The following is a 70,185-nucleotide window of genomic DNA, read 5'->3' as shown; positions in this document are numbered from 1 at the left end:
TGGCCTTCTTGGCCTTGCGGAGATTGCCCTCCAGCGCTGCAAGCTCCGCGGTCTTGGCGGCGACGTCGTTTCCAGCCTTGGCAAGCTCCTCCCGAACGGTGGCCAGCTCGGTCTCAAGCCTGGCCGCTCTGTCCTTGGCGGAGCCGAGTTGGATCTCATGCCGGGCCACCGCTTCCACCGCGCCCTCGGTGGCCTTGACCTGCACCTCCAGCTTGACCCGCAGCCCCTCGATCTCGCCGTGGTAGTTGGCGATCAGGTCGCTCTTCTCGTCGAGCCGAGCCTGGGCTGTTGCGAGCACCCCGGCGTGCTCCTTCTTGGTTTCCTCGAGGGTCGCCGCCAGCGAGTCCAGTTCCCCCTAGAGTTCGGCGCGCCAAGCCTCCAGCCGTCGGTAGAGCTCAGCCTCCGGGACGACCGGTTCCTCGGCGTCCTCCAGGGCTTGCCGGGCAAGGCGCTCCTCCTCTCTGGCGAGGCGAGTCTCCTTGCGCAGCCGGGAGAGCTCTTGCCGCTCCCTCTCCACGGCTTCCCGCACCTCGCCAAGTTGGCTCTCGGCGATGGCGTGGTGCTCCCTCACCTTGTTGAAAGAGGTGACGAAAGCCAGTTGCTGGTCCTTGACGGCGTCCAGGAACCGGGGTCCTCGCTCGAAGACGCTTGGATCCCAGGTGAGGGGATTCCAAGACACCCCGGCAAGGGTGCCGAGGTCGGTGTTGGGGAAGGCAGCCGATGACGACGAAGCCCCCGCTGCCGTCGTAGAGCTGTGCGGGGAGCCGTCTGCTTGCTCCCGGCCGTCTTGTCGCGCTTCTCTGGCAGCCTCCCCTTCACCCGCGCCCAGGGATCCCGGGGCTGGAGAAGCATCCGTGCCCTCGGCAAGAGCCGTCCCCTGCTGGGCGACAGGCGAATCCAAGCCAGCCGTGTCCGCGGCTGCCGGCGCGTCGCCAAGCACCGGGGGTGGCGTGGCCCCTGCTGCCGCTGTGGCCAGCGCAACAGGGCTTGGTGCGGGAGCCGATGCCGGCTCCTCTACCGCCCCCGCGATCTCGACGTCGGAGTCGAGATTAACCACGGCCGTGCCTGCTTCTGGTGCGAGCGCGCTTGGGCCTGCAGCAACAAGAAGTGTAAGAATCTATGAGTGAATGGGTAGCCGGGAGCAAGAGGAAGGGGATCAGGGTGATTACCTTGCAAGGCCATTGGACTTGCGGGGGGAGCCTCCCCCACCTCGTCCGTCCCGGCGGGAGCCTCTGAGAGGCTTGGCGCGGGCGAAGTGCCACCTATGGAAGGAAAAGGTATGATTGTGTGATTAACTAACGATTGAAAGTGCAGCAAAGGAGACAGGACGGCGCCGTACCTGTTGCCGGTGCCACCTCCGTTGGAGTTGGGTCGCCAGCGGGTGCGGTGGCGGCGCGACGGGCCCCAGCGGCGCGGGGGTCGGCAGCACTGCCGGTGTCCACGCGCGCCTTCTTGCTCAGCGCGGCGCGCGGGGAGTCGCCCCTCCCCCTCTTGCTGGCGCTCGCCGGCGAGTCGGCGCTTGGGGGGTTACGCCGGAGCGCGAAACCCTGGAAGACTCCCCAAGCGGGCGGCGCCGTGGGAGCCCGTGAGGTTGCCGCGACTCGGGGCGTCACGAGAGCGGACGACGAGGCTGCCGCGGCCCCGGGGGCTGCCCCCGGCGTGGGTGCCGCCGTGGCCCCGGTGGCCCCCATGGGTATGGTTGCCACCGAGGTACCGGCGGACACCCCTAAGGCGACTGCCGCCGTGGCTCCGGGGACCCCCATGGGTATGGCTGCCGCCGGCGATTACCGGCGAGCTCTTCTCCCGCGCCCCCTACCTGGCGCGCCAGATGTCGTCGCGCAGGGCTCCGACACCAGGGGCGTGCGGTCACGGCCCCCTTTTAGGTTCGGCAGGGGCGTCGGGGATCGCCCCGGCGATCGCCGGCGTGGCCGATGGCCCTGCGGGCCGGCGAAATGATGTACTCGGGATGCACACAAACAAAGAACACATGCACGCACGTTTTTACCCAGGTTCGGGCCACCCGGAGGTGTAAAACCCTACGTCCTGCCTATCTGAACTGGTATTGATTATGCACCAAGTGTTTACACCTTGCCGGGGAAGGTCCCCGGGCTCTCTCTCTTTCCTTGCTAACGCAACTTGCTACCCTCGGACTAGGGCTAGTTGTGAGCTACGAGTCTGTGTAACCGTGTGACTGTCGAACCATCCAACTGACCAAACTTTGAAAAACTTGGAACCCTTTGACCGCTGGCGGGGGTCCTCCTTTTATACTCAAGGGGATGCCACAGGTGCCACGGTGCATGGGCTACAAATGTCGAGCGGGGAGGCATACAACTCCCCCCCGGTGAGCTGGTGGCACGCATGGACGCCACCTCCGCTGCTAGGGGTCTAAAACCCTAGAGCAAGATTGGACAGCCACTGTTTACTTGATTCGGACGGGTAACGCCCTTCCTGTCGGCTCATTTAATGAGCCGGGCGCCTTACTCCTTGCCCCGGTGGGGCCGCGCACCCCATGCCCGCCACGTGCCCGCGTGGCGCTGTTGATCTGCTCACTGGGCCCCACCCTTGAGGCGGGGAGCCTGTGCCCGGGAACACCCTATCCCGGGAAGCGCCAGGGCCAAACGCACCCGGGAACCTCCCCCCGGGAAGCGGCTTCCCGGGAGGTGCCCAGGCGGGAATATTCCCCGAAGCCCCGCTAGCCCTTCCGGGCTGGTAGCTTGCCGGACTGCTCGTAGCCGCTACCCGGGGTGGAACCTTCTTGGGAACTCGAGGACGGGGCCCACGCGTCGTGCAGCGGTGGTACCCCGGGTGCCACTAGTGCGACGGGGGCGCTATGGGGAACGCAGGCAGGAGTTCGCAAGAACACTTGGGCGGAGTATGCGAAGGAGGTTGAAGACGAAGGCTCTGCGGAGCAAAGTGTTTTCCCCTTTCGGCAACAGTAAAAACTTTATAGCACCTAATCAAAAGGAGTAATGCGGGGAGTGGCCTTAACTTCCCTGTTTAAGGGGGGGGGGGGGTTACGGTGGAAATTACGCGCCCACTGCTCCCTCTGTAACGGCGTGGTGTTAGGGGCAGCAAATTAAAGATCTTGACTAACTAAGTACTGAACGATTACATGAACTACTGGGAGTGTAATTGTTAAAACGGCACCGAGCGCCACACTTGCAGGGCAAAAGCAAAGAAAGATAAACAGGAAAGCAGCGGGGACTAGGATGCTGCGGCAACTAGTGGCCGGAATCTTCCGCCGGGGGCTCCGGGGACGGCTCGGGGTCCGGCTTCCGCTGCATCCACTCGACCACCTCGTCGACGAACCCACACACCGCTCGGGTGTGAGTGGGCTCGTCCTCACTGTCCGACCAGGCGTCCAGCAGGGACTCGAAGGGAAACTCCGGGTCCCGGAGGTGTATCCTCGGGAGAATTGTCCCGGCAACCTCCCGGGCGCAGTTGGCAACCTCGTTCGCGCCATACTGGGCGATCCAGAAGTCGAGCGCCTCCGAGCTTCCCCACCAGGTCGGAGAAGAAGGGGATTAACGTTGAGACGTCCGTGCCGTCCACCGCCGCGGCCTGCAACTCGAACCCGGGTAGCAAGTCGCGCAGCGCCTGGGCGATCTTGAGCAGCTTCTCGGTCTCTATCTGCAGCTGCCCGATCAGCGTGCCGTGGTGGAGCCGAGCGTCATGCGCGGGTTTCTTGGCCTTGCGGAGATTGCTCTCCTGTGCTGCGAGCTCCGCGGTCTTGACCGCGATGTCGTTGCCGGCCATGGCGAGCTCCTCCCGAACGGTGGCCAGCTCGGTCTCAAGCCTGGCCGCTCTTTCCTTGGCGGAGCCGAGCCGGATCTCATGCCGGGCCGCCGCTTCCACCGCGCTCTCGGTGGCCTTGACCTGCACCTCCAGCTTGACCCGCAGCCCCTGGATCTCGCCGCGGTAGTTGGCGATCAGGTCGCTTTTCTCGTCAAGCCGGGCCTGGGCTGCCGCGAGCACCCCAGCGTGCTCCTTCTTGGTTTCCTCGAGGGTCGCCACCAGCGAGTCCAGCGCACCCTGAAACCCGGTGCCCTGCGCCTCTAGTTGCCGGTAGAGCTCGACCTTCGGGACGACCGGTTCCTCGGTGTCCTTCAGGGCTTCCCGGGCAAGGCGCGCCTCCTCTCTGGCGAGGCGCGTCTCCTCGCGCAGCCGGGAGAGCTCTTGCCGCTCCTTCTCCACGGCTTCCCGCACCTCGCCAAGTTGGCTCTTGGCGATGGCGTGGTGCTCCCTTACCTCGTTGAAAGAGGTGACGAAGGCCAGTTGTTGGTCCTTGACGGCGTCCAGGAACTGGTGTCCTCGCTCGAAGACGCTCGGATCCCAGGTGATGAGATTCCAAGCCACCCCGGCAAGGGTGCCGAGGTCGGTGTTGGGAGAGGCGGCCGATGATGACGAAGCCCCCGCTGCCTTCGTAGAACTGTGTGGGGGGTCGTCTGCTTGTTCAGGGGCGTCCTGTCGCCCTTCCCCGACAACCTCCCCTTCACCCGCGCCTGGGGACCCTGGGGCTGGAGAAGCCACCATCCCCCCGGCAGGAGCCGTCCCTTGTTGGGTGGCAGGCGAATCCACGCCAGCTGCGTCCACGGCTGCCGGCGTGCCGCCAGGCGCCGCCCCGACGGCGGCCGTGGTCACCACGGCCGCCGTGGCCGGCGCGGTAGGGCTTGGAGCGGGAGCCGGTGCTGGCTCCTCCGCTGCCCCCGTGATCTCGACATCGGGGTCGAGATCAACCACGGCAGCGCCCGCTCCCGGTGTGAGCGCACTTGGGCCTGCAGCAATAAGAAGTGTGAGAATCGACGAGCAAAAGAGTAGCCGGAAGCGAGAGGAAGGGGATCAGGGTGGTTACCTTGCAAGGCCATTGGACTTGCGGGGGGAGCTTCCCCCACATCATCCGTCCTGGCGGGAGCCTTCGAGAGGCTTGCCGCGGGCGAAGTGCCACCTGTGGAAAGAAAAGGTACGGCTGTGTGATTAACTAACAATCGGAAACGCAGCAGAGAAGGAGCGAACGAGCCGTACCTGTTGCCGACCCTGCCCCGGTTGGGGCTGGGTCGTCGGCGGGGGGCGATGACGGTGCTGCTAGCCCCTGTGCCGGTCTGGTCAGCGGCGCTGCCGGCGTCCGCGCGCGCCTTCTTGCTCGGTGCAGCGGGCGGGGAGTCGCCCCTCCCCCTCTTGCCAGCGCTCGCCGGCGAGTCGGTTCTTGGGGAGTCGCGCCGGAGCGCGAAACCCCGGAATACCCTCCGGGCGGGCGGCACCGTGGGTGCCCGTGGGGTTGCCGTGACCCGGGGCGTCGCGGGAGTTGACGACGAGGCTGTCGTGGCGCCGGGGACTGCCCCTTGTGTAGGGGCCACCGCGGCCCCGGCGGCTGCTGCTGAGGCAGCCGCCGTCGGGCCGCTCGCGGTCGTCACCGGGGTGGTCGCCACCATGGCCCCGGCGACCACAGCGGTTGTGGCCCCCGCGGAGCTGCCGGCGGACGGCCGCCGCTGGAGCGGATGTTGCCGCTGGGGAAGATACCGCCGCCGTGGCCCGCAGCTGGGGCGGGTCTCGCCGCCACCGCCGTGGAGGTAGCCGCGGCCGCTACGTACGCCCGTGATCTCCGCAGGATCAGGGGCGCGTCATCACTGTCCTCATCGTCGTCGTCCACAGGGATGACTACCTGGGGCGCCGCAGGCTGGCCCGCCTCGTCATCCAGGGACTGGAGGGATGGCCAGCTGATCTCCGACTAGCCCCTGCTCTCCTCAAGCACCTACTAGCCGCGAGGTGCCGGTAGGGGAGCGCGCGGGGTCCGGGTGGGGGTGTCATCCATCAATCCTCACTCGTTGCAGGGCGGAAAGGCGGCGACGATGTTGTTGAGCCCCGCTACACGAGCGTGGAGAGAGATGACCCTTGGCCGGAACCCCGTTGCAGGGAGGCTTTTGCCGGAGATCCCCTTCACCCACACCTGGAGGGATTCCAAGTCCACACCTTCACGGTGGAGGCGTGTCCTCTCCTCGGCCCCCGTGTACATCCATGCGGGCCGGGAGCACAGTTGGAGCGGCGCGATGCGTCGGGTGATGAAGGTGCGCGCCACGTCCACGTCGAAGAGCCCTGCCAGCCGCAGTGCCTTGATCTTCTCCACGATGGGGAGGAGATCGGCATCGCGGTGATACCTGTCCTGCCAGCCGCTGTGGGCTTGCGGCAGCTCCGTTGGTGAAAGGATGAACTCCTGGGGGTCTTCTACTCGAACCCAGCACCAGTCTCCACGCCACTCCTTCTTGATCTTCTTCCCCGACCGAACAATGAACTTGGACTTCATCTGTTCGCGGGCGCGGAACATCACCCCCGACGACATCGCTTTCACGTTATCGATCCGGGGATAGAAGTAATGGCGAAAGAGCGCCACCGACCGCATCACCCCTACGAATGCTTCGCAGAGGAATTGGAAGGTGGCGAGGAGGAAGAGCGACGTGGGGTGAAGCTGCGCCACCCGCAGCTGGTACGACTCCATCAGCGCATGGAGAAACAACGAGAACGACAGCACCAGCCCGGTGAGGAGGAAGCGTCCGAACACCCGGAAGTCGTTATCTTGGTGGTCCGCGCCCGCGGGAAAGATCAGGGTGTCCCCGTGTTCATTGAACCCGGAGGCGACGGCGTGCCGGATCTTGTCCAGCGCCTCGCCGTTGTAGCCGGGCCGGTAGAAGGCAAGCGTGGCCCTCATCGCCTGCTTCTTCTGATCCTTGTCAGCGGCGGCCGCCTTGCTTTTGCTGGCTGCCGCCTTCTTCGGGACTTGTACCTCTTTTCCCTTCCTGGTGGTGGGGGGCGCCATGGGGAACGGGGGCGGGGGCTAGCAAAAACTCTTGGGCGCAAGATGCGAAGGAGGTTGAAGACGAAGGCTGTGGGGAGCAAAGCGTTTTCCCCTTGCAGCAGCAGTAAAAACTTTATAGCGCCCGGTCGTTTGGTAACAGCCGGTTCCGCACCCTACGGGTGCGCGGGGACAACTCCTAATCAAAAGGAGTAATGCGGAGAGGGGCCTTAACTTCCCTGTTTAAGGGGGAGGTCATGGTGGAAATCACGCACCCACTTCTCCGCCTGTAACGGCAAGATACGTGGGGCAGCAAAGAGACGCGGGCCCGAGGCGTATCAGGGCCCACGCGTCGGTTGGGGCGTAGCCCGGCAATCGACCTGGGGAAGACTCGTCCGGGAACGGGTGCTGCCAGCCCACGCCCGGGGGCTACTGTCGCACCAGTAGCACCCGGGGTACCACCGCTGCATGACGGGTGGGCCTTGTCGCCGAGTTCCTGGGAGGGTCTCATCCCAGGCAGCAGCCCGGCAAGCTCCCAGCCTTGAAGGGCTAGCGGGGCTTCGGGGAATATTCCCACCTGGGCGCCTCCCGGGAAGTCACTTGCCGAGAGGAGGGGTACCCGGGCGCAGGCTCCCGCCGCGAGGGTGGGGCCGAGTGGACAGAGCAGCGGCGCCACGTGGGCATGCGCTGGGCACACGATGTGCAGTCTCACCAGGGCAAGGAGTGAGCCGCACGGCGAATTTAATGAGCCGACAGGAGGGGCATTACCCGTCTAGCCAGGTCTCCCTGCTCGCCACTTGTAATGCATGCACTGTGGCACCTGTGGTATCCCCTTGGCTATAAAAGGAGGACCCCCGTCGACGGTCAAAGGGTTCGAATTCCGGTTGACTCCAGTAGTTTGTTCGTTGGGTTCTAGGTTCTACGATTTCACAGTTCGATCAGCTCTCAGTTAGCCTCTAGCATCAGCAGAGTATAGTAAGGAACACTTAGCCAAAGGGAGGGAGTACCCAGGGACACCTGTAAACACTTGGTCTTGTGATAATACAAGCTCAGACAGGCAGGATGTAGGGTTTTACACCTCCGGGTGGCCCGAACCTGGGTAAAAACGCGTGTGCATGTGTTTCTAGCTTGCATGCATTCTGGGTGTACTTCTTCAAAGGTTACATACGCCATCGGCCACGACGGTGATCACCGGAGCGATCCCCGACGCCCCTGCCGAACCTAAAAGGGGGTGTGCCAGCACGCCCCCGGTGTCGGAGCCTCGAGCAACGACACCTAGTCTTCAACAACACCACAAAAGTTGTTGAAATTGCTAAGGATGTGCAGTTCGATGAAGCTAACGGCTCCCAGGAAGAGCAATTGCCAATGTCTGTAGATATTGATGAATTTCAGGAAATATCCAAAAGATGGCAATTGGTGATATTCGTCCAGAAGAAGTCAAGCAAAGTGAATCCGGAATCAATAATGAAGAAGGTGCTTCACATGCTGAAGAAGCACAACCTAGCACTACTGGTGGTGAAGTACATCATCCGAAGATCTGCAAAAGAATCTAGAAGGATCATCCTGTCGACCTCAACTTTGGAGATATCAGAAGAGGTACTCAAACTCGCTCACGTGTTTCAAATTTTTGTGAGCACTTCTCTTTTGTGTCTTCAGTTGAGCCAAAGACAGCGGATGAAGCATTATCGGATCCAGATTGGGTAATGGCTATGCATGAAGAACTGAACAACTTCAAGAGAAAACAAGTCTGGACCCTCGTTGAAAGACCAAAGCAAAATGTCATCGACACCAAATGGGTCTTCAGAAATAAGCAAGATGAAGACGGAATCGTCGTGAGAAATAAAGCACGTCTTGTTGCACAAGGCTTCACCCAGGTTGAAGGTTTGGATTTTGGTGAAACCTATGCCCCTGTTGCTCGACTTGAATCTATTAGAATTTTTCTTGCATATGCTAATCATCATGAGATAACTTTATATCAAATGGATGTGAAAAGTGCATTTCTAATTGGAACAATTGGAAAACTTGTTTATGTTGAACAACCCCCTGGTTTTGAAGCCAGAATATCCTAATCATGTCTACAAACTTGATAAGGCACTCTACGGCTTGAAGCAAGCGCCTCGAGTATGGTATGAATGCCTCAGAAAGTTTTAGTCAAGAAGGGTTTCAAAATTGGTAAAATTGATCCAACACTTTCACAAAGAAAATGAAGGATGATCTCTTTGTGTGTCAAATATATGTGGACGATATTGTTTTTGGTTCCACTAACCCTAGTTTCAGCGAAGAATTTGGAAAGATGACGACTGAGAAGTTTGAGATGTCAATGATGGGAGAATTGAAGTTCTTCCTCGGTCTTCAAATCAAGCAAATGAAGAATGGAATCTTCATCTCTCAAACGAAGTACCTCAGGGATATGCTGAAGAAATTTGGGATGGAATCTGCCAAGGAAATTGAAACTCCAATGCCGACGAATGGCCACCTCGACCTCAACACTACTGGTAAACCGGTAGATCAAAAGATGTTTCGTTCCATGATTGGTTCCTTACTTTACCTTTGTGCATCTAGGCCAGATATCATGTTGAGTGTTTGCATGTGTGCAAGGTTACAAACAGATCCCCGAGACTGTCACCTCATGGAAGTGAAAAGAATCCTCAGATATTTAGTTCACACCCCATGCTTCGATCTCGGGTATCCCAAAGGTGCTTCTTTTGATCGGTTGGCTATTCAGATTCAGATTATGCCGCTTGCAAGGTTGATCGAAAATCCACCTCCGGCACTTGCAAATTCCTCGGAAGACCCTTAGTGAGTTGGCCTTCAAAGAAGCAGAACTCTGTTGCTTTGTCGACAGCTGAAGCAGAATAAGTTTTAGCAGGCAGTTGTTGTGCCCAACTTGTTTGGATGAGGCAAACCCTCAAAGACTTCGGTATCTTAGTGGATGTCGTTCCTCTCCTGTGTGATAATGAGAGCACCATAAAGGTTGCCAATAATCCAGTCCAACATTCTCGCACGAAGCACATTGATATTCGACACCATTTCCTCAGAGATCACGTGTCCAAAGGAGAAATTTTCCTAAACCATGTGAGGACAGACAAACAACTCGCAGATATCTTCACCAAACCTCTTGACAAAATCAGATTCTGTGAGCTGAGGAGTGAATTAAACATCTTGGATTACCGGAATATCTCTTGAAGACTTGCATATTTGTGAATACTCTTGCATTCATGTTTACTTCACTTGCATTGTCTTCAATGTTTCTGTTCCTCAGCATTAGTATTGTTTGTTCTTCTTTCGTTTGTCTTCAGTAGGTTTAGAAGCCTGTTATTTGCCTCTTTCTTCAAATTCATCCGCGCAGTTGTTCTTCATAACATTTGCCTCTTACTGTCGGATGAAAATGAAACTAAGGACACCTTAGAACCTATCTATCTTATCTATTTCTTTTCTGTACACAGAGCCTATTCATCGTTATTCATGTATCATCGTAATCGTTGTTGGTGATGCAAGAATTATCTTTCTTCAAAATGAATTTCGTTTTTGAAAAACCGAGAAAGAAGGTGCTGAGAAAGAGAAGGCAGCAGTTGCCTTGAAGAAGAAGGAGGAGAAGAAAGCTGCTGAGATGAAAAAGAGAAAGGCTGAGAAGGAAGCCGAAGAGAAGAAGAGGGATGACCTCATCGCCCTGAAGAAAGAAAAAGAACTCGCTTTGAAGAGCCAGGCTGAGCTTGAGAAGAAAAAGAAGAAAACTTTGCTTACTGAACAGATGAAGCAGGCAGCAGAGAGCATAAAGGTTGATAAGGTCAAAAGCGAAGCCCGGAAGAAAGCCGCCGAGGATAAATCTCCTGAAAAACAAGGCGTGAATGAAGAAGTGGATAGAGAGAAGACTGAATATGAGAAGACAAGTGATGCCGCTTGTAACATCCCAATTTTCAAAATTCTTCATATGCATTGCATATCATAAGCATCATGTCACCCTTGCATCTGAACACTTTCAAAACCCTAAAGTTTTCCCAGAAAACCCTTTTGCAAAAATGCTTTTATTTGTTTTTGGGCTTTGATCTTGCTCTTGACTATTTGCATTTTTAACCCATGAGGGTATTGTGATAAAAAGGGATTTAATGCATATATAAAGCTATCCCATAATTGGCTTTTGAAAGTATTTTGAAAAAAATAATTTGATTCGATAGCCTAAGGGCCATAAAAGCCATTTTATATGCAAATATATTTTTAAATATTTTACTTTGAGAAAATTCTTGCTCCAAAAGTTAGATCATATGAAAATATGATTTTACAAATTTTGTTGCATTTTATTTGGAGTGATTTGGAGCTCCGAATCAATTTTGAGGTTCGAAAACAGAAAATAGATAAAAGAAAAGGAAAAACCGAGGAAAACCGACCGAACCGGCTGAACCGGACCGGCCCGGTCAAACCGGACCGGACCGGACCGAACCGGACCGGCTCAGCCCGCCCAAGCCGCCCGCTCTCACTGACCGGTGGGACCCACGCGTCATCTTCAACCTCCGTCCGAAAAATCCGGCCACGCACGCCCGCGAACTGCCCATGACTCCACCTCCGATTTCTCCGCGCTCAGGCCGTTTTCTCCAAATCCTTGCGCGTCACCCCGAAGGCCTCGCTTTTCTCCTCCACTTCCCCCAAACCCCACGTTCAATTTCGCACCGGTTAGAAAGTAATTGCTCGTCGGAGTTTGTTGCTGCCACCGCCATTCTTCGCGTTTCTCCGCCGTTCCGGTGAGGTTCTTCCCGCGCCACTCCCCTAGCCTCTCTCCTCTCCCCGTCCCGAACGTCGTGACGCGCTCGCCTTGGTGTTTGGCCGCCGCCGCCGCCTCCGGCCGCCGCGCCGGTCATCTTCCTCAGCGCCGGCCGCCGTCCGCGCGCCGCCTGGCCGCCCCCCTGCCCGCGCCCGTGCGCCGCGCCGCCCGCCGCCCTCCGCGCGCTGTCCGTGCGCGCGCCGCCGCCGCGCCGCCTCAGCTCCGCCCGCGCGACCCGCTGCCCCGCGCCGCCCGCCGCCGCCGTGCGCGCGCCGCCCCTGCTGCTCGCCCGCGCTGCCCCTGCCCGCGCCGCCCCGCGCCACCGCCGGCGCGCTAGCCGCCGGCCGGAACCCTAGAAACCGGCCAGTCCCGCGCTGCCACGTGGCAGGGTTTTTTTTATTTATTTTATTTTATTTTATTTTCGGCCGAAGTGGATAATGCACTTTTGCAGAAAATACCCTACAACTTCAAATCTTTATATCTTTCAAACCGTTTGTCCAAAATTTGTGTTCCGCACCTTTCTGGAATCGTCGTAATGTGTAGAATATTTTGGCACGGTTTATTTTCAGTTTTGAACAACTTAGACAGTAGCTATTTACAGAAGGGTTGAATATGGTTCAAATTTCAAATGAATTGTTTCAAAATAGTTTTGAGCATGTTATCTTGCTGTAAAATTATTTAAAGTTGTTCTCTATCCATTAGGACCAGAGAAGAAATTATTTTGTGTATAATCATGGCATGCAAGTTAAATATTGCTCTATGTTACAAAAGCCGCACAATCTTTTGTTTTAAACCCTATCCATGTTTCTTGCATATTAATTACCACTTTGATGTTGTATAATCTGTCCAAATCTTTTGAGAGCCTTTTCAAAACAGAAACAAAACTTTGTACGTTAGAAGTAACCTTTGTGTGCATCAGCATAGCATGTGCATCATGGCATGGTTTTTGTATTGAATGTTGTGTTTATTGTGTGTGTTCCTTTTATTTTAGATTGTGTGGAGTGTAATCATTGTTGTTGCGAAGAGTGCGAGAACTACCACAACCTTGGACAAGGCAAGTTCACTTTGATCATTCTCCTAAATATTTTTACTATGCACTAGATGTTTCATTAGATGCATCAGGAATATTACTCGTACTTCTATGCTAGCTATAAATCCCAGGTAGTCTAGTTTACCCTCGCCATTACCTTGCTACCATATTGCCATCGATTGTAGTTAAATGCTAGGCTATGGTAGTATCGTGGGGGAAATAACTACATTATTTATTGTTATGCCTTTGGCGATATGAAATGATTTTATTAGATGTAAGGCAAAACAATTAATTAAATGAACCGTCCTGGGTGGGCAGCTTTGAAGATTTTGAGGATTAGCGGCGTCAGGTCCATTTCTATGGGTCCCTCTGAGTCGAGTTCCTGTGGATTCAGGAATGGATCGTCCATGGACGTCTCTCCCGTGGATTCGGGGAGCGCCTACGTTGCAAATGTGGAATGCCACCTGGGGTAACCGAGACTGGACTAGTTTCCTATTTAGAAGCTTCTAGTACAACCACAATGCTATATGGGCTCTGGCGAGACAAGAGTAAGTTGTATGAACCTAGACCCGAGGAATTGTACTGAGGTAGCTGTGTAGGGGGAGCGTGATTCTCTCGTGGTTTAGGGAATTACCTCTGAAAATCTCGTAATCGATGCCGTTGCTACTCTACCCAGAGGACAGCAAGGGATTAACACGTCGGTTTCTTGTGGGGAATGTGTACAAACTCTCGAGAGCGTCAAAACTAAGTACTTAGCCGTGTCCCCGGCAACGGACAATTTGAGCGACTAGATGTGGAGCTGTAAGGAAAGTCTCACTCATTCTAACTTCTTAAATAAAATGAATGGTTGAACAGGGTAGGGGCACTTGATGAATCCACATCAATGTGCTCTAGGATAATAGGAGCATGGGTGTGTCTACCCCGTGTCCAATAGTGATAAAATTCTATTTGATTAAAAGATAGGATTCAATAACTAAGCTTTTATGCAAATTGCTTGAACCCCACTTTACCACACTATGCATATATTTGGTAGGCTCTGGTATAACTCCTAGTGAATCTTGCAAATACATTCAATGTATTGACCCTAGTGGCTGCATCGTCTAATGATGCAGGAAGCTCCGACGACGAGTAAGACGTACGTTCTGCATATTTGGGTTACGGGCCTACATTCTAACACGCTCTCACCGTGGTGTTGATGTGCCCTTGTATCTTCCGTTTTCCGCTGCTAAACAATTGTTTTATTTCTAGCTAACCCGTGAGGTTATGCGAATTGTAAGTACCCTTTTATATTCTGGATGATACGTTGTAATATTGAGACCTTTGTTCTATGATATTACATCTCGAAACTGTGTGTGCTAGTGAGTCGATCCAGGGACTAGCACTAAAGCACAGAGATCGAACCCTTTTACGGGGGCGGTCGCTTCACCCCCGGCAGGGGGTCGTCCTCGACAACAACTTTGAGATCACACCCAATGGAGAGGACTCCGTAAACGGACGGGATCTTCATCACGCCGTAGGCGCAATTCGTAGCCGCCATAAACTTGATCTGCGCCGGACGGCCAAGGATCCCGTTGTAGGGCAACGGGGTATGCGCCACGTCGAACACTATGTGCTCGGTCCTGAATGCTTCCCGGGACCCGAAGGTGACCGGCAGCGTGATGCGTCCCAGCGGGCGCACGATCCCGGGGTTCACCCCCTGGAACGGTTCGGTGGGCTTCAGCTGCTCCATCGGCAGCTGGAGCTTTTCCACCAGCCTGGCGGACAGGAGGTTAAGCCCCGCTCCGTTGTCCACCAGGACCTTGGTCACCATCATATTGCTAATGATCAGCGAGACGACGAAGGGTATTACTCCGGAACCCAATTGTCGCACCAAGTGGTCGTCGGCGCTGAAGGTGCTCGGCACGTGCGACCACCTCAGCGGCTGTTGCGGCTCCGCATCTGGCAACAGCACGCACACGTCGCGGGTGAGGCGCTTCACCGCGGCGTGGGATGGGAGAGCGTAAGATCCCCCATGGATACAGGCGACGCCACGAGGCTCCTAGAAGCCCGGCTCGTCGCCGCCGGAATGGTCGGACATGCGTTGCTCCTCAGCGCGCACCCTGTCGCGCCCGCGAGGAGGGCGTTCCCGCACAGCGAGGGGCTGGCTGCGCCCTCCTTGGGGTTCGACCCTGCCGGCACCCCCGCCGGCCGGCCTCGGACCCGCTCCGGGGTCGTTCGGGCAATCTCGGGAGAGATGCCCGATGTCGCCACAATTGAAGCAGGCGCCGGCGCCGGCGCTCCTTGTGGCGCTGCTCCCGCCGCTGCTTGATCCCTTGCAGGACGCGACAACTCTGCGCGTCGTGGGTGGAGTTGTTGTGGATAGGACAGCGGGACGCGTCGCCCTGCTTCCCGCCAGATTCTCCCCCCGGCGAGGCCTTCTTCGTGGGCCTCGCGGCCGGAGCCCCCGAGTCCGCAGCGAGGACTTGCTTCCCGCTGCGCTTACGGGAACCCTTCTTCGGCGAGCCCTCGCCCGGTCTCGCGGCAGCCTGGCTTGCCAGCTCGGGCGCTAGGCGCCCCTCCTCGGCCATGGCGCACTTGTGCGCCAAGGCGTACAAGTCCTGCGTCGTCAGGATCCGATGCGTGCTCAGCTTCTCACGCATCTTGGGTTCGCGGACGTTGATGGCGAAGGTGTTTATGATGGCGGCCGCCTCCGCCTCCGGGATAGAATAGGAGAGATTGGAGAAGCGGTTGACGAAGGCCCGCAACGTCTCTCCCAGTTTTTGCATGATGGTGTGCAGCTCCGCCATGGTTCCCGGGCGCTTATAGCCGCCTTGGAACGCACTCACGAACTGCTCGCGCAGGTCTGCCCAGGTGGCGACGGATTCGGCGGGCAGGTTGAGCAACCAAGTTCGCGCTGATCCCTTCAGGACCATCGGGAACCAGTTCGCCCTGACCTTGTCGTCGGCGCCGATGGCATGCATGCCCAGCATATAGGTCAGGAGAAAATCTTTGGGGTTAGCGGTCCCGTCGTACGTACCGAACGCAGGCGCTCGGAACTTACGGGGCCACACCACCCACCGCAACTCGCGCGCGAACGCAGGGCGCCGTCTTCTGGGCCCAGGGGAGCATCTTCTTGCTCCAGTGGGTGCCGGCGCTCCAAGCGCCGGCGTAGATCCTCCTGTTGACATTGACCGTCTACCGGAAAATCTTCTGAAGACTGCTCCAAAGAAGAAGCGATCAGGTGTGGCCAAGGATCGCGAGGACAGAAGACTCTCACGAATGCTTGTGAGGTCTCAAGCTATGGCTGAATGAAAGGGAAACCTTGCCCCTGTATGGGTTTTGATGAATGATAACAACATGGTTGAGGACCTAATGAGTTACACGGAGTGTTTCAGGTTTTAGTTCCTCAGAAGAGTTGGTTTGAAGTATAGGTACTGGCTTGAAGTATGAAGAACTTAGTGAAGAACGGATTAGAATGTGAAGCGTAGTGTTCTTCATAGGTCTTTCCATAGCCTTTGCTTCACTTGAGTATAGGAACGCCGTACCATTAAGGGGAGTTTGAAGTGTGGAGCTGTTTTAGGTGAAATCTATTCTTCATGTTCAGCTTAGGCGAAAACCATTTTCTGTGTGAGTGTTTTTCGTCGGAGTGAAGAATGAAGCATTTCAGGCTTCACAGAAACTTCCGCGTGAAGTCTTTACTCTGATTTCAAATGTGTTCGAAAAACTTTGTCGCTTTACGTTTTGACCACGTAATCTAACCGTTGTGAGACAAAGAGATAAAGTGTGAGCTGGAGTCTCAGTGATCACTTTATCCAACGAGTCACAACGGCTAGATCGGCCGTGGCCAAGGCTATATAAGACGACCCACCCCGATCGGTTTCGGTGGTGATCCCCAAGAAGATGTTTTTAAGTACACCTGAGAAAACCCTTAGAGCTGAACTAAGCATGAAGAATAGGATCCCCTCTCTATCTGAACACTTGAAGCTTGTTATTCTTGGTGATTGGCATCACCTAGACGGCTAGGAGTCAGTGTTGAAGAGCAATCGAAGCTTGTGATTTACCATCAACCAGTCTGTGAAGGTCTTAGCTCAAGAGGATTGGTGGACTTGTTCTTAGCAGTACCAATTATGCTTTTTGAAAAATCGAATTAATACTCACATCATATCTACTGACCCTTGTGCTTGGGAAGCAGTCACAAACGGTTTTGTTGTTCCTCAGGGCCCCATCTCTGGATATGATGCTATATCTCTGAAGAAGTATCAAGCGAATGCCGAAGCCTGTGATATCATCTTCTCGACCGTCAGTGATGTTGAGTTCAACAAGATCAGTAACCTTGTTGATGCCAAGAAGATTTGGGATCTTCTCGCTGAAGTCCATGTAAGGACAACCACTGTCAAGGATTCTAGAGTCACTCGCCTCATCAGCCAGTTTGACAGACTTGTGCTTGAGCCCAATGAGACCGTTTCTTCACTCTATGATCCTATGAGCACCATTGCGAACGAGCTGAAAACTCTTGATGATCATAATATCACTGACTTGATGCAAAACAGAAGGTTTCTTCGAGCACTCCCCATGGAGTACACCACTGTCTGTGAGTTGATCAAGCATCGGCTAGAGTTCAAGGAGTTAACCCCTACCTGGGTGCTTGGAAGAATTGTGTCGTATGAGCTTGATCAGGAAGAAAAGAAGATGATCCATGGTCCTGGATCCAGTTCGAAGAAGAACATTGCACTCAAGGCCAAGAAATCATCCAAGAAGATCGTCAGCTTCAGTGAAGAATCTGAAGACTCATCTTCGTCTGATGAAGAATCCAACTCTAGAAATGAGCTTGCTTTGTTTGTGAAGAGGTTCAATAAGAACTTTGGAAGAAAGTTTTGAAACAAACTGAAGCATCAAGGTGAATCCAGCTCCTCCAAGTATCGGAAATCTGCTCACCAAAAGAAATCTGATATGGCCAAAAGACCTTGCTTCAACTGTGGCAAGAAAGGGCACTTCATCGTTGAATGTCCCGAGAAAGCTGATGAAGACAAGGAGAAGAAGGAATTCAAGAAAAACCCTCACAAAAAGAGCCATGATCGTCACAAGAAAAAGGATTGGAATAAGGACTCTGCTCACAAGAAGAAGGGGAAGTATTACTCTAGAGCACATGTTGGTGAATGAAACTCAGATTCTTCATCGTCTGAAGAAACATCTGATTCTGAGTCTGAAGATGGTGTTGCCGGATTGGCCATAGCTATTTCATCTGTCAGAGAGAAGACTTCACTATTTGACTCTACAGATTCATCATCTGAAGATGCCTCATGCTTTTCGTTGCTGCAGGCACAAGTGCACCCCTGCCAGGAACGGGCGCACCAGTGGTCGATCTTGACCCGGTCGTCGAGGCCGTGGGGCGGAAGTGGAACCAGAACCGGTTCTCACGTCCAGCCCCGCTGCGGCGGACACAGCGGCAGCCGTGGACACCGCCGCCATAGTGGCGGCGCCTGGCGACACGCCCGTAGCTGCGGGCGCGGCCGGCGCGGGCTCACCTATTGTCCAGCAGGGGGCAACTTCCGCCAGAAGCAGGGAGACTTCTCCAGCCCCGGGGTCCCCGGGCGCAGGCGCAGGGGAAGTTGCCGGGGGAGGACAGCAAGACCCTCTGGGAGCAAGTTGGCGACCCCGCGCCCAGCCCCACTTCGGTAGCAGGGGCTTCATCGTCATCGGCGGCTCTCCCCGGTACCGACCTCGGCAACCTCGCCTGGGTCGCTTGGAACCCCCTTACTTGGGATCCGAGCATCTTCGAGCGGGGGCACCGGTTCCTGGACACCGTCAAGGACCAGCAATTGGCCTTCATCACCTCCTTCAACGAGGTGAGGGAGCACCACACCGCCGCCAGGAATCAACTCGGCAAGGTGCGGGAGGCCGTGGAGAGAGAACGGCACAAACTGTCCCGGTTGCGCGAGGAGACGCGCCTAGCTGAGGAGGAGGCGCGGCTGGCCCAGCAAGCCCTGGAGGACGCCCGGGAGCCGGTGGTCCTAGAGGCCGAGCTCCATCGACAACTGGAGGCCCAGCGCGGGGAGCTTCAAGGGAAGCTCGACTCGATGTCGGTCACTCTTGAGGCGACCAGGAAGGAACACGCCGAGGTGGTCACGGCTGCCCAGGCCCGGCTGGACGATAAGAGCGTCCTGATCGCCAACTACCGCGGCAAAATCCAATGCCTCCACGTCATGCTGGAGGTGCAGGTCAAGGCCACCGAGGACGCGGTGAGAGCGGCGGCTCGGCACGAGGCCGAGCTCACCTCTGCCAAGGATAGAACGGCCAGGCTTGAGACCGAGCTAGCCGCCATCCGAGAGGAGCTCATCAAGGCCGGCGAGGACAATGTGGCCAAGGCCGCAGAGCTCGAGAAGCTGGCGGGCCGCCTCAGCAAGGCTAAGAAGGCCACGCATGACGCTCGACTCCATCACGGCACACTGATCGGGCAGCGGCAAGTCGAGACGGAGAAGCTGCTGAAGATCGCCCAGTCGCTGCGTGACCTGCTGCCCAAGTTCGAGCTACAGGCGGCGGAGGTGGATGGGACGGATGTCACGACGCTGATCCCCTTCTTCTCCGACTTAGTAGGGAAGCTTGGGGCGCTCGACGTCTGGATCGCCAAGTATGGCACCAACGAAGTCGCCAACTGCGCTCGGCAGGTTGTCGGGACAATCCTCCCGCGGATTCATCTCCAGGACCTGGAGTTTCCCTTCGAGTCCCTGCTGGACGCTTGATCCGACAGCGAGGACGAGCCAACGCACACCCAAGCATTGCACGCGTTCGACGACAAGGTCGTCGCGCGGATGCAGATGAAGCCGGAGCCTGATCTCCCCTCTGACCCCCAGACCGAAGACGGCGACAACTAGTTGCCGCAGCCCCCAACCGAGCTCGTTGCTCCCAATGTAGCTCCTCTAGTTCGCTTTCCTGCAAGTATGGCGCTTAGCGCCGTTTGAACAATCATCTTTTGATTAGTCCATGTAATCGTTCAGTACTTAGTCAATCAAGCTTTTTAATTTGCTTAATTTTTGTCCCTTGTTTCCGGGGCTGCCTCGCGGGGCAGTTCCCTTAGCCTTTGCGTGTTGTGCCTTGTGTTGCCGGAGGCTCGCACGCTCCACCCTCGACCAGACCAGGGACCCGGGACGGACCCGCCGTGCCGACCTAGGGTCAAGCGGTAGGCGGCGAGCCACTCCACTTGCGGGGTAACTACTCCAAGCCATGCCCTCCCGGGACGGACCCGGAAGCCACACGGGGAGCGCACTCCCCCCGCAAGCGTCCTTCTCACACCCCGGCCAAGCGCGGGTTCCGGAGCCACACTTGGCGAAGCAGCGTCCAATTCTTAACCAATTAAGTTTTTCAATCATGTTCGTTGTTCCCGGCGCTGTCCAGCGGGGTGGCCCCTTTAGCCTTCGCGTACTTCGCCTTGTGTTGTGGGGGACTCACGCGCGCCTCACCCTTGACCAGACCAGGGACCCGGGATGGACCCGCGGTGCCGACCTGGGGCCAAACGGTAGCGGGGAGCCACTCCACTTGCGGGGTAACTGCTCCAAGCCGTGCCTCTCCGGGACGGACCCGAGAAGCCACACGGGGAGCGCACTCCCCCCGCAAGTGTCCCTTTTAACACTTCGGCTACGCGCGGGATCTGGGGTCACGCCCAACGAGACAGTGCTCAATTTTGTTTAGTTCTTAGCGAGTTCAGCGTTCATGTTCAGACACTTAGCTTTTCCGTTCGGTCCAATTCCTCGTGACGCCCGGCGGTAAAGTGCAGCTGGGGCACTACCTTGGTAGGAGCCCACCTTGGGTACCTGTTCAAGGGAAACGGTTTCTGAGGGGTGCGGCAGGAGTGCGGGGGCAAGATCGCCGCCAGCGGCAACCGCCGCCGACGATGCTACCACCACGCTCACGCAGCAACCCTCGCCTTCAGGGACGAACCCTGGCTTAGGAGGACTCCACCCCAGGAGCAGCCGCAAGACGGCTATAACGTCCTCGCCGCCAGCTGCACCCCACCCCGAACGGCGGGCACGGGTGGCGAGGAAGTTATAGCCTCCCGGCAACAGCCCCTGCAACCGGGGAGACCTGATTTTTTCTGGGGAGCTCGTCCCAAGGGATGTGACAGCTCTTGAAGCCCGGGAGCAAAACTGCTCGAGGGCCGTGGCAGGGACGCGGTGATGGGCCGGAACAGGCGGCGGGCGCTGGCACCGGCGCCATCACAGCGTCCTCGCGACGACCCGTGCCCGAAAAAAGGCTCTCTCAAGGGGAATGCGGCCGGGTCTCTATGATAGTGCACTCGTCGGCACAAGGCATGGATGGCATGCACTACCATAGAGTCTCCGCGGTAGCCCCAGCTCCTTGCGGACCCGGCTTCGCTCTGAGCCGTTCCGTAGCTGGGTCGTGCCTTTTATAGGCGTGGGAGGGGGGCTCGCCACCGCGTGCGACGGGCCCGCGCAGCACCCGTGGCATCCCTTCCTCAAAACGCGGTACAATCTCCGCCGTCATGTTTACCAAGCAACTGTGGCACACGTGGCGGCGTCCTCCCGAGTCAGAAGCCTCGGAGTGCGGTGAGCCCCTTGTGTTGCGGTCATCCCACACCACAAGGCACTGGTGGATGGTGCAACCTGTGGGCAGCCCACGGGCATCACAGTGCACAAGATTCCATCCTTTCCTGCAGGTTAGATTCTTCCAGGCTTGAGGTGCTGAATTTTTTTCGAGATTTACGAAAATATACAAAGCAACACAAAGAAAACTCCTCCTGCCTCCCAGCCCCTGGGCACAAAGGGGCCGATACCAGACTTAGATGTGAGCATTTTCTTTCCCAGGCGCAATGGCTGCGCGGTGCACCTTGCGGGGAGCCCGACAACTGCACGTCCAGTGATGCACGTTGCGGGAAGCCCGGCAACCGCATGTCCAGTGATGCCCCTTGCGGGAAGCCTGGCAACTGCATGTCCAGTGAGGCACGTTGCGGGGAGCCCGGCAACTGCATGTCCAGTGACGCACGTGGCGGGCAGCCCGGCAACTGCATGCCCCGTGACGCACGTTGCGGGGAGCCCGGCAACTGAATGTCCAGTGCGCACCTTGCGGGCAGCCCGGCAACTGCATGCCCAGTGACGCACGTTGCGGGAAGCCCGGCAACTGCATGTCCCGTGCCGGAACGATCCGGCAACGGGTTTATGTTTTCGAGGCTCCAACAGCCCCCTGCTCACAACCAAGTATGGAAAGACACCTTTGTGCGCTCACAGCAGGAGACAGAAGAGGGAGGAACATGCGAATAAACAAGGCAAATTCAAACATCAAGGGCGAGACACTTATCTTTATTCACAATAACTAGTGGTTTACACATGGGGGCTGCCCGGCTACACTAGTTCGAGAGGTATGCATCAGCGGCATCACCTGAGGGTCAGGCTCCGCTGCTTCACGGGTAGAACTTGCGCAAGTGCTCAATATTCCAACTATTGGGCACCGGCAAGCCGTCTTCGGTTTCCAGGCGGATAGCCCCCGGCCTGGTCACCTGCACTACCCGGAAAGGGCCCTCCCATTTCGGAGTCAACTTGTTCCCGGCCTTCGTTCCTTGTATCCGGCGCAGGACAAGGTCTCCGTTCTCGAGCCCCCGGGGACGGACTCGCCTGTCGTGATAACGACGGAGTCCCTGCTGGTAGCGCGCGGCTCGCACAGCAGCCCGGCATCAAAGCTCTTCGATGAAGTTTAGATCGTCGACCCTTTGCTCATGTTGGCTGGTGTCGCCGTACGCGCGTACTCGGGGAGATCCGTGCTTGAGCCCGAGGGGCAGCACCGCTTCTGCCCCGTAGACAAGGGCGAAAGGAGTTTCGCCCGTTGCCCCACTAGGTGTGGTCCGGATGGACCGTAGCACGGGCTGGAGTTCTTTGACCTAGTGTTTCCCGTGGCCTTTGAGCTTTTCAAAGGTTCTCGTCTTGAGCCCCCGCAGCACCTCTGCGTTGGCTCGCACCGCCTGTCCGTTACTCCTCGGGTGAGCAACGGACGCGAAGCGCAGCTTACTGCCCATGTCCTCGCAACTGTGTGCCGTTGTCGGTGATGATGCTGTTAGGCACACCAAACTGGCACACAATGCCTCTGAAGAACTTGATGGCCGCGTGGGCGGTCACCTTCCGCACTGGTTCCACCTCCACTCACTTGGAGAACTTGTCGATGGCCACGAACAAATATTCGTAACCGCCGACCACCCTCGGTAGACTGCCGACGATGTCAAGCCCCCAGACCACGAACGGCCATGAGGACGGGATGACATGCAGGGCCTGCGCCGGTTGGTTGCTCTTCTTTGAGTGGAACTGGCATGCCTCGCACGTCTTCACAAGCCGCTCCGCATCGGCCAGGGCCGTCGGCCAGTAAAAACCGTGCCGGTACGCCTTACGCAAGAAGAATCCCCGGAAGGAGCTTCTGTACTTGCGGGTACCTTGTCCGCGCGTCGCGCAGCACCGTACTAACGAAGTACACCGGGTGCTGCATCAACTGCTTCTGCCGTGCCGAGGTTGCCGACTCGGGGGTGGTCCCCGGGTCTGAGGCGGTTGCCGGGGGCCGCTCCGCCCCCTGCCCCGCAGCCCCAGTCCACGGGACGTCTTCCTCCCTCTCAGCAACCTGGAACGCCGCCTCGGCCTCGTGAGTCAAGTCGACTGGACCCCTCTTCTTCATTACCCTGAAGAAAGGCAGGGCACGCTCGCCCAGCCTGGAGATGAAACGCCCCAGCTCGGCAACACAGCCGTTGAGGCGCTGGACATCTTTCACCTTGCGGGGGGCTTCCATCTTCTCGATGGCTTCTATCTTGGTCGGGTTGGCCTGTATCCCCCTGTGTGAAACCAAGAAACCCAGAAGCTGCCCGGAGTTGACACCGAAGGTGCACTTATCGGGGTTCAGCTTGAGCTTGATCTTGCGGAGGTGGTCGAACGTCTCCCGCAGGTCATCAATCAGCGAGTCCCCATGCTTCGATTTGATGACGATATCGTCCATGTAGGCCTCCATGTTGCGGCCTAGCTGGGCCCCCAAACATTCGCGCAGGGTGCGCTGGAATGTGGAGCCCGCGTTCTTCAACCCGAAAGGCATGCATGTATAACAATAACAGCCAACCGGTGTGATAAACGATGTCTTTTCCTCATCCTCGACCGCCATCTTGATTTGATGGTAGTCGGAGAAAGCATGTAGAAAACTCAGCAAGTCACAACCAGCGGTAGAGTCAACTATCTGGTCGATGCGGGGTACATGGAAGGGATCCTTGGGGCATGCGCGATTAAGATCGGTAAAATCTACACACATGCGAAGCTTATTCCCCGCTTTAGGCACTACTACAGGGTTAGCCAGCTAAGTGGGGTACAGAACTTCCCTGATTGCCCCAGCAGCCTTAAGCTTCTCCACCTCTTGCTTGATGAAAACTTTTCGCTCTTGTGCTTACCGCCGAATCTTCTGCTTGACGGGGTGCGCATGTGCGTGCACCGCGAGCCGATGCTCAATCACCTCCCTGGGGACTCCGGGAAGATTCGACGGTTCCCAAGCAAACACGTCGGCATTATCCCGAAGGAAGGTGATGAGGGCGCTTTCCTATTCGGCGGTAAGCTTTGCACTGACAGTAACGGTGCGCTCCTTGTCGCCGGCTTGGAGGGGCAGCTTCTTCACCTTGGCGGCCTCCTCCCGGAGCCCCTGCCCCTTGCCGGGGCGTGAGCTCGAGCCTGCACCTCCCCCGGCAAGCTCTTGCGGGGTAGTGCGGGCCTTCTTCGTTGCCGGGGCATCGCCCGACAGGCTGTCGTCCCTGACAGCATCCTCCTCGCCGGCGTCAACTGCAGCAGCAGTCTGGACGACTTCGCCAACGCACCAGGCCGCGTCCTTGAGGTCGCATCTGATGGAGAGGACTCCATAGACGGACGACATCTTCATCCCGCCATAGGCGCAATGCGTGGCCGCCATGAACTTGATCAGCGCTGGCCGACCAAGGATCCTGAACGCTTCCCGGGACCTGAAGGTGACCGGCAGCGTGATGCGTCCCAGCGGACGCACGATCCCGGGGTTCACCCCCCGGAACGGGTCGGTGGGCTTCAGCTGCTCCACCGGCAGCTGGAGCTTTTCCACCAGTCTCGCGGACAGGAGGTTAAGCCTGCTCCGTTGTCCACCAGCACCTTGGTCACCGTCATATTGCTGATGATCGGCGGGACGACGAAGGGTATTACCCCTGAACCCAACTGTCGCGCTGGGTGATCGTCGGCGCTGAAGGTGATCGGCACGTGCGACCACCTCAGCGGCTATTGCGGCTCCGCATCCGGCAACAGCGCGCACACGTGCGTCCGGGAACCCCCTATCCCGGCAAGTCGACCCCCGGGAAGCATCCGGGCCAACGCACCCGGGAACCTCCCCCGGGAAGCCTCCGGGCCCAACGCACCCGGGAACCTCCCCCGGGAAGCAGCTCCCCGGGAGGTGCCCAGGCGGAAATGTTCCCCGAAGCCCCGCTAGCCCCTTCTGGGCTGGTAGCTTGCCGGGCTGCTCATAGACGCTGCCCGAGATGAAGCCTCCCGGGAACTCGGGAATGGGGCCCACGCGTCGCGCAGCGGTGGTACCCCGGGTGCCACTGGTGCGACATGTCATTGCCAATAAGCTCTCCCTACTGTAGATCCACGCCGGGCTTCATGCAGCGCCCAGGCCACTGTGCATTGTAATCAAAATAGCTCTTAGGGTAGCCGCTCTAGACTTGTTGGGCAAGACTAGCGTAACATCCCAAATTTTCAAATTCGGATGTTCGCACCTTTTCATTTCTTATGCATATCACCTTCATCATATCTTAAAATTTTGCTGTTCATTATGATGCATATTTGAAAGTGTTGGAAATGGTGTTTTGGAATGTGTTAGGTTGATAGAAATTGATTTGAGAATTTTCTAGAATTTTAAAATGCATTCTAGGATTTTATTTGGATTTTTTTAAAGCTTAAAAACATTAAAACTATTTTTATGAATTTATTTTTGAGTCGGATTAATTTTCCTGGACTCTAAATGAAATATATTATTTTACAGAATTTTTGGGATTTTTTCTGAAGCCATTTGATATTTTAAATGATCTAAATGGTATTTCTTGTGAATTATGGATCCTGAAAAGTATTTTAAAATCTTTTTCTTTTATTCTTTTCTTTTTCTCTGGAATTACGCTTTCTCCGCAGGAAAGCGTATTCTCGGAGAAATACGCTTTCAACCCTTCTCTCCCTTCTCTCTTACTGACGCGTGGACCCCACTTGTCATCCCCTACCTCCGGCAACCGCTGCCCGCGCCCCCGACCGCCGGTGGCACCTCGTCGGCCGCGCACCCACCGCTCGCCAAACCCGCCCGCTGCCGCCGCCTGCCCACGCCTGGTTGCGCCCCCGCCGCCGCCGCCCGCCCCGCGCCCTCGTCCGCCCGCACGCCACGCCCGCCGGCCCCCGCACCGACCCCGCCCCGCGCCCTCGTCCGCCCGCACGCCGCGCCCGCCCGCAACTACCCACCCTGCAACGAGTGGGCCATCATGGCAGGGACACTGTCGAGCAGCCCTCCCCCATGACCAAGGGCCCGGACCGGGAAGCAACGGTGGTCGAGAGCGAGGAGGAGGAGAACGACTCGGACGAGGATTCTGAGGGACCGGCAGGGGCCTCCGCCGGCTACGACATCTCCCACGAGGTCGCTGACACCTCCGGGGACGACGGGTCCTGGGGTGCTGACAGCCCCGCGGAAGGGGACAGCGACGACGACAACGTCGTGCCACTGTCCCGCCTGCCTGCCGTGCAACAGAGCCAGTGCGGGGGCAGCCCACTGGCCTGGGGCTCAGCCCCCGGCGTAGTTGGGGCTCTGGTGGTAGCGGGAACGCTTCGCCAGCGAGGAAGGTGCTTCCCACAGGAGGAATATTCGCCGCCCGCAGGCTGGTGTTGAACCCAACGAAGTAAATTCTTTTCCCTTAACCCGTGCTTCCTGTTTCCCTTGATACATTTTTTTTCGGCGAATAATTCTTCTTGTTTCAGGCCGGCGGGGAAGAGGGGTCCGGTGAGCTCACCACCGGCGACCTCGAGCAAGAAGCCGCGCACAGCTCCCGGCACGAGTGCGGGAAGCCCCCAGGCCGGGACAGGGGGCGCGACGACGGCGGCAGCAGTGGGTGGGGGCGACGCCGCCCAGACCGCAAGCAAGCCAGCGGCCCCGGGAGCAGGTGCGCTCGGCAACCTGGTCGTGTACATTTCTCTCTTATTCCTTTTCAGCGCGTAACACTCCTTTTTGCTCTCTTATCCAGGACCAGGAAGCGTTGCCAGGGTCGACCCGGCAACGATCGACGCGGCCGCCAATAGGCGACCGACGCAGAGGGAGGGGGACACTGTGCAAGGTATGCCATGCCCGCCGCAGTATTCCTCCCCGTCACTTTTTCCTTTCATGCGCTTCATTTCTTTCTAACAATTCTCGTTGCAGCCCCCCCTGCCGCCACAACTGCGGGACTGGAGGTCGCAGAGCTCACCCTAGGGGGTGCCGCGACCGATGCGGAAGCCACCCCTGAGGTGACGGTGGAGCAACCCCCCACTGGACAGAGCGGGAACGGAGGGGGCTCTCCCGGCGGCCAAGCTACCGACCCGGTGTTAACCGTGGAGGCAGCGGAGACCAGGCCTGAGCCCCTCGATCTCGCTGCAACAGAGGCCAGCTGCGAGCGGCCGCCCAGCCCCCAGGCAGAGGCAATGGATTAGCTCGTGGTAGGTGGAAGCGGAAGGACGCGCTCGCCTTCACCGGCGCCCGAAGAGGTCGTGCGGTCACAGACCCTGATCTTCCCCGCCGGCGCCGACGTCCAGTCCACCGACTTCCGGGTGTTCGCGCGCTTCATACTCGTCGGGTTGGTGCCTCCATTCTTCCTATTCCTCCACGCGCTCATGGAGACGTACCAGCTGCGGGTGGCGCAGCTCCACCCCATGTCCCTCTACCTCCTTGCCATCTTCTCCTTCCTCTGCGAGGTATTCGTCGGAGTGATGCCATTGGTGGCGTTGTTCCGGCACTACTTCTATCCCTGCATCGAGAACAAGAAAGCAATGTCGTTGGGGGTGGTGTTCCGTGCCCGCGACCGGATGAAGTCAGAGTTCATCATCCGGTCAGACAAGAAGATAAGGAAGGATTGGTGCACGGACTAGTGCTGGGTCCGTGTGGACGAACCCGAGGAGTTCATCTTTCCGCCCACCGAGTTGCCGTAGAAGGCCCCCGGCTAGCGGGACCGGTACCACCGCGACGCCGACCTCCTCCCCATCGTGGAGAAGATCAAGGCCCTTCGGCTAGCCGGACTCTCCGACCTCAATGTGGCGCGGGTCTTCATCACCCGGCGCATCGCGTCGCTACAGCGGCATTCCCTCCCTGCGTGGGCGTACACGGGGGCCGGAGACAGGACGCTCCTCCGCCTGCCGCGCCAAGCAAAATGGCGCGTACGGACGCTGGCAGCGGCGCCGACTCGGGGACCAGTGGCGTCGCTGCCGCGCCTGCCGGCGACCCAGCACCGGGTGGCGCCGGCACCAGGTACAACACCCTCCCCGCTTCCTTACCTGCACTTTCATTTGCCAGTTAATCCTGCAACTGTACCTTCCTTTTCCACAGGTGACGCTCCGCCCGCAATAGACCCCCCGGCGACACCTGCCGGGACGGAGGAGGAGGGGGAGGCTCCCGCAAGGTACTCATCCAGAGCCCCCGCGTCTGCCTCTGGGCAACTCATTTAGCTTCCCGATTCTCACCATTTCCGCTGTTGCAGGCCCAAGCGCGCCCGCACCGGAAGCGGGCGCTACAGTGACTGACCTCGACTCCGACGTTGAGGTCACGGGGACGGCGGAGGAGCCGGAGGAGCCAGAGGCAGCCCCGCGCCAAGCCCTGCTGCTCCGGCCACAACGGGGGCGGCGACCACCGTTGCCACCGGACCGGCGTCCGGTGACGCGCCCGCGGCCGCAGACGCCGCCGGCGCGGATTCTTCTGCTACCCAGCAGGAGGCGGCCCCTGCCGGGGGCGCGGCAACCCCACCAGCCCCGCAGTCCCCAGGCGCGGGTGAGGGGGAGGTTGCGGAGGAGGAGCAGCAGGACGCTCCCCCGCAAGCGGACGACCCCCCGCGCAGCCAGACGGTGGTGGCGGGGGCTTCGTCGTTGTCGGCTACCACCTTCAGCACTGACCTCGGAACCCTGGCCGGGGTGGCTTGGAATCCCATCACTTGGCATCCGAGCGTCTTCGACCAAGGGCACCGGTTCCTTGACGCTGTCAAGGACCAGCAGCTGGCCTTCATTACCTCCTTCAACCAGGTGAGGGAGCACCAGGCGATCGCCAAGAGCCAGCTCGGCGAGGTGCGGCTGGCCGTGGAGAAGGAGTGACAAGAGCTCTCCCGGTTGCGGGAGGAGACTCGCCTCGCCCGGGAAGCCCACGACGAGGCCACAATGCCGGTCGTCCCTGAGGAGGAGCTCCACCGGCAGTTGGAGGCTCAGCGCGCCGAGCACCAGGAGGCCCTGGGCTCGCTGAAGGCGGCGCAGGCGAAGGCCGAGGAGGAGCCCAGAAAGGCGCTCGCCACGGCCCAGGCCCGCCTCGACGAGAAGAGCGACCTGATCACCCGCTACGCCGGCCAGATCCAGGGCCTGCGCGTCAAGCTGGAGGTGCAGACCAAGGCCACCAAAAGTGCGGTGACCGTGGCAGCCTGGCACGAGATCCAGCTCAACGCCGCCAAGGACAAGGTGGCCCGGCTCGAGACCGAACTGGCCGCTGTCTGGGAGGAGCTCACCAGGGCCGATGAGGACAATGCAGCCAAGGCCGCGGAGCTCGCGTCGCAGGCGGGCCGCCTCCGCAAGGCCAAGAAGGCTATGCTCGACGTCCGGTCCACCACGGCACGCTGATCGGGCAGCGGCAGCTGGAGACCGAGAAGCCGCTCAAGATCGCCCAAGCGCTGCGTGACCTGCTGCCACGGTTCGAGCTGCAGGCCGCAGAGGTGGACGGACGGACGTCTCCACGCTGATCCCGTCCTTCTCTGACTTGGTGGGGAAGTTCGTGGCGCTCGACGTCTGGATCTCCAAGTTCGGCGCCGACAAGGTCGCCAACTGCGTCCGGGAGGTTGTCAGGACAATCCTTCCGAGGGTGCACCTCCAACACCCGGAGTTCCCATTCTAGACGTTGCTGGACGCTTGCTCGGACAGCGAGGACGAACCCACCCACACTCAGGCGGTGAGTGGGTTTGTCGACGAGGTGGTCGAGCGGATGCAGCGGAAGCCGGACCCCGAGCTGTCCCCGGAGCCCCCAGCGGAGGATGCCGGCAACTAGTCGCCGCAGCCCCCTGCCGGCCCTTGCCGTTTCCTTGTGTTATCTTCTTTTGTTTTCGTTCCCTGCAAGTGTGGCACTTGGCGCCGTTTGAACAATTACTGTCTTATTAGTCCATGTAATCGTTTGATACTTTTGTTAATCCAGTTCTTTAGTTCTTTGTTCCCGGGGTTGCCTCACGGGGTGGATCCCTTCGCCCTTGTGTGTTGTGCTTTGTGTTGCCGGGGACTCGCGTGCAAAACACTTAACCGGACCAGGGACCCGGGACGGACCCGCAGTGCCGACCTGGGGCCAAGCTGCAACGGCGAGCCACTCCGCTTGCGAGATAACTACTCCCAAGCATTCCCTCACGGGACGGACCCAGAAGCCGCACGGGGAGCGCACTCCCCCCGCAAGCGTCCTTCTAACACCCCGACCACACGCAGGTTTCGGGACCACACTTAGCGAGGCAGCGTTCAGTTAGGTTTAGTTTTCAGAGAGTCTATTGTTCAGGTTCAAGCACGTAGCTTTTCGTTCGGTCCCGTGCTCGGTATGCTTGCCGGAGGGGTGCGCCTGGAACGCCGCCCTTGAGAGAGCCTGTTTGAGGGATGCGGCAGGAACGCTGCGGCAGGATCGCCGCTGGCGACAAGCACCGATGACGATGCTACCGCTGCGTCTCCGCAGCAACCCTCGCTTTCGGGGGAGCCCTTGCCTTCGGAGGGACCTGTTCCGAGGCGTGCTGTAGGGATGCCGTGACATCCTTGCCACCACCGGCAGCGCGGGTGGCGAAGACATCACGGCGTCCCCGCAGCAATTGGGGAGATACCCTCTGGAGGGATGCCGCAGGGACACTACGGCCGTGCACACACCGACGCCAAGCGCTGGAGGAATGCACCCCCATAGTGTCTCCGTGGCAACCCTCACCCCAGAGCCGCTCGCTAGAGGAGGTGTGGCAAGGACACGGTGGCAGTGCACCCGCCAGCGCCGAGTGCTGGTGGGATGCACCACAACCGTGCCTCTGCGGAACCCCTCAGTGTGGGCTCGATGGAGGGATGCGACAAGGACGCGATGGCAGTGCACCCGTCGGCGACGAGCGCTGGAGGAATGCACCACCATCGCGCCTCTACGGCACCGCTTGCCTTTGCAGCCTTTTCCTTGGCTTCGCTCTGAGCTGTTCCATGGCCGGGATGCCCCCTTTATAGGCGCAGGGGAGGAGCTTGCCAACGCACACGCCGAATCACCGCAGCACATGTGGCTCCCCGCCCCTTGAAGTGCGGTGCGATCTTCGCCACTCTGCATGGCAAGTCGCTGTGGCACACATGGCAGCTTCCTCCTGAATCAGGTGCCTTGAAGTGCGGTCACTCCACACCACAAGCAAGATTCCACCTTTACCCTGCACATTAGATTCTTACCAAGCCCGAGATGCTGCAAAAAATTTCGAAATTCACGAAAACACAGAGCAGTATAGATAACTCTCTCTCCTGCCTCCAGCCCCCGGGCATAGAAGGGTCAATGCCAAACTTGGATGTGAGCACTTTTATTTCCCAGACGCAGCGACTGCGTGATGCACGTTACGGGGAGCCCGGCAACTGCATGTCCCGTGATGCACGTTGCGGGGAGCCCGGCAACTGCATGTCCCGTGCCGAAGTGATCCGGCAACGGGTTAACGTTTTCGAGGCTTCGTCAGCCCCCTGCTCACAACCAAGTATGGAAAGAGACTACTGTGCACCTAGAGCAGGAGACAGAAGAGGGAGGAACATGCAAATAAACGAGGCAATCTTGAAATTTGAGAAAAAGCACTTATCTTTCTTCACAGCAACTAGTGGTTTACAAACGGGGGTTGCCCGGCTACACTAGTTGCAGAGGTATGCATCGGCGGCATCACCTGAGGGTCAGGCTCCGCCGCTTCACGGGTAGAACTTGCGCAAGTGCTCAATATTCCAGCTATTTTGCACCAGCAAGCCTTCTTGGGTTTCCAGCCAGACAGCCCCCGGCCTGGTCACCTGCACTACCCGGACGGGGCCCTCCCATTTCGGAGTCAACTTGTTCCCGGCCTTCGTTCCTTTTATCCGGCGCAGGACAAGGTCTCCGTTCTCGAGCCCCCGGGGACGAACTCGCCTGTCGTGATAACGACGGAGTCCCTGCTGGTAGCGCGCGGCTCGCACAGCAGCCCGGCACCGAAGCTCTTCGATGAAGTTCAGATCGTCAACCCTTTGCTCGTGTTGGCTGGAGTTGTCGTATGCACATACCCGGGGAGATCCGTGCTTGAGCTCCAGGGGCAGCACCGCTTCTGCCCCGTAGACAAGGGCGAAAGGAGTCTCGCCCATTGCCCGACTAGGTGTGGTCCTGATCGACCACAGCAGGGGCTGGAGCTCCTCGATCCAGTGCTACCCGTGGCCTTTGAGCTTGTCAAAGGTTCTCGTCTTGAGCCCCCGCAGCACCTCTGCGTTGGCCCTCTCCGCCTGCCCGTTGCTCCTCGGGTGAGCAACAGACGCGAAGTGAATCTTGGTGCCCATGCCCTCGCAGTAGGCCTTGAACACCGCACTCGTGAATTGTGTGCCGTTGTCGGTGATGATGCCATTAGGCACACCAAACCGGCACACAATGCCCTTGAAAAACTTGATGGCCGCCTGGGCAGTCACCTTTCGAGCTGGCTCCACTTCCACCCACTTAGAGAACTTGTTGATGGCCACGAGTAAATACTCGTAGCTGCCAACTGCTCTCGGTAGCTTGCCGACGATATCCGGCCCCCAGACCGCGAATGGCCACGAGGACGTGATGACCTGCAGGGCCTGCGCCGTCTGGTTGCTCTTCTTCGCGTGGAACGAGCACGCATCACACGTCTTCACCAGCTGCTCCGCGTCGGCCAGGGCCGTGGGCCAGTAGAAACCGTGCCGAAACGCCTTGCCGGCCAGCGCCCGGGAGGCCACATGGTGGGAGCATGTGCCTCGACGTATCTCCTCCAACAATGCGCGCCCTTCGTCTTGGGGCACGCAGAGGAGCTTGACTCCATTTGCACGCCTGCGTTAGAGGTTCCCGTCTACCACGGTGTACATTTTGGCTTGCCGGGCCACTCGTTCCACGGCAACGTCGTCTTCCGGGAGGGCCTCTCCCTTCAGGTAACGGGCGATTTCCACCGTCCAGGGACAAGTCTCCCTGCCAACGCATGCCGCTATGTCAGCGGCATGGACCTCCGCTGTTGCGGGGTTTCCTTCGGTTGCCGGAGGGGCTTCCCCGGTGACCGGCTTGGGGGCGACTGAAGGCGTCACCTGCCTCTGGCAGAACACCCCCGCCGGAGGCTTCCGGCGTTCTACTGCCATCTTGGACAGCTCGTCAGCCGCGAAGTTGTCCTTCCGCTTGACGTGCTCGAATCGCAAACCCTTGAACTTGCGTTCTAACTTGCGTACTTCCTCCATGTACGGTGCCATCTGCGGGCAGTCGTAGTCCTTGTTGACCTTGTTGATCACGAGCTGGGAGTCCCCGTGAATGACCAGACGCTTGATGTCCAGGGCGATTGCTGCCCGCAACCCGGCGAGCAAACCCTCGTACTCTGCCGTGTTGTTAGTGGAGTTCGGGAAATCGAGTTGGATAGCAAACCTCAATTGATCCCCCGTCGATGAGTCGATGACGACCCCAGCGCCGGCTCCCTGAAGGCTGAACGCGCCGTCGAAGTACAGGATCCAGTGGCCTTCGTCCAGCTTGCCTGGCAGGCTGGTCTCCGGCCCTCCTCTTCTACACCCGTCGACGTCCACTCCGCGACAAAGTCCGCCAGGGCCGCACTCTTGATGCTCTTGGAGTTGGTGAAGTGCAGATCGAACTCCGACAGCTCCATGCTCCACTCGGCCACCCTCCCGGTGGCTTCGCAGTTGGTGAGGGCTCGCTCAAGGCAGAACCCCGACACAACCGTGACGCGGTGCTCCTGGAGGTAGTGGCGCAACTTGCAAGACGCTAGCAGAGTCCCCAGCAGGACCTTCTGCACCTGCGGGTACCTCGTACGGGCGTCACGCGGCACCGTGCTGACAAAGTACACCGAGTGCTGCACGAGCCGCTTGCGCGGTGCCGATGCTGCCGGCTCGGGGGTGGTCCTGGGTCCGAGGCAGTTGCCGGGGGCTGTTCAGCCCCCCCCCCCCGCAGCCTCAGTCCCCAGAACATCTTCCTCCCTCTCGGCAACCAGCACCGAGCTGACCACCCGGTCAGTCGCCGCTAGGTAGAGTAGTAGCGGCTCGCCCGGCTTGGGGGCGACGAGGACGGGCGGCGACTTCAGGTATTGCTTGAGATCTTGGAACGCCGCCTCGGCCTCGGGGGTCCAATCAATTGGACCCTTCTTCTTCTTCACCTTGAAGAAAGGCAGGGCGCGTTTGCCCAATCTTGAGGTGAAGCCGCCCAGCGCGGCAACGCAGCCGTTGAGGTGCTGGACATCCTTCACCATGCGGGGAGCCTCCATTTTCTCGATAGCTTCTATCTTTTGTGGGTTGGCTTGTATCCCCCTGTGTGAAACCAAGAAACCCAGAAGCTGGCCCGAGTCTACACCGAAGGTGGACTTCTCAGGGTTCAACTTGAGTTTGATCCTGCGGAGGTTATCAAACGTCTCTCGCAAGTCATCAATCAGCGAGTCCCCGCGCTTTGACTTGATGACGATATCGTCCATGTAGGCCTCCATGTTACGGCCTAGCTTGGGTCCCAAACACTCGCGCAATATGCGCTGGAATGTTGAGCCCGCATTCTTCAACCCGAAAGGCATGCACGTGTAACTGTAGTAGCCAACCGGGGTGATGAACGCTGTCTTCTCCTCGTCTTCGACTGCCATCTTAATTTGATGGTAGCCGGAAAAAGCATCCAAAACGCACAGCAAATCACACCCAGCAGTGGAATCAACTATTTGATCGATACGGCGTATACTCCTCGTCTTCGACTGCCATCTTAATTTGATGGTAGCCGGAAAAAGCATCCAAAAAGCACAGCAATCACACCCAGCAGTGGAATCAACTATTTGATCGATATGGCGTATAGGGAAAGGATCCTTGGGGCATGCACGGTTGAGATCAGTAAAATCTACACACATGCAAAGTTTATTTCCCGCCTTGGGTACTACTACAGGGTTAGCTAACCAAGTGGGGTACAGAACTTCCCTGATAGCCCCTACAGCCTTGAGCTGGTCCTTCTGCTTGACGAAGTCTTTGCGCTCCTTGCTACTCTGAGCTGGTGCTAGTAGTGAACTGTGACTTAGTCCCCCGAAAAACCGAACCCAACCGAACCAACCCCTTGACCGTTGGCGAGAGTCTTCCTTTTATAACCAAGGGGATACCACAGGTGCCACGGTGCATGGATTACAAGTGGCGAGCAGGGTGCTTGGGCAGCTCCTCCTCGGTGTGCTGGCAGACATGCAAGAGCACCAGCCCCGCAACTAGGGGTCTAATACCCTATAAACTAGCTCTGGGCAGCCACTGTTTGCCTGATTAGACGGATAACCCCCCTCCTGTTGGCTCAGTAAATGCGTCTTGCGCTACACTCCTCGTCCTGGCGACCCTGCACACTGGGCGCCTGCCGCGCGCCCACGTGGCGCTGCTGCTCTGTTTGCTCGACCCCGCCTTCGCAGCAGGAACCTGCACCCGGGAACGCCTCCTCCCGACAAGTTACCTCTCGGGAAGCGCCCAAGCGAGATTATCCCTCGAAGCCCCGCTAGCCCTGCCGAGCTGGTAGCTTGCCGGGCAGCTTGCGCGTTGCCGCCCGGGGTGCGGTCCTCCCAGGGACCAAGCGATGCGACCCACGCGTCGTGCAGTGGTGGTACCCCGGGTGCCACTGGTGCGACACTCGACGAGAAGAGCGGGCTCATCTCCAGCTACTCCTCCGAGATCCAGCAGTTGGGGCAGCACCTCGGGGAGCAGGCCATGGCAGCCGAGGCTGCGGCAACGCGAGCACTGTCCCGGGAGAAGGAGTTGCAGGAGCAGCTCTAAACCCAGGAACGCGAGTTCCAAGAGCAGCTCAAGGCCGCAACCGACGCCAACGCAGCCCTGAAGGGCGAGTTGGATGTCGCGAGGAATGATCTTCGACAACTCGACGAGGAACACTCAGAGAAGGCGTCGAAGATCTCCTGGCTGAAGGACGAGCTCCAGAGCCAGAAAGCGGAGACCGAGCTCGCCCGCAGCAACCACGCGAAGCTCGGGAACCATTGCCAAGAAAGCACGGCCCTTCTCCGCAGGCTGGCGGAGGTGGGGAACGAGTCACTGGCAAAGCTGGGGGTACCCCCGACAGCCATCGACGGCAGCGACGTCACCACCCTCATCGTCTTCTTCACGGAGTTCGTGGGAAGGCCGTGGAGGACCGCATCCGCAGCTTCGGGGACCGACAAGTGAGTGTTACCGCATCTCAGGTTGCCGGCGCCATCCTGCCGAGGGTCCACCAGGCCTACCCGAAGTTCCCCTTCGAGACCATCTTCAACGACTGGTCGCCGGAGGAGAACAAGGAGGAGGACGCCAATGCTGTCAACCGCTTCCTCGACAAGATGGTCGCACGGATGACGGGGCAGGCTGGTGCTAGTGACGATGAGGAGGAGGCCGCCGCCGAGGAGACAACCGCCGCCGAGTCCGCCGCCCCAGAACCACCCCCCGCATAGCCGCTCCTTGTACTTTTCATTTTTCCCGTTTTCGTTTGTACTCCTGCAACTGGCGCGAGGCGCCTTACTTCGTGTTAGCCCTTTGACACTTGGAATGTTTTCTGTGGACTCGTTCGACTGAATTTTATTTTATCCAATGTCATTTTACTTGCTTGTCCGCCTACGACTAGCTTGCCGGGGAGGGGCTCTGTTTTTCCCGTGATCTAACCTTGTGAACCCGGGGACTTGCCAACTGCGTGCCTGGCCAGACTAGGGACCCGGGATGAACCCGTGGTGCCAACCTAGGGCCAAACAGCATCGGCTAGTCACTCCGCCTGCGGGTTAACCACCCCAGCGCACGCCTCCGGGACGGACCCGCGAGCCACGTGTGGTGGGCGTAGTCCCCCCGCAAGCATCCTTCCTACACTCCGGCTACACGGGGACTGAGCTTACCTCGGCAAACCAGTGTGATTAAAGGAAGAACTAAGGACTTGAACCAAAGTACTTAGCTTTCCGTTCTCTTTGCTCTTGGAGCACCTCGTTGAGAGCCGTGGCAAGGACGTGGTCGCAGTGCACCCTCCAGCGGCATACGCGGAGGCACGCACCACCACCGCGTCTTCGCGATACCTCTCATCTCTTGCATTGCCATTTCTGGTGTCCTTCCATAAGAGATGTGGCAGGGCCGCGATGGTGGGAACACCCTCAGCGACAAGCGCAGAGGGATGCACCACCATCGCCTCTCTGCGACATCTATTGCTTTCTTGCCCGTTGCTGGTATTGCGCTTGCTCTGTTCTTTAAATAGCCACACTGTTGCCCTTGCCGCCACGTGCGCGGAACCACCGGTTGACGCGTGGAGGCACTGGCCCTATCTCAGAGTCCTGCATCAAGCCTCGAAGTAATTGCCATATACGGACAACTTACCCGCAATACGACGACACCCGCGACTGCTCCACAAGCGTCACAGTGCGCCTTCGTCCCCGCCTTTACCCTACATGTTAGACTCTTGCAAAGCCCATAATTTTTTTCGAAATACACGAAAAGGACAACACTAATTGGGTAAACTCCTTCCGCCCATCCCACGGGCACAGAAGGGGGTCGACCTTAGGCTTGGGTGTGAGCATCTTTTCCATTCCATGGTGCCGTGCCGGCAAGTAGCACGTTGTGAACAGGTTCACCAACTGCTGGTCCTCGTTCTGGGGCGACCCGAGAACGAGCTTGGTTTTCAGAGTTCCGGCAGCCCCCTGCTCACAGCCAAGGATGAAGAGACAATTCTGTGCACCTAGAGCAGGAGACAGAAGCTCACGTTAACAGCAAAGCAAAATACTTACTAAAGAAACACTTATCTTTATTCAACTTTGTGCTAGCGGATTACAATCGGGCCTTGCCTGGCTACACTAGCTTAAAGAGGCACGTTGCCGCAGCGTCACCCGTGGGTAAGGCACCACTGTTTCACAGGTAGAACTTGCGCAGGTGCTCAAGGTTCCAACTATTGGGCACCGGCAAGTCTTCTTCGGTTTCCAGCCGGACAGCCCCCGATCTGGTCACCTGCACTACCCGGAAAGGACCTTCTCAGTTTGGAGTCAACTTGTTTCCGGCCTTCGTTCCTTGTATCCGGGCCTTCACAGGACGAGGTCTCCAACCTCGAGCCCCCGGGGACGGACTCTCCCGTCGTGATAACGACGGAGCCCCTTCTGGAAACCTGCAGCTCGCATGGCAGCCCGGCATCGAATCTCCTCGATGAAGATAAGGTCGTCAATCCTCTGCGCGTGTTGGCTCTTGTCACCATACGCGCGTACCCGAGGTGACCCATGCTTGAACTCGAGGGGCAACACAGCTTCTGCCACGTAGACGAGGGCAAACGGAGTTTGGCCCGTCGCCCAACTTGGTGTGGTCCGTATCGACCACAGCACGGGCTGGAGTTCTTCAACCCAGTGTTTCCCATGGCCCTTGACCTTGTCAAAGGTTCTCGTCTTGAGCCCCCGCAGTACCTCTGCGTTGGCACGCTTCACTTGCCGTTGCTCCTTCGATGAGCGACTGAGGGGAAGTGAATTTTAGTGCCCATCTCCTCACAGTAAGCTTGGAACACCGTACCGGTGAATTGCGTGCCATTGTCGGTGATGATGTCTTTAGGCACACCAAATCGGCACACAATGCTTTTAAAAAACTTGATGGTCGCTTGTGCTGTGATAGCTCGGACAGGTCCACCTCAAACTGTGGTCATGCGGTCGGATATACCCGCGGGTACCCGAGACCCGTGTCGGGTCCGGGTCTGGAAAATTTTGCCGGGTGCCAACCATAATTGGAGATGCTCTCCGCGGGTCGAGTCCACCCCGCTGTGCTCCTCCCCTCAGATCTCTCCGCCCATGAAGTGCCACTCGGTGGCTGCGCTCTGGTCGCCGTCGCCTCCTTCCCACCACATCACCGCCGTCGCCGCAACCCCTGCCGCGCTCTTCACCGGCGCCGCCGACGGCACCGTCCTCCACTGGCCTCTCCCTCCTTCCCCGCCCTTCCACCTGCGTCCCTGCTCCCTTCTCTGCGCCCACGCCGCCGCCATCACCGCCCTCTGTCCTCTCCCCTCCCCCGCCTCCCTCCTCGTTTCCTGCAGCGCCGGCGTCCTCTCCCTCTTCTCCGCTTCCGCCTCTCTGCGCTGCCTCCGCCGCCGCTCGCTCCCGCCCTGGGCCGGTTCCCCTTGCCTCGTCGCGCCCCTTCCCTCCTCCTCCTCCACTTCGTCAACCCTCCGTGTCGCGATCCTCTGCCACGCCCACGATGACGGCCACGGCCACCGCCACGTGTCCGCAGTTGTGGTCATCGACGCTCGGACCCTTGTCGTTCTTCACACCGCCTTCCACGGCGCCCTTTCAGTCGCGCCCCCGAAGGCAATCACTGTCACGGTCAACAGCGACGACAATGCCGTCACTGTTGTGCTGGCTGACGCGCAGGGGCGGACACAGATGGTGCCCGTGGTGGAGGTCTCGGCCATCGAGGGCGACTCACCGAGGCGGCTCAGCGTGAGCTCCTTGTCCAGCGTTGCATCCGCAGAGGCACCGGATGGTATGGTGGAGGCCGTGGCTTTATCTGATGATGGGAAGGTCGTTGCTTTGGTGCTGAAGACGAGCTGTTTCTTGAAATGCGTTCTCGAGGGTTCCTTGCTGGGTGAAGTGTCTCTGGCCAATACTTCACTATGCAACGAGGAGGATGCAGGGGTCACGGGTTGCCTTGCTGGAGGTTTTTTTCTCCATGGTGGGGAGTGGGGATCCCGGCATTCGGAGGATGGCAGCGTGGTCAGGAGCTTGGTGTTGTGGAGTAGCAATGGTGGTGCCATGTTGTACAGGGTTGTGGTTGGTACTCCATCGTTTGTGTGTGAGGCTGTATGTGCAATCCCTAGTATTGCATCTGAGCAGGGACAGAGGTCATCAGTGCAATGTTGCCAGATGGACAACTGTCTTATTAGGGTGGAGTCTTGCCCGTATAAGATCTGTGGTTCTGTGTTGTGGAAACCCCATATCTCCATATGGTCTATGAATCAACTAGAATTGAGTGTTCCAAAGAACGCAGAGAACCCACCTTTCAGCAAAGTTCTTGGAGAAGGCAGTCTCCAGGGAGAAGAATTTATGTCAGAACCCTCTCATTCACTGCCCAAGTCAGACAATGGATTGGAAATTAGTTCACATATGTGCTCATCATACAACGATGGACCGGGGAGGTATGGAAGGACTGTGTCTTCTTCAATGGTACTTTCTGAGGATTCTTATGCTCCATATGCTGTAGTTTATGGTTTCCATAATGGTGACATAGAAGTTATCCGATTTCTCAACCTGTTGCCAGCTGCAAAATTTGGTACTGGAGGTGCTTACCCACATATTTCTGAAAGATTTTTTTTGGGGCACAAGGGAGCAATTATTTGCTTGGCTGCGCACCATATGCATGTGCACTCTGACTCCCGAAGCTTCCAACGAGCACTCATCTCGGGGAGTTTGGATTGCACAATTCGTGTCTGGGATCTAGATGCTGGCACCCTCCTTTCTGTGATGCATCACCATGTCGCGTCGGTTAACCAAATAGTACTGCCACCAGCTTGGACTCATCATCCTTGGGATGACTGTTTTATTTCTGTTGGAGAAGATGGCCTTGTAGCACTTGTTTCTCTTGAAACTATGCGTGTTGAGAGGATGTTTCCTGGGCATTCATGTTACCCATCAATGGTTGCTTGGGATGGAGTAAAAGGGTACATAGCTTGTCTATGCCGGAGTCTGCACTCCTGTAATGATGCAGGTAGCATATTGTATATTTGGGATATGAAAACAGGTGCTCGAGAACGAATTGTTAGAGGGACGGCATCTCAATCGGCATTTGAACACTTCTGTAAGGGAATTTCCAGAAATAAAGTTACTGGTGGCTTCTTGGGAGGGACAACTTCAGCTTCTTCCTTACTTGTTCCAGTTTTCAAAGAGATAACCCTTCTTCAATCTGATGGAAATAAAAATGGACATAACATTTCATCTGTATCAAAGAACTATCACAATGCTGCAGATTCTGTTGCTTTGAGTGCCCCTACTGCACATGATGTTAAGGGGAAAACACCAGCTCCAGATGATAGAGATAATTCTGGATATATTTCAGGAAAATTTGGCTGTGCCCAGATCATTAACAAAAGAAGAAAGTATCGCATAAAGTGCTCCTGTCCATATCCTGGCATTGCAAGTCTGAGATTTGACCTCACAGCAATCATGTCTGCGCAAGGCATGTCAAACAGCAATAGTGATAGGCATTTAGGAGACCAACTTTGTAATGATCATATCAAAGAAACTGTAAAGCCTGGAGCTTTTGATAATACTTCTCGGGGCCATGAAATGGATAGCCCATCTAGAGAGTCATTGGAGGGCCAATTACTCCGATTTAGTCTCTGTTTTCTGCATTTGTGGGATGTTGATTGTGAGCTAGACAAATTGATTGTTGATGAGATGCAAATTTGCAAGCCAGAAGGCTGCCATATAGCTACAGGGGTGGTAGGGGACAGAGGCTCGTTTACATTGATGTTCCCAGGGAAAGAAGCCACTCTTGAGGTTGGCTGTTTAGTCCATATCCTCTTTTCTTTAAGCGCATCTGAATTATAAACATGATTTTTTTTCTTTCCGTTTCAGCTTTGGAAGTCATCCGCTGAATTTTGTGCTATGAGATCGTTGACAATTGTTTCTCTTGCCCAACGCATGATCACGCTATCTCGTTCTTGTACAAATGCCAGCAGGTACTCGGTCACCTGTTCCTTAACTTTCATGTTTCGTTCATATTCTGCATAGTGCGAGACTGGAATCTTTCATTTGGTGTGCTGAAATCTCTAACAGGTTTGGCCGCTTGGTACATTTCCTGCATATATGTACTGAACCAGGAGTCTTAAGCTCTACCTGTGAAAATTAAATTTTGGGAACATCCCTAAAATGGATCTTTTATATATTTTTGGTAACCATCATTTATATTGTGCCATGTCCTGGTTCGGTTTGCCTACCAAATCTGACATCATTGCACTACTAAGTTGCTTTTCAAAATTGTGACAAATAAGGGCCTTTCTATTTTCGAGGTAGCATCAAACTTATGTCCTTACTCCTACCAGTGAACACCAAATTTTTGGGAACTTCCCTGAAAAACTGGGAGCTTTTATATATTTTTTTGTAACCACCAAATGTATTGCGGCGCCTCTTGGTTGGCTTTGCCCTATCAAATCTGAAATCATTGCACTCTTAACTTAAGTTGCTTTTAAAAATTATGATGAATATAGACCATTGTTATTTCAAGATAGCATCAAATTCATGTAGTTCAATGTTCTCATCTACACTTTTTCTCTTGCTTCAGTGCCTTGGCGGCTTTTTATACAAGACACTTTGCTGAGAAAGTTCCAGATATAAAGCCCCCATCCCTCCAGGTTCTACTATATTTGTTTCACACATCTGTTTCTCTCAGTCCTATGATTTTTTTTCTTTTTGAAACCAATTTGTTTGTTGATCTTTATATGTGAAAAAGCTGAAAACTGGAAATAATATTTCTGTTGTTTGCAGTGGCTCGTAGGAAATTAAGTGGTACTAGTTAAGATTCTGCTGAGATGAAGGCTTAGTTCATATCTGTGATACTGATTCCCCCAGCCTAGAGATATTGATATTGATTACCCCATAGTGATATTAAACCGTGCTGTGGACCTGTGTTTTATTCTAGATCAGTATTCACATGAGATATTGATGAAGGGCCAAACCCGCAGGTGAGGGTCGATCCATTGTTGGACCAATCTTTCACGACACTTCCACCTTGATAACTAGTTCAATACACGTACACGACACAAGAACCTGTGTAGGAAATATTCTCTCCGATGGAAATGGAATAAGAAAGCTAATCTAGACTAAAGTAAAATTCAACGTGAATAATTAAAAATAAACTTCCTAACTTGCTTCACCCTTCTTCAATAATTTTTCTGGTGGCCCCCATCCTATTGCCTTCAGGGACAGCAAATCTCGTGGGATTAGGGATTTGGTAATGATCTAACTGCTCCTCTCCTTGTGTGGCAGAAACAGAAATGAAAAGTCTGATTTCCTCCTAGAAATCAAACACGTCCCTTTTCCAAGACATGCCCCAAAATCAGGAAAACTTGAGCCAAACTTCTCTTCTGCTTGCCAAAATTAAACCACGAGTCTTCTCTTTTATCTCCAAGGTGATCTGCCGTTAAAGAATAAGAAGCGCCTCTTGGAATATCTATACACACATGCAGATTTTTCCATTTAATATGTGATCTTTTCCTAGCTGACGTTGCACCATCTTCTTTTCTATCTTTCCTTCTCTTGCTTCCAGCCCAACGAGTCCTTTCCGGATGCAATAAGTAGTATGCTTGTTTAGTAAATCAAATTATGGATACCCTCGTACTTCTCATCAGCAACATTACCTTGGTACGCGTGGTCAGACCAGATACTTCAGGTCCAAAATAGATGTCTTAGCTGCATTGCTGATACTGCTTTGTCCATTTCCTATTTTTGGTCAATGCCAATGGGCCATACTTTACTAATAATAGATACTCCTTCTGATCCTAAATTTGCACTAAAACAACGATAACAATTTAGGATTGGAGGGACTACGTAGCCTTGCACATTCAAATGTCATCTAATGTACTGGACATACACTTGTTAAGTGAAACTGTAACTTTCATGTTCTGTAGAGCTGGTTAGGACACAGTATCTTTTACCTTTGAGAAAAGTATATTTTTGGTCCCTCAATCGGCATCAAAGTCTAGAAATGGTCCCTCAATCTTATACATTTGGTGCGTCAATTGGCAAACCAAGGATACTTTTGGTGCCTCTCCCGGATTTCAAACGGTTTTGACCCACGTTGAGCGGTTTACCCCCGAATTTTCCACATCAGATGGCTCGATGTCATTAAGTTCCTTCCAGAAATTGTCCCTGAACTTGAAATTGTATACATTTTAGCCCTCAACTATGCATTGTGCATTGTGGCATCAGACGTGGAAAATTGATAGGAAAAACGGCGCTATGTGGAGTCAAAACCATCCAAAACAAGAAGAGGGACTAAAAGTATCTGTTTTTTTTTGCCAATTGAGAGACCAAATGTATACGATTTTGAGTTGAGGGACCATTTCTAGACTTTGCTGCCAATTGAGGGACCAAAAATATACTTTTCTTTTTACCTTTTGTACATAAATACATCTATTTAATAGTCTGCATGATTAAATCAGAATTTCTTGATTTTAGAATTTGCAATGCTGAATTTGTAACAGTATGATAGGAAGAGTTATTGAAGAATAACTTTTGGATTAATGCCAGCCCATGATTTCAATCACTTATTATATTGCAATAGACTATGCAATCATATGTGATGGCATGTTTCAAATTGCATTTGTATTCCATATATACTATTTACTACAATCCATAGGCATCGATTCGCGGATTTGTTTTAAGCAGTTCATGTCCATACTCCATGGTCTTATCATTTTCATCCTATAGCTGTCCTGTCAAGACTTGATTAGTATAGAGTGCAGACTTGCTTCTGTTTTAGCAAGGATTTGAAATGACCATCTGCTTCCGTTCTGCCTATACAGGGTACCCCTGTGTCATCTCATAAGTTCATTTACGCATCTATCATAGGAAATGAATCTATCTAAATTTGTATTTCCTTGCACCTGTGCATACTTGTGTTTTCTTGCTACATAAATGAAAGCACCGCCATGTGCTTTGATTTCTTAACTAATTAGTATGCGTATTACAGCTTCTGGTGAGCTTTTGGCAACATCCTTCTGAACATGTGCGAATGGCTGCCCGCTCCTTATTTCACTGCTCAGCTCTTCGTTCTGTTCCACAACCGCTCCGCATACAGAGAAGCAAAATACCTGATGTCCACTTGTCTCCATCTGATCATATGGACAAGCTTATCCCAGCGATACAGAATGCCTCATTATCTAGGTATGGACAGTTGAAGGCAGATGGTGAAAATCTTGATAGAGATGCTGATGATACTTCTCAGATAAACTCATGGCTGGAATCATTTGAAAATCAGGAGTGGCTATCATGGATTGGAGGGACAAGCCAGGATGCAGTGGCATCAAATATCATTGTTGCAGCTGCTTTTGTTGTTTGGTACCCGAGCATTGTGAAAGTTAAGCTTGCAAAGCTGGTTGTTAATCAACTAATCAAGTTAGTTATGTCCATGAATGATCGTTACAGTTCAACTGCAGCTGAACTTCTAGCGGAGGGAATGGAAAGCACATGGAAAGCATGTTTGGGTACTGACATAGCTCATTTCATGAGTGATGTCCTTTTCCAAATTGAGTGTCTAAGTAGTGCACCTTCTAGCAATGCCATGTATAAAACTGCAGTTGCTGTTACAATGAGGGAGGCCTTGGTTGGTACTCTTCTACCAAGCTTGGCAATGGCTGACATAATGGGATTTTTTGGTGTAATAGAAAGTCAAATTTGGGCTACTTCATCTGATTCACCTGTTCATGTAGTTTCTCTCAAAACTCTCATCCGAGTAGTTCGAGGCTCTCCAAAGGCCTTGGCTCCTTATCTTGACAAGGTATGCATTTTTTGCGCATTGAAGTTTTCTTATAAATGATTGTTGTAGTCACTATGCATTGTGGCTTCCAACCTTATAAGAACAGTTCTTAGGAAACACCAGGTAGCTAAATAGTTGGCACATATGGTTGTTTTAAAAAGCACCCTAGTTCGAATCGACCTTTTTCATTGGTACAATGTGATATTGTGATATTTCTAGACCTCAAATGAGTGTTGGGAGAAATAAATTGGATTGCTTTTGATCAAACTAGAATGTCTATAGTAAGCTATGTGCAAACCTAACTGAATTCCTTTTTCTAACGGCCGAAACAATTGGCTAAGATAGTTATTTTAAGGGTCAACCAACCTGATCACCTGTTCCAACAAACTCCCAATCTGGCAGTTGATGAAGCTGAGGGATTTTGGTACATTATACTCCCTCCGATCCTAATTTGTTGTTGAAATATTACATGTATCTAGATGCTTTTTAAGAATAGATACATCCATATTTGGACAAATTTGAGTCAAGAATTTAGGATCAGAGGGAGTAGTTATTAGTATCTCAGTACTAGTTAAGGGTTTTACCAAGTTAGAAGCTTTCCATATACTCTCCTATTTTTATAGTTGTTTAGAAAGTTTCAGTGGAAACCCATGGAAATCTTCTAATATTTTAGAAAAGTTTGAACTTTTCTTACCATACGACAGTGACATGTCGTGTCCACACACTATATACTCCCACAGTTTCGAAATTTCTGTATACTTGGGTTTGTCCTAAGTCAAACTTTGTCAACTTTGACTGAGTCTGTAGGCAAAAACACCAAATACATAGGACACCAAACTAGCATTATTAGGACTAATATCAAATATATTTTCATATTGCATTTGTTTGGTGATATATATGTAGACTTTAATAATGCGCAAAAGAAAACCCTTTCTTTATTTTACAGGCAATCAGCTATATTCTACACACAATGGATCCAAGCAATTTAATAATGCGCAAAGCTTGCATTATTAACTCAATGATGGCTTTAAGAGAAATTGCACGTGTATTTCCAATGGTTGCTCTCAATGAATCAATGACAAGATTAGCTATTGGTGATGCTATTGGAGAGATCAACAGTGCCACAATTCGTGTTTATGACGTAGAAAGGTACAGTCTTTCAAGTGGTTGAAAGTTGGTTTTGTCGAGCTATTAAATTATGCATCACCAATGCTATACTGACTTGTGAAAGTTCATTGATATTATATGTTTCTTTAGGCCCAAATAATATTTTAAATATTCTGTAGAACTGATTTTGAATTAAACTATGATATTACTTATACTCTTTGTTGCACTATTGCTGATTTATGATCATACACTTGAACTGTGAGTTGTCACCAAAATAAACTCGAACAAGTATGTGTTTTTTTGCGCTCTTTATCTATTATTCCATTTTTTGGCAGTGTCACAAAAATAAGGATTCTTGATGCATGTGGACCACCAGGTCTTCCAAGCTTTCTTGAAGGACCATCAAATACAACAACAACCATACTGATAACAGCTTTGAGTTTCTCACTGGATGGAGAGGTTTGATACTGTTATGCGCATACCAGAATCAGAATGCTTTTGAAGACATATTTCTATGTGTACATTGTGGCTATAGCTTATGCTGACTTATGATCATCTCCCAAGAGCATCTATCACTCGTGTCATAATTAAGTATTTTAATGTCTATCTAGTTGTTTTGTTGAACCTTGCATCCCTCCGATAATAAGTGTCTCAGATTTTGTACTGACTTAGTACAAAGTTGTACTAACTCTAAGACACTTATTATGGATCGGAGGGAGTAGCATTTATGACATGTTCGATACTACCTCTTTGCCAGAATAGTCAAATAGATGCTGCGAAGATCTGCATGCATTTCTTTGAAAATTAGCTACATGAAAATGTCACGTGCATATCTGTTATTGAATTATTTTACTTTATATAATGATCATATTAGATGAGAATCAAAGATCAAAATTTTGCCATAGAAAATTAGAAACCATACAAATTCGAAGACATAGACAATTTGTAACTATTGTTCATATTCCTCGCGGAGCTGTAGAATGTCTAGTCTATGGTTGATTTATGATACCTTTAATATAATCAATCAAGCTACTGCGTCTTTCCGTTCTGTTATGTATGGCTTGTTATAATAGGAGTTAGCCAATAGTTTAACTTTATTACAGATAAATGTTTGTATGGTGTTCGTTCTTGCACTACAAAGATAATCCTGTCATTAATTTACATAAAAGTTGGTTCCATTGCACCAAAAGATCACTAGCTTAAAGAGAATGAAGTTATTCTACCTTTAGATGGCTTATCATAGAAAGTACAGAACATTTATCGTATCTTTGTCCAATAGATTAATGTTCGGTAGTACTTGGGGACATGAAACTAATTTTATCATCCATAGATCAGTTCTAGAGCCAGCTTTCTGATTTATCAACTTTGCTGGTTCAAGCGCTTAATTTGTATCCCTTATTTTATGCCTATTGAAATGGATTTATGGCATACATTTTACATGAAATATGAAACTTGATGTACGGGTTGCTATTTGTAGAAAAAAAGGTTGTTGCTTTGCCAAATAATTCATTTATTATATGACAAAGACGGTCAGCTTTTATAAGCTATAGTTTGGTTCGAGCTGTAAATCTGAGGTACAGAAATTCAAGTTATGTTTTGACTGTAACTTTTCTCCCTTTTTACTTAGGGTCTTGTCGCATTTTCCGAGAATGGGTTGATGATTAGATGGTGGTCTCTAGGTTCAGCCTGGTGGGAGAGGCTAAGCAGAAGCCTTACTCCTATCCAATGCACAAAGCTTATCTATGTTCCTCCATGGGAGGGATTTTCACCCAACTCAGCTCGTCTAAGTATAATTTGTAACATATTGGGACATGATAGCCATCGAAATTCAGAGGTACCAATACTTTCTTCTTATTTTTTTTATATTGTTTGGTGTTGGTGAAACCATACTGTCACGGCATGTTTATTTTGTAATTGCCAGTCTTGCTAGGGCTGGTAGAGCCACAGAAGTGACCAGACATGTCTTGCTCTAATTTGCTAATTTCATTTGCGCGCTGCTTATAATAGCCGTAGCCAGTGCAGGATTTTGTATAATGTATTGAGTAAGTTCAATGGACCTGCAAAGAAATGCATTTGAATTCCATTTAAAAAAGAATGCATGTGAATTGCAAAGGTTGTCAGCAAATTAAGTTCATATAGCCAACTGGAATGCAGTTTTTGCCTCTATCAAATTGATAGTTGCAATTTACGAAGGATAGTGCTTTGACTGTACCATGGTAAGTAATTCATCTGATCGAACATAAGGGTTTCTAGTAGCAGACTAGCAGTCAGATGGCTGGAATTGGAATCCAGTCATCCTTATAACCAGCACAAGTGTGACTGTTTCACAATATTATGTGAAATACTTCTAACTATAAAAAGCTTCACTTTTCATGTAAGGCAGTATTTTCTGCAACTACTGGTTTCATGCTTATGTACCCAAGCAACTGTGAGGAAAAAGCTGGGGCTCATAAGGGCCAATTCAGTTAGCCCCAGCCCGGTGGGGATTGAAGGGGAATGCTGGGATTCTAGTTCAGTTTCCCTCCAATCCCCCTCAATCCCCTCCAAATACTATCAGGGAACCAGGAAACTGAACGGGGCAATCGGGTATAGGAACTAGGATGGTTCTTAAAACTAACCTGAACCAGGGTGTTGCATCTCATATCTGCGCCTGTTACCCTGTACTAAGTGGTAGCTTGGATTCTATGCTAAACATCTTAGCTAGACAGAATTCTACGTGATTGTAACTTGGATGATATAACGTATGAATGACATTCCCTTGCAAAACAAAAGTATGCCCATTGTCCTCCTGGTCTGAATGATCTGATTCTTTTTTAGAGACCATACAGAGAACTGCATGGTTGTATTAAGAAGAAAGAAACAAATGAATCTAAAGTCATACAGAAATTCTGTGGGGGAAATGCTGGCAAATAAATGCACGTCTGATAGGAAAAAATCTACGATCTCTCACCCGCACAAAGAACGACAGCGACGACCGACACCTATGGCCTTAGAATTTGCAGCTCTTTTGCTCCAACAATACACCAAGATTTCCTTGCAAAGTTCAATCTTGCCTGTGACCGTGTTGTGATTGTTGTGAACCTCTTTGTTTCCAAAGGATCCATGATGTAAGAATGGCGATGCTGTCAAACACCTTGCTTCTGACTCCCATATGCTTCCTCTTTCCATTCAGCCACCGATCCTCAAGCTTGTCTCTGATCTGCGGGGTACAATTACTGAAGTCAGTCCAGCTGAGGAAGATGTACTTTCGTGTTATGCAAGGCAGAAGGGACATATACTTCCATTCAGAATGCCCCTATTTATTAAGCCAATCTGCAGTCCAGCATCGTTTAGGAACAGTGAGCCACATGTAGGTTCTGATTCAGGCAATAACTATAGATTCTGCTACTATGATCTGTTGAAAACCTGAACTGGCCCTAACTGAACCAGGTGGCTCTAGATTTCGCTAATTTTCAAGACAAAATGGTAGTTTTTTATTTGAATTAGATGTGTTTCCAAAACCTACTGAATGTAAGCTAGAATTTTGGCACCCTCTTGCGGCAGATTCATTGTAGTTAAAGGAAGTATAAGGGATCTTTCTGACAAATAATAAATACTTGTCATAATATCCTAGTATAATAGTAACTAGAATTTTTTCCCAAACAAGTTGAGCTGAACAAATTGTAGATAAATTGCACTTCTATAAAGAATTGTTTGAGCATGAGGAATGTTGGAAAATTTTGTATTAAGTCATGCCTGGTGCTATGTGGGTTTATCCTTGTGATCTGGTCAGTTAGTTTCCAATATTGAATTTGTTAAGATAGTAAAGAATCATTGTTTGCTAGGATAGGAAGGGTTTGTTCCGACCTGTGGATCAAGGAAGCCAGTCCATGTAAATAAGCCCTAGGGCTGTCGGTGGATCAATAAGAAAACTGAAAAGGAGGCTTCTCCCCTCAAAACCTCATCCCCACTGTCCACCGAGCTATCCTGGACTCAGGACCTTGGCTGTGACAATTTATTAGAGAATAATCTAGCAATACCATGTATTCGTATTTTTAAGCTGCTTGTTTGCACAACAACAACTGATTGGTAGGGAGAGCATCGTTCTGTCTCCCTTTCTGTTTGGTGTTTGATGTGAAAGTATCAGCTTCAGTTCTTCATTATCTATAATATGTTTTAAGCACAAATTACTGGCTATACATTCCATTTAAACTTTGTAATTATCATTCTCTTCAATTCTCTTGATATTGATACTCTGAGATACATATTTGGTTTTGGGGTTTGCAGACTAAGACGAGGGAACTAGATGAGGCTGATAATCTGAAGCTGTTGCTACATAATCTTGATCTTTCTTACCGCCTTCATTGGGTTGGTGTCAAGACCATTAGACTTGCAAGGCATGGCCAGGAGTTGGGTACATTTCAGTTGTGATTAATGATGAGTTATCGCTTATTGATGATTTATGGATATTGTTGAGTTGCCTTGGAGTTTGAATAGACAGATGTGGTGAAGTGTGACCAGAGTTGCCCGAAGTTTTAGCCAAACCATCACCTAGACAAACATATAGTATCATGTAAGCCACTTCTCTTTCTTGTTACAGGATTATTGATTACATGAAGGTGTCTAGAAGGGGGTGTTCTGTTTAACTATCAGACTACGATTGCAGCGTGCTTTATGGTTGGCAGGGATTTGCATGCCACCATGCAGATCAGAGAACTTTGGAGTTACTGCCAACCCAAGGTGGAGTCTTGAGTTGCAGTCCCTTGCGTTAGAGATCAAATAATATTTGGTTGCTGCACCTGTTTAATTTGTTGTTAGAAATCAAATGATATTTGGTTCCTCCTGTTTAATTTGCTGGTCTAGCGACACTGAGATTTCAGTTAAGAGGCTCACGTTGCCTCGCATAGTGCTCAGGTCTGCCCATGTGGTGATGGCTGTCCAGTTCGCTGCCGTGGAGAGGTCCAGTGGTTGTCTCTGCTTAATATTGGCCTTCGGTGGCATCAATCTCTCGATGTCGCAATGTGACCTCGGTGGTGCGCCTTCGTCGGCATGTGTGGCACTTCATTACGTGCTAGGTGCTCGAGATTGTCATCAGGATTGATCGGTGAGCAAGCGGGTGATGGTTGTGTTTTCTACGTTGTCTTGACAGCGTGATTCCATTTGACGGACCAAACACTCCTTCCTGCACTTCTGGGTTGTGCTCATGGTGCTCAGTGCTAAGTATAATGTCTTAGTCATGTTTGTCTAGAACTTTGCTCGATTTCCTGGTACTGTTTCGGTTTCCCTTGTTCTTTTTGTGTAACTGTGTTGGTGCGTTGTTTTGTACAAGGATGTTGTATCCAGATTCTTTCATTTAATTGAAATGGTTAAAGCTGACTAATATCCACTCTATTTCACCTCAAAGAAGATTTTAGTTATTCTGTTTTTTAAGAAAACAATGTGAGACCTGGTCGTTATGTCCTATCAAGTTTAGGATTAACCATTGTCTATATGCAATTATTTTTTTGGATTGGAAGTAAGATTAGAACTAGTAACAAGCAATTCGTCAGACAGTTCAGTCTTTGCTAAGTTGCTAATAATGTAAACCATTCTGCAGTATAATTTGTGTGAACTGTCAGAACTTGCTCTCAATTAACTATAATTTGTGCGAGCGCGTCATGTTGTTACTTATTTGGCTGTAGTAACACACGCTTCTCTTTTCTGTTGCTTTTCAGGTTGTAATGTTGAGATGATCGGCAGAAGGGCATATTTCACTGAATTAGCAACACTGTTGTCAAGTCCTGATTTTCCTGGTTCTATATCTGAAATGTGTAACTAAGGTTGGTCTAAAGGGTAAAAGAACTTGTCAAAGAGTGCGGATTTCAAATGTGTAACTAAGGTGGGTCTAAAGGGTAAAAGAATTTGTTCGAAAAGATTGTACGGAGTAACTAGCATAATACCTGTTGCGTTACCATGAAACTCCAAACTAGCGAGCATATGATTTGCCGTCAATTCCTAGTAAATTGTGTCGTAGTTTGCTAGGTGATCATCAATTAACACCTGAACAACGTTTAGGCTTAGTTTCAATCCGAGAAGATTTGTGTACAAATCAGATGAGAGCAGGGTTACGCATTGGCCCCAGCCGTGTCGTATTTATTGCAATATGCGTTCTCCTTCGAAAATTACCGCGTCAATCCAACGCGGACTCTTCCAGTGAAAAAAAGGGCGTTGCAACTCGTATGAAGAATAGCGGTATGGTGATGGTACGATTCCAGGTGGCAATGAGAGACTCTCTCAGTCCTGGGGCGACGATGCAAGTCGTGTTTGTTTCAAACTTTCAATTCAGCCAGTCAGCCAATTTGAGAGATTTTGCAACTGGAACTCAATAGCTTTGCAGGGATCCATCAATTTTGTGACAGCCGCAATATTGAGGAAGTTATTTGTGGAAGGAAAAAGGCAGATGCGTGATCGTGAAACATTATTGCGAAGGATACGCGGTTGGGCTTAGATTTGGCCTAGACGCACCAAGGAAAGGAAACTTTTAATGGCAATGGGCGTCACCTTCCTGTCGAACCAAATTTTGGTAACCAATGCCCCCTTTCCCTTCTTCCCTTTATTTATACCCCGCCTGTATCTGTCTTCGCGTCTCACCGCAGCGCACCGCCTTCAGGCTTTGAGAGAAGCACAAGAGAGCAAGAAACAGAGCACCGGCGGCCGCGGCGTTCGATTCGATCAACGACCATGGTGCAGCCACGCGCAGTGGGCGAGAAGAAGACGGCAGGGAAGCGGTCCATCCGGATCCAACGGATAGAGAACAAGGAAAGCCGGCTGGTGACCTTCTCGAAGCGCAAGTCGGGCCTGTGGAAAAAGGGCTCCGAGATCGCCGTGCTCTGCCACGTCCGCGTCGCCCTCCTCGCCTTCTCCGAGGCCGGCAAGGTGTTCGCTTTCGGCAGCCCCTCTGTCGACGCCGTCCTGGGCGACGCCACCGGCGTCGCTCCTGCTGACGACGGCGCGGAGTGGGAGGCGGTGGAGGCGCTGTACCGGGAGACAGAGGGGAAAATAAAGGAGGTGGCGGCGGAGAGTTCGCAGATGGACGCCGTCGGGGAGAAGGTGCGGCAGGCGCAGGCGGGGGCGGGGAAGCGGTTCTGGTTTGAGGTGGACGTGGAGGCGCTTAGGGCGGAGGAGCTGCCCGTGTTCGCCATGGCTCTCCAACGCCTCAGGTACAACGTAGGCCGCCGCATTGAATCTTGTCTCAACTCCGCCGCCGCCAAAGTAGGACAGAACAGGTCACCCTTCAGCTAATTACTGGTGGCCTTAGACTAATTATGCCTGGTTTATTTCGTTCACGGCGTAGATGTGTTAGTGAAAGTTCTTAGCTGCTTCTGCCAGTAGGATTATAGTGTGTAAAATTAGCAAGGATACTTGATTTACCAGTCCAATTGAACGGCCAATGCATAATTTAAGCTTTCGTTTGCCGGTGAAGAGACCTTAAAAATGTTGATTTTTGTCTATCACCTGATCAATTGGTGGTTCGTATTTGTATAAATGCCATTAGAATCGTATTTGTATAAATGCCATTAGAATGATACTTGATTTTGTCATCAGAATTTCTAGATTTTGCAATCTGCAATGCTGAATTTGTAACAGTATGATAGCCGTAGGAAGAGTAGTCGAATCAGTCATTATATTGCTATACTGAAATGCCCGTGCCAACAAAATAAAATGATACACTCAAATACAAGCATCAAAACGTTCTATCATTGGTCTTCCTTGACGAGCACCAAACATCATTTTTAAGAATGTTTTTCCAAGACTTTCACTCTAGATTTTGCTATTCCAGAAAACAACAATACATTTTCTTATGAAAACTATATAGCATCACTCGGTCAAAAAAGTATTAAAATGAAAATGCTCCCGCAATGTACGATCACTTAACTTAAACTTTAACCACAAAATTTTTACTCTTTGACAAATTGTTCTATTTATTTGTTTTTTATTCATGTAGTTAAAATTTAAATATATAACCTAACAAAAAAATTAAATATTCTTTTAGCACACAATTCACATATTTTTTGCATCAAGCTTGTCGACAAGAATTGACACCATACATTTCCCAACAAATGAAAGTATTCAGTCCAATCCATCCATCCATCACTTGAACATCCAGTGCTGTCTGCCATTACGGACAATGTGTGTGATCTTTTTTTCGCTGTTAGCTTGAGCGAGACTTGACTTTTCTGAGTTACCTCTGGTGAGTGTGCGCTTGAGTCCGGCCGTCCGATGAGCAGCAGCAAGCTGAGGTGGCCGTGGAGGACGCCGATCAGGCTGGGCCGCTCAAGGGACTTCTATGTGCGGAGCGTCACGGGCTGCGCACGCTACGTCCCCACCGACCACGTATTCGGTGCCTACCCGGTGCTCGTGCCGGTGACGGCACCGCCGCCCAGGAGCTACAGCTGCGGCTCCGACTGGGGCGGGGACCTCCGGGAGCTCATCCGCGCCACGTCGCAGAGGCAGCGCGGCGAGCAGCAGGCCGTCGTCCTCCAGGGCAAGAGCACGGCGGGCCGGCTGTTGCCTTCCATGGCGCGGGTCGACGAGGATGCATCGTGTGATTTCGGCGGCGGCCGAGAGGAGGTACTCGTGGAGCCGGAGATACGTCGGTGGCAGCGGCGAGGGGATTTGCAGGGCGGCGGATGGCTTGTGGCACGGCCCGGCGGCCGCGGACGGCTCGCGGCGCGTTAGAGGAGGACGCGAGGTGGTGCCGAAGCAGCGGGGGAGAGTGAGCAGCGGCGGCGGTCTTGCGCGATGGCTGCAAATCGGAAAGAGAGGCGTGTGCTTGATCCAGATCAGGAGGAGGGGAGGGGGCGAGGACGGGGTCAGATCGGGAGGAAGGGGAGGGGCATGTCCGCGGGGGTGAGGGGGTCCGGTTTTTTCTCGCGGGCGGGGTTGGAGGACGACGGACCTACGCGGACTGGAAATTAATAATTAGTAAAGATATGACTATGTAGTTTTATCTGATGGTATGTTTAAAATTGCATTTGAACGGCAGTCGGATGGTTGGAATTGGTTTCCAGTCGTCCTTGTAACCGGCAGAAGTGTGGCTGTTTCACAATATTATGTGAAGTACTTGTCATAATTATAAAAAAGAAAACATCACTTTTCATGTAAGACGTTATTTTATGAATCTACTGGTTTCAGGCTGGAACTACAGCATAGTTATAACCTGGGTAATGGTGTAAAAATATTATGTGCCCAAGCAACTGTGAGGAAAAAGCAGAGACTGATAACAAGGTATATGAACTAGGTTGGTTCTTAAAACTAAACTGTCAACCTGAACCGAGTTGTTTGCATCTCATATATGTGCCTGTTACCCTTTAGTAAGCGGTTAGTTTTGGTACGCTGATCCCAACTTTGAACATCTTAGGTAGACATAATTGATCTCAACTCTAAACATCGTAGCTAAGGAAGAATTACATGTGATTGTAACTTGAAAGATATATTGTAGAAATGGCATCCGCTTGCAAAAAGATATGCCCCCCGTCTTCCTGTTTTGAATTGTCAAGCTTCATCTGCTAGCCAACGCAACCAAAATACCGATTTGATGAAAATGACTAGGCAATCCACTTATACACTACAACAACAACCCCCTCCCCCCCCCCGCCACACACAACACACATGCGTGAGGGAGAAAACGAGTCAACACGTGTAAACTCAGAGGTACGGCTCAAGAGGCCAATACGTGGACGGAGGGGGCGCGAGCAATTTTAGGATAAATTGCGAAAGTCAGGACTCGAATTACCATGTCAAGCTTCATACACTGCCCAATGCAACCAAAAGACCGATCTAATGGAAAGGGCTAGTCAATCAACTTATACACAACATGAATGACCTGATTGTTTCTTAGAGACCATGCAAGAGAAGGCATGTGTCATATTAAGAAGAAAGAATTACAGAAGTTCAACAGTGGAAATGCTGGCAAAAAAATGCATGACTCAAAAAAAGGAAAATCTATTATCTCTCACCCGCACCAAGAACGACAGCGACGACCAACCCCTTAGAATTTGCACAACCATACACCAGGACATGAAGGTTTTCTTGCAATGTTCAATCATGCTTATGAGCGGGGGGTGATTGTTTTTGAACCTCTTTGTTTCCAAAGAATCCATGATGTAAGAATAGCGATGCTCTCAATAGCACTTCCTTCTGATTCCCATATGCTTCCTCCTTTCATTAAGCTACTTATTCAAGTTTTCTTCGATTTGCGGGGCACAATTACTGAAGTCGGTCTAGCTTAGGAAGATGCTCCGGACGATGCTTACAACGATGCACCCCACAAGGAGGTGGTCAATATTATCGTGTTATGAACATATACTTTCTTCACAATGACCCTTTTTATTAAGTGGATCTGCAGTCCAGCATCATTTAGGAACAGTGAGCCGCAAGTAGGTTCTGATTCTGGCAATAAGGGCCTGTTTGGTTGGAGGCCTGATCACCAATGCCTGAGAAAAAGTTGAGCCTGAGTGAAACTTGAGATGGTTGTCTTTCTTGTCTGGTCAGGCTAGATTGGCCTATAAGTGTTTGGTTGAAGACCTGGCCTGGTGAAGCATCAAGCAGTAAAGTAGTACATGGTTGGTCATTTGCTATTGTTTTATTGTATAAAAAGCACCAAGTGGCTTCCATTAGTGCCATGCAGCAGCTGGGGCACGTCCAGGCGCTCAAAATCGGAAGCCTCGTGCGTGCCTGGCAGGTTAATCACTACAAGGAGAAGGCCAGGCCAGGTTACTAGTTTCTTTCCCAGGACACCAAGCAAACACGCTTCAAGTTCTCTCAGGGACTTCTCCGGCCAGGCACCGTGCTCTCAGGAAAGCATCCAAACACCCCCTTATGGTTTTGAAATGCTCCAACCAGGGTTTTGAAAACCAGAACTGCCCCTAACTGAAGCAGGCAGCTCCGGATTTCGCTAATTTTCTAGACAAAAGGGCAGTTCTTTTATTTGAATTAGATTTATTTTCAAAATCTACTGAACAGAATCTAGAATGTTGGCACCCTCTTGTGGCAGGTTCAATGTAGTTAGACGAATATAAGTACTTGTCATAATACTCTAGTATAGTAGTAACTAGAACTTCCTTTTCCCCGAACAAGTTGAGTTGAGCAAATTGGATATGAATTGCACTTCTGTAAAGAATACCTGAGCATGAGGAAAGATGAAAGATTTTGTATCAAGTCATCCCTAGTACTATGTGGGGTCAACATTACGTGTTCTGCGTCTGCCAACTCACAACACAGGCTTAGCTTTGTGATCTGGTCAGTTAGTTTCCAGGATTAAATATGTTAAGATAATAAAGAATCAGAGTTTGCTTGGAAGGGTCTGTTCCGACTTGAAGATCATGGGAGCCAATCAATTTATTACTATATATTAAATTGAGTTGGTGGTGATGGGGTAGGCGTGGACGTCAACGCCGTACGTCCTGGCTTAATGCCGCCCCACATGCCCCCCGCAACAACCGGGTCGAGCCCATATCTCCTTCTTCTCGCTCTCATTTACCTCTTGTTCCTCTCCCTCTCCGCGATCACCTCTGTCCTCCACCAGACCACCACTATGCAGGGGCGGAGCTACATTGAGCTTCCCTGGTGCACAGGAACCATGGTTCGAACGATTTTACGGCAGCTAGCTTGTGTGATTAGTATGTGCACCAGGTTAAATTAGTTGGGAGTGCACCAGGTGCAAAGAATTTCTTACAAGATGCATCACTGGTGTCCAGTGCGTGTCCACATGACACAGCTATATCTTTGCTTAGCCTGTTTATCCTTGTATCTTAAGTCACGTGGCTTCTTGGTTAGTAGGCATTGGGCATGTCCGTTTAATGGGAACGACTTAACAAGTCCACGGGGAATTGAATTGATCCATGAGTCATGTCGTCAATTACCGGACCGATTAGGCGCTGCCCTGCAGCCATAATTTGAGGTGTAGAAATCCGCCCAAATTTCTCAATTACAAACATTTCCGATGTAATTTTATCTTAATTATTCCAATTTTTTGCAATTGCATGTACAAGAGATTAATTATTCCAATTTTTTGTTCGAAACATTTAACTTGACAATTTGAAGCTGCTTATCTTTAATTTTATAGCTTATAGGCATCCGATGGTGCATTTTGTGTGTGTCAACGTTCTATTGCAACTTCCCTAAAAAAAAGATTTTCTTTTGCAACTGGTTTCATCATGGGATTATGGACTGCTTATACGTTGTGTGGCTGTGAAGTGGTGCACCAGGGTTATTTTATTCTAGCTCCACCACTGCCACCATGGCCCACCCCGCCCCCGGTCCGGTGTCATCCGTTCAACCCAACCCACGACCCCCCAACCCCCACCCCCACCCCACCCCACCGACGCGGCCACACCCTTACCCTCCCGATCCCCAAATCCCTCTTCGCTGACGCCATGCATGGAGCACCATCAGCAACAGCACTTGTCAACTCGCTCCCCGTGCGCGTCACTAACCCCATGGAGGTCGAGCCGCCAAGTGACGTGACGGGCCCTAGAAGACGCCGGGGGTTGCCGCCGTTGGAAGGTCGATGTCTCCCACGATGGCGTCGCCGCCCAAGCGGGCGCACTGGGATGTCTGGGCCACCCGCCGCAGCCCGCCATGGAGGTCGTCGTCATCCGCGCGGCCGCATCAGGTCGACTAGACCGGGAGGTGAGGATTCCGAATTTTTCTACCTTGTGGTGGTTCGGTTTCTTCCCAAGCTGATATGTAGAGAGGAAAAGATGGCGGCATCCGCGAGAGCCGGGGAGTGGGCGACCAGCTTAGCCACGGCATGCAGCCTCCTTAGCCGCTTTGTCCGCCAGAACGGGGCTGCGGCAGCCGAGCTCGGCAAGATCCTGTTTCTGTCAAGTTTCTCGTGTGATATCTGCGGTGAAAATCTGGATGTTTCTCAGGATGCATCCCGCCTCGTGTTTGATTTGCTCTGAAGATTCACAACAGGTGGCTTGAATTGTGGAGTCCGGCTCTTCGATCTGCTACTTGGTTTGGTTGCTATCAATGCCCGGTTAATCACTGGATTTTGTTTTGTGGGAGCATTTGATAATGGGAGGAATTGATTGTTGGCTTATGCGTCTACTGTGTAGATGAAGTGCTTGTTGAAATTAATAACAGACATTTGGTCAGTACTCAGTACAAGGGGTCATGGTTTCAAGGCTTGTGCGCACCAGATGCTTGATGAATTATCTCAAAGAAATTACGTGAAATCGCTGGGTTTGTACGTCTCAATCATTTAGAGAGACATGTTATTTCAGGTCTACCCTACTGATCTTATTTAGGTATGAGCTTTTCAATTGATATGTGCATGGGGTTACTTAATTGCAGATGGTTATCACGTGGGTTGTCATGCCATTGGGATGCTTGTAGGAAATTGAAACGAGAAGAAAAAAAAGCTCTCAGGTTACTCTCCGTAAGACCGTTGCAACTCACTGGCATTTCAACTAGTATATATAATGATTAGCGTCTAAGCCCTAGAGCCATCAATGAATCAATAAGAAAACTGATTTAGGCTGTCCTGGAACTCAGGAGCTATCCTGGACTCAGGAGCTTGGCTATGACAATTTATTAGATAAATAATCCAGCAATGCCATGCATTCATATTTTCTTAACTGCTTGTTTCCCCTACGATAACTGATTGGAAAGGAGACGATGGTTGTAAAATTTAAGATACCCAAGGATAATTTTGTTCTTTCGCATTTAAGTTTCCCCCCCTTTCTGTTTGCTGTTTGACGTGAAAGTAGCAGCTTCAGTTCTTTATTATCTATAATATGTTCATCACAAAATATTTTTTTTAGAGTAAAAAGAGCCTTGCCCCCGATTTCATTAACGAAGCCAAAAAGTGTGCAGCTAGGAGGTTCACACAGGAAAGTAAAATAAAACCTCTCTGATCACCCACACAGCCAGTTGTGATCAGAATAACAGAAACCACAACTACAAACTACTGGATGTCGATCCTCTTCACCAGCGGCCTCCAGCCATGCCTGATATGAAAAACTTCAGTAGCCACCTTCGACAGGAACTGAGCTGTGTGCTTCATTCTCATCTTGTTAGATCCCTTTTGAAGTTCGCCCCAGAACATCATCCAGTGACAAGCAGAGAAAGTACGTTAATAGGGTCTCTAAGTAGCTTCTTATCAAAAAAAGAGGAATTCCTAATTTTCCATACACTCCAACATATGGCAGCTGCCCCCACAGGCTTTCAGATTCATAATCCTATTATCTTGTCCTTCCAGAACATCATTCACAAGCTCTTCCATGGATCGCGGAACATTGTTGAGACCATGGGCACAACCCACCACCACCCAAATGAAATGAGCCACTGGGCATTAAAAGAACAGGTGATTCACACTCTCCATCGATCCACAGAACTCACGGTCCGTGGATCCAAACCAACATCGCTTGCTAAGATTATCTCTAGTTAAAATTCTATTTTAACAGCTAACCATAAGAAAATTCTAATCTTTAAAGGTAATTTAACCTTCCAGAGGTGACAGTATTTCTCTACATCTTGTCTAACTTTAAGCATGTTGTAAAGAGAGCTGACTGAAAATATGCCTGACTTAGTAAGTTTCCAAATACACATATCCTCCTCAGCGCTGAGCTGAATATCCCCACACATCTGAATTAATTCGAACCACATGTCCCTAGTGTCATCTCTAAGTATTCTCCTAAAAATGTATACAATGCCAGTCAGTCCTAACCACCTCTGCCACCGAATGAAAATGTTTGTAAGCTAAACCATATAACCTAGGGAATTTAAGGCATAACGGCATATCACCAATCCAGTGTTCTTCCCGGAAACAAGTTCTTTCGCCACCCCCTAAACTCTTTCTACAACAATTAACGAAGATATTCTTAACCTGCATCAAATCTTGCCAGAAGTGGGATTGTCCAGGTTTTTGTCTGCAGGCGGCTAACATAGAATTCATAATATATTTATTTCTAATTACAGTTTGCCAATCTCCTTCCTCATTCTCTAACTTCCATAACCACTTACAAAGCAGGCTAATATTTTTACAATCAAGGTTAGTCACCCCCAGCCCCCCCTTGATCTCTAGGCTGACAGATCTCAGGCCAATTTACTAAATGATACCTCTTTGTTCCTGGGCTTTCCTGCCACAGTAACCTTGCTCGAAAGAAATCTAGTTTCTTTTTTACCCCTTTAGGGATCCTAAATAAAGACATGATATAACTGGGAGCATTACTTAAGCAATATTCTACTAGAATAAGCCTACCCCCCATGGATAATAATCTGCCTTTCCACCCACTCATTTTCTTTTCTACTCTATCCTCAATATACTTCCAATCCCCATTACTAGTTTTTATCTCTAATTGGGACACCTAAGTATCTAAAAGCAATGTCCCCTTTTTGACATGCGAAAATCATTGCATACTCATCCTCTTTTTGAGTAGCATCACCAAAACCATAGCATCATCACAAAAAACTGGCTATATTCCATTCAAACTTGGTAATTATCCCCTTCAATTTTCTTGATATTTATGCTCTGCGATGCATTTACATGTAAGTCTCAGTTATACTTGGAAAATCATATGCTTAATTTGGTTCTGGGCTTTGCAGACTAAGACGAGGGAACTAGATGAGACCTCAAGAACATTGATTTTTGTCATCACCCAGTCAAATGGTTGTTCCTACTTGAATTAGTGCAATCATAGTTAGCAAGGGATACTTGATTTGTCATCAGAATTTCTAAATTTTGGAATCTGCAATGTTGAATTTTCTTTTGAAATCAAACATAACACTTCCAGAGGATACAGATGCAAACAGACACCCTGACTACGGTTCCTGCGGCTGAATTGTGCGAGCAAATGCGCACCTTGATTTACACGACTGTCCACCTTTCAAATAGAACTGCCCAGTCGTTGTCGGAGGAGATGTTGAATCAGCGCCAGCCCATGATTCAATGATATGTGATGGTATCTTTGAAATTGCATTTGTATTCCAAATACTAGTACTGTATATCTTTACTACTTATTAATTTGCATTTTGCGTCCCTCGTACGTCATTTCCCCCTTCCCTAGCCCGTTGTTCCCACCTCCGGGGCGTCCCATTTGCAGCCCTCCAGATCCAGCGCAGCCCCACATTCCTGCTCCCGCGATTCGTCCTGAGGCTGTGAAGTTCATCCGCGACAGCTCCCCTCCACGCCCCCCCGAAGAATGCCGCCGAAGAACCGCCACGGCGGACCTCGCTACGGAACGCCACCACGATCTCCTGGGGTTTTTTTGTCGTCTCCGATCCGCCTCCACGTGTGTCACGACTGCAGTCGAGCGAATTCTAACTTGGTACAGAGAATGAATTCTAATTTCTTTATGCATTTCAAGGTACTTAGTGGCATTTGGTCTGCCTTTAATCCTAAATATGCATTCAGTATCGATTCAATGTGATTAGAAAACACTACTACAAAAAGGCTTATCAGTAACGGTCGAAAAACAACATCAGTAACGGTCGGGGCCACCGTTACTTACTTCGTGTTACTGATGATGGGTATCATCAGTAACGGTCGCTTCAACCGTTACTGATGTACCTATCATCAGTAATGGTCGCAGGGACTATTACTGATTGTCGCACCAATGGCACCCGGGGTACCACCGCTGCACGACGCGTGGGCCCCGTCTCCGAGTTCCCGGGAGAATTTTGTCCCGGGCAGCAGCTACGAGCAGCCCGGCAAGCTACCCGCCCGGAAGGCCTAGCGGGGCTTCGGGGAATATTCCCGCTTGGACACCTCCCGGGAAGCCGCTTCCCGGGAGGGGGGTTCCCGGGTGCGTTGGACCTGGGCGCTTCCCGGGAAGTGACTTGCCGAGAGAAGGAGTTCCCGGGCGCAGGCTCCCGCCTCAAGGGTGGGGCCCAGCGGGCAGAGCAACAGCGCCACGCGGGCGCGTGGCGGGCGTCGGGTGCGCGGTCTCACCAGGGCGAGGAGTGAGGCGCACGGCGCATTAAATGAGCCGACAGGAGGGGCGTTACCTGTCCAAATCAGGTGAACAGTGCCTGTCCAATCCTACCCTAGGGTTCTAGACCCCTAGCAGCGAAGGTGGCGTCCATGCGTGCCACCAGCTCACCGAGAGGGAGTTGTATGCCTCCCCGTTCAACTCTTGTAACGCATGCGCCGTGGCACCTGTGGTATCCCCTTGGGTGTAAAAGGAGGACCAGCACCGGCGGTCAAGGGGGATGGTTCGAGTTCGGTCCGGAGCATTCGAGTTCGGCTCTGTTCAGTGAGGTCTTCGACTAGTCCTAGCCCAAGAATAGCGAGTAGCATTTAGCAAGAAAGGAGAGAGCGCCTGGGGACCCTTCCCCGGCAACGTGTAAGTAGTTGATCCATTGTTAATACTAGTTCAGACAGGCAGGACGTAGGGCTTTACACCTCCGGGTGGCCCGAGCCTGGGTAAAAACATGCGTGCATGCGTTCTTGGCTTGCGTGCACCTAGGGCATATCACTTCGCAGGTTACGTAGGACCATCGGCCACTCCGGCGATCGCCGAAGCGATCCCTGACGCCCCTGCCAAACCTAAAAAGGGGGCGCGACCGCGCGCCCCCGGTGTCGGAGCCCCGTGCGACGACATCTGGCGCGCCAGGTAGGGGGCGCGAGAGGAGAGCTCACCGGTGACTGTCGGCAGCAGTGTTTGCATCAACGTCGGCTTCATCTTCTTCGCCGACGAGACCGGCCACCATGGCTCCCAAGCGGGCTGGTGATCCTCGGATAGACTCGTGTGAGGCCCCAGCGGCGCACACGCGGTCGCACGACGTGTGACCCGAGTCGGGGGGGCTCAGGAGAACCCGGAGCCCTCGAGAGTGCAGCAATCACAGCTGCCTCCCCCGCCTCCCCGGCCGTCTGCAGACAATCGGCCGAGGGGACCAGCGGCCCCCAGTGCCGGGGCCAGCCGCGCGAGCGGGCATGGTGCCGCCCGCATTGGTCAGGGAGTTGAATTGCGGGCCGAGGATGCGCAGCGACAGCGGCACCATGAGCATACCGCGTCGCGAGCGACGCCCGGGGGCTCACACCCGGTGCACCCGGAAGCATCTGGGGCCAGGGCAGACAGCAGCCGCTCAGGAAATCGGCTGCCTCCCGCACGAACCCTGGCGGAAGCCATCATCGCCGCGCGCGTCATGGTGCGGTATGAACCGCAGCAAGGCACGCTGGCGCACGAGACATGGGGCGAGGAGTTAGACGCGCTCCTTGCTCTGGCCGCCCAGCAGCCGCAAGGCGAGGGCACCCCGGTAGGCTCCGGCCACGGACAGAACCCGGAGCACGGGGACGCGCCACGTGCCTCGCGACAGGGGGAGAACCCTCCCCCTCCGCCGGGAGGCCAGAGAAACGGGGGCCCGGAGGTGTCCTCAGAGTCGTCACCCACCGTCACGCGGGGTGACGTGCGTGGCATTTCGAATGCCCGCCAGCACAAGGATCTACGCCAGCGCTTGGAGCGCCGGCGCCGGCGCCGGCGCGAGGTCGAGCGCCAACGCCCGCAGGAGCAAGAAGACACTCCCATGGGCCTCGAGGACGGCTGCATCGCCTTCACGCGCGAGTTGCGGCGGGTGACATGGCCCCGTAAGTTCCAAGTGCCAGCGCTCGGTACGTATGACGGGACCGTCAATCCCAAGGATTTCCTCCTGACCTACACATTGGGGATGCATGCCATCGGCGCCGATGACAAGGTCAGAGCCAACTTGTTCCCAATGGTCCTGAAAGGATCAGCGAGAACTTGGCTAGTCAACTTGCCCGCCGGGTCCATCGCCACTTGGGCGGACCTACGCGATCAGTTTGTGAGCGCGTTCCAGGGCGGCTATAAGCGCCCGGGAACCATGGCGGAACTGCACACTATCGTGCAGAAGCCAGGACAGGCGTTGCGGAGCTTCGTCAACCGCTTCTCCAATCTCTCCTATTCTATCCCGGAGGCGGAGGCGGCAAGCAGGGTGACACGCCCCGCTGCCCCATCCACAGCAACTCCACCCACGACGCACAGAACTGCCGCATCCTGCAGGGGATCAAGCAGCAGCGCGAGCAGCGCCATGAGGAGCGCCGCGCTGCTGGCGCCTGCTTCAACTGCGGCGACATCGGGCATCTCTCCCGAGATTGCCCGAACGACTCCAGAGCGGGGCCGAGGCCTGCCGGCGGTGGTGCCGGCAGGGACGAACCCCAAGGGGGGCGTGGCCAGCCCCGCGCAGGACGGGAACGCCCTCCCCGGGGACGTGACAGGGCTCGTGCTGAGGAGCAGCGCGAGTCCAATTGCACTGGCGGCGACGAGCCGGGCTTCCAGGAGCCTCGCGGCATCACCTGCATCCATGGGGGAGCCTATGCTCTCCCATCTCATGCCGCGGTGAAGAGCCTCACCCGCGACGTGTGCGCACTGTTGCCGGACGCGGAGCCGCAACAGCCGCTGAGATGGTCGCATGTGCCGATCACCTTCAGCGCTGATGGTCACCCAGCGCAGCAGCTGGGCTCAGGGGTAATACCCTTCGTCGTCTCACCGATCATTAGCAATATGACGGTGACCAAGGTACTGGTGGACAACGGAGCGGGGCTTAACCTCCTGTCCGCCAGGCTGGTGGAGAAACTCCAGTTGCCGGTGGAGCAGTTGAAGCCCACTGACCCGTTCCGGGGGGTGAACCCCGGGATCGTGCGCCCGCTGGGGCGCATCACGCTGCCGGTCACCTTCGGGTCCCGGGAAGCGTTCAGGACTGAACACATAGTGTTCGACGTAGCGCACACCCCGTTGCCCTACAACGGGATCCTTGGTCGGCCAGCGTTGATCAAGTTCATGGCGGCTACACATTGCGCTTATGGCGTGATGAAGCTGCCGTCCGTGTATGGAGTTCTCTCCATCAGGTGCGACCTCAAGGACATAGCCTGGTGCGTAGGCGAGGTCGTCAAGGCCGCTGCCGCAGCTGACGCCGGCGACGAAGACGCTGCCGGAGACGACAGCTTGTTGCGCGATGCACCGGCAACGAAGAAGGCCCGCACTACCCCGCAAGAGCTTGCCGGGGGAGGTGCGGGCTCGAGCTCACGCCCCGGTAAGGGGCAGAAGCTTCGGGAGGAGGCCGCCAAGGAGAAGAAGCTGCCCTCCAAGCCGGCAGTAAGGAACGCACCGTCACCATCGGTGCGAACCTTACTGCCGAATAGGAAAGCGCCCTCATAACTTTCCTCCGGGATAATGCTGACGTGTTCGCCTGGGAACCGTCAGATCTTCCCGGAGTCCCCAAGGAGGTGATTGAGCATCAGCTCACGGAGCGCCAGGACGCGCGCCCCGTCAAGCAGAAGATTCGGCGGCAGGCACAAGAGCGTAAAGATTTCATCAAGCAGGAGGTGGACAAGCTCAAGGCTGCCGGGGCAATCAGGGAAGTTCTGTATCCCACTTGGCTGGCTAACCCTGTAGTAGTACCTAAAGCACGGAATAAGCTTCGCATGTGTGTAGATTTTACTGATCTTAATCGCGCATGCCCCAAGGATCCCTTCCCTGTACCCCGTATCGATCAAATAGTTGATTCTACCGCTGGTTGTGACTTGCTGAGTTTTCTGGATGCTTTTTCCGGCTACCATCAAATTAAGATGGCGGTCAAAGACGAGGAAAAAACAGTGTTCATCACCCCGGTTGGCTGCTATTGTTATACATGCATGCCTTTCGGGTTGAAGAGAGCGGGCTCCACATTTCAGCGCGCGCTGCGCGAATGTTTGGGGCCCCAGCTAGGCCGCGACGCGGAGGCCTACATGGAAGACATCGTCATCAAATCAAAGCGCGGGGACTCGCTGATTGATGACCTGCGGGAGACGTTTGATAACCTCCGCAGGATCAAGCTCAAGCTGAACCCCGAGAAGTGCACCTTCGGTGTCAACTCCGGGCAGCTTCTGGGTTTCTTGGTTTCACACAGGGGGATACAAGCCAACCCGAGCAAGATAGAGGCCATCAAGAAGATGGAGGCTCCCCGCAAGGTGAAAGATGTCTAGCGCCTCAACGGCTGCGTTGCCGCGTTGGGCCGCTTCATCGCAAGGCTGGGCGAACGCTGCCTTTCTTCAAGGTGATGAAGAAGAAGGGTCCGGTTGACTGGACTCCCGAGTCTGAGGCGGCGTTCCGGCAACTTAAACAGTACCTGAGGTCGCCGCCCGTCCTCATCGCCCCCAAGCCGGATGAGCCGCTGCTACTCTACCTAGCAGCGACGGACCAGGTGGTCAGCTCGGTGCTGGTCGCCAAGAGGGAGGAAGATGTTCCAGGGACTGAGGCTGCGGGGCAGGGGGCTGAGCGGCCCCCAGCAACCGCCTCGGACCTAGGGAAAACCCCCAAGCCGGCAGCTTTCGCTCCGCGGAAGCGATTGGTGCAGCACCCGGTGTACTTCGTCAGCACGGTGCTGCGCGACGTGCGAACAAGGTACCCGCAAGTACAGAAGCTCCTCTTGGGGGTTTTCCTTGCGTCCCGCAAGCTGCGCCACTACTTTCAGGCGCACCGTGTCACGGTGGTGTCGGGGTTCTGCCTTGAGCAAGCCCTCACCAACCGTGAAGCCACCGGGAGGGTGGCCAAATGGAGGATGGAGCTGTCGGAGTTCGACCTCCACTTCACCAAATCTAAGAGCATCAAGAGTACGGCCTTCGCAGACTTTGTCGCGGAATGGACGTCAACAAGCGTGGGAGAGAATGAGCCGGAGACCAGCCTGCCCGGCAAGTTGGACGAGGACCACTAGGTCCTCTACTTCGACGGCGCGTTCAGTCTCCAAGGAATTGGCGCCGGGGTCGTCATCGAGTCACCGATAGGGGACCAGTTGAGGTTCGCTGTCCAGCTCAATTTCCCGAACTCCACCAACAATACGGCGGAGTACGAGGGCTTGCTCGCCGGGTTGCGGGCAGCGATCGCCCTTGACATCAAGCGCCTAGTTGTTCACGGGGATTCCCAGCTCGTGATCAACCAGGTGAACAAGGCCTATGACTGTCCGCAGATGGCACCGTACGTGGAGGAAGTCCGCAAGCTAGAACGTAAGTTCAAAGGTTTGCGATTCGAGCACGTCAAGCGGAAGGATAACTTCGCTGCTGACGAGCTAGCCAAGATGGCAGCAGAGCGCCGGAAGCCTCCGGCGGGGGTGTTCTGCCAGAAGCAAGCGGCTCCTTCAGTCGCCCCCGAGCCGGCTACCGGGGACGCCCCTCCAGCAACCGAAGGAACCCCCGCAACAGCAGGGGTCCATGCTGCTGATATAGCGGCATGCGTTGGCGGGAGACCCCTCCCTGGGCGATGGAAATGACGTTGCCGAGGAACGAGGAGCGCGGCAAGCCAAAATGTACACTGTGGTGGATGGAAACCTCTACCGCAGGCGTGCAAACGGGGTCAAGCTCGTCTGCGTGCCGCAAGACGAAGGGCGCGCGCTATTGGAGGAAATACACCGGGGTGCATGTTCACACCATGTGGCTTCCCGGACTTTAGCCGACAAGGCTTTCCGGCACGGTTTCTACTGGCCCACAGCCCTGGCCGACGTGAAGCGGCTGGTGAAGACGTGCGAAGCGTGCCAGTTCCACTCAAAGAAGAGCAACCAGCCGGCGCAGGCCCTACATGTCATCCCTTCCTCGTGGCCGTTCGCGGTCTGGGAGCTCGACATCGTCGGCAAGCTACCGAGAGCGGTTGGTGGTTACGAATATTTTTTCGTGGCCATTGACAAGTTCTCCAAGTGAGGTTGAAGTGGAACCAGTGCGGAAGGTGACCGCTCAGGCGGCCATCAAGTTTTTCAAAAGCATTGTGTGCCGGTTCGGTGTGCCTAACAGCATCATCACCGACAACGGCATGCAGTTCACAAGCGCAGTGTTCCAGGCCTATTGTGTGGGCATGGGCACCAAGCTGCGCTTCGCGTCCGTTGCTCATCCAAGGAGTAACGGGCAGGTGAGCGAGCCAACGTAGAAGTGCTGCGGGGGCTCAAGATGAGAACCTTTGACAAGCTCAAGGGCCACAGGAAACACTGGGTTGAAGAACTCCAGCCCGTGCTGTGGTCAATCAGGACCACACCTAGTCGGGCAACGGGCGAAACTCCTTTCGCCCTTGTCTACGGGGCAGAAGCGGTGCTGCCCCTCGAGCTCAAGCACGGATCTCCCCGGGTACGCGCGTACGGCAACACCAGCCAACACGAGCAAAGGGTAGATTATCTAAACTTCATCGAAGAGCTTCGATGCCAGACTACTGTGCGAGCCGTGCGCTACCAGCAGGGACTCCGTCGTTATCACGACAGGCGAGTCCGTCCCCGGGGGCGCGAGAACGGAGATCTTGTCCTGCACCGGATACAAGGAACGAAGGCTGGGAACAAGTTGACTCCGAAATGGGAGGGCCCCTTTCGGGTAGTGCAGGTGACCAGACCGGGGGCTGTCCGGCTGGAAACCGAAGACGGCTTGCCGGTGCCAAATAGTTGGAATATTGAGCACTTGCGCAAGTTCTACCCGTGAAGCGGCGGAGCCCGGCCCTTAGGTGATGCCGCCGATGCATACCTCTCAAACTAGTATAGCCGGGCAGCCCCCGTGTGTAAACCACTAGTTATTGTGAATAAAGATAAGTGTTTCGTTCCCGAGCTTTAAAGTTGCCTTGCTTATTTGTGTGTTCCCTTCTGCTTTTGTCTCCTGCTTGTCGTGCACAGAGGTGTCTTTCCAAACTTGGTTGTGAGCAGGGGGCTGCTGGAG

General features: G+C 53.3%; 3 protein-coding genes across 12 annotated transcripts; all 3 read left to right on the top strand.

The window, feature by feature from the left end:
• Positions 1–38,718: 38,718 nt before the first annotated feature.
• Positions 38,719–51,905, top strand: LOC100838541 (WD repeat-containing protein 7). Of its 9 annotated transcripts, none has more exons than XR_001405229.2 (10): positions 38,719–41,458; positions 41,537–41,640; positions 42,243–42,312; positions 44,652–45,458; positions 46,384–46,586; positions 46,880–47,003; positions 48,172–48,378; positions 50,811–50,920; positions 51,124–51,263; positions 51,438–51,905. XR_001405229.2 is itself a non-coding variant. In XM_014896944.2 (9 exons), exons 1-9 carry the CDS (start codon positions 38,759–38,761, stop codon positions 51,167–51,169), a joined length of 4,371 nt encoding a protein of 1,456 aa, XP_014752430.1. In that variant the 5' UTR covers positions 38,719–38,758; the 3' UTR covers positions 51,170–51,905. The 9 variants fall into 9 exon arrangements, 1 of the variants encoding a protein (XP_014752430.1); XR_001405230.2 differs by having other exon boundaries at positions 51,431–51,905; XR_001405233.2 differs by having other exon boundaries at positions 50,811–51,096; positions 51,190–51,263.
• LOC100838245 (agamous-like MADS-box protein AGL62-like) lies at positions 51,486–54,088 on the top strand. 2 transcript variants are annotated; one of them, XM_010235633.3, is made up of 3 exons: positions 51,486–51,627; positions 52,238–53,085; positions 53,173–54,088. In XM_010235633.3, exon 3 carries the CDS (start codon positions 53,244–53,246, stop codon positions 53,802–53,804), a length of 561 nt encoding a protein of 186 aa, XP_010233935.1. In that variant the 5' UTR covers positions 51,486–51,627; positions 52,238–53,085; positions 53,173–53,243; the 3' UTR covers positions 53,805–54,088. The 2 variants fall into 2 exon arrangements, with proteins under 2 accessions (XP_010233935.1, NP_001288320.1); NM_001301391.1 differs by lacking the exons at positions 51,486–51,627; positions 52,238–53,085 and having other exon boundaries at positions 53,244–53,804.
• Positions 54,089–54,249: 161 nt separating this feature from the next.
• LOC100837946 lies at positions 54,250–55,888 on the top strand. Its single transcript, XM_024460442.1, has one exon. The coding sequence runs from the start codon at positions 54,783–54,785 to the stop codon at positions 55,239–55,241; it is 459 nt and encodes a 152-aa protein (XP_024316210.1). The 5' UTR covers positions 54,250–54,782; the 3' UTR covers positions 55,242–55,888.
• Positions 55,889–70,185: the final 14,297 nt, after the last annotated feature.

This window comes from Brachypodium distachyon, chromosome 1 (genome assembly GCF_000005505.3).
Source record: "Brachypodium distachyon strain Bd21 chromosome 1, Brachypodium_distachyon_v3.0, whole genome shotgun sequence".
In the NCBI taxonomy this organism is placed as follows: Eukaryota; Viridiplantae; Streptophyta; class Magnoliopsida; order Poales; family Poaceae; genus Brachypodium; species Brachypodium distachyon.
Note: the sequence above shows the minus strand (reverse complement) of the source record. Positions and strands in the feature narration are given on the sequence as shown.

Excerpts from the sequence above, each read along its gene's own strand:
- LOC100838541 (XM_014896944.2), top strand. The coding sequence starts at position 38,759 with ATGAAGTGCCACTCGGTGGCTGCGCTCTGGTCGCCGTCGCCTCCTTCC. Across the intron at positions 41,641-42,242 it reads TCTTGTACAAATGCCAGCAG|TGCCTTGGCGGCTTTTTATA; the intron begins GTACTCGGTCAC and ends CTCTTGCTTCAG. Across the intron at positions 48,379-50,810 it reads ATAGCCATCGAAATTCAGAG|ACTAAGACGAGGGAACTAGA; the intron begins GTACCAATACTT and ends TGGGGTTTGCAG.
- LOC100838245 (XM_010235633.3), top strand. The coding sequence starts at position 53,244 with ATGGTGCAGCCACGCGCAGTGGGCGAGAAGAAGACGGCAGGGAAGCGG.
- LOC100837946 (XM_024460442.1), top strand. The coding sequence starts at position 54,783 with ATGAGCAGCAGCAAGCTGAGGTGGCCGTGGAGGACGCCGATCAGGCTG.